Here is a 56709-nt window from a genome sequence, read left to right on the forward strand (position 1 = left end):
AGAGCTTGACCTATGTTGAATGACACAATCATCTCTTGAAGCAGATCTAGTGCGTCTGCTGCTTTGTTTAATAAAATCACAGAGTGGAGGCGGGGCCAAACCATGTAATGTTTTAAAAATGCAGACACACATCAGTGAATTTAATGAGGTTCTCCCAATCAAGATATGGTGTTTGGTGAGGATATTGCAGTGGACCTGGGACCGTGACAACCCAGACAGACCGCTGTTCATTCCCCATGTGGACAGAGAGGTCAACGGTTTATGTGCACGTATTAACATCGCTTCTCTAGTTATTTAAACTCAAACAACAATATTTTACCAAACCTAACTAAATTCTTTTGAAAATACTGTTTACACGTAACAAGCAGAAATTGACTTGTGTTGCTGGCTTTTGTAATAAAACCAAGAAAAATGAGGAATAACTTTTCGTAACATATCATACCAACTGTTGTATGAGGAGACGTTGCACGAGAAGAAGTGTTCTTTTAACAAGCTGTACTACTTTGTGTCAAACATATGAAATGTTGTTTTTCCCAGAAAGACTTTGACCCCAACAGTTTGAACTTCAGACGTAACTCAACATGTCCTGATGTGTGAACTGTAAAACATATAAAATCATTTTAAAGGTAATATTGATAATCACATCGTGCTGAAGGTGACAAAAGCAGATTAATTGTCTTTCAGCTGTTTATTGAAGCTTCATGGTGGTTACATAGGGTGAAATATTATAACACAGGATTTGATGATTTCATGGCTGCAGCCTGAAATGTTTGATATCTTCAGAAACTTTTGGATTTCTATTACAATCAAGACAAACAATGTTATTCATAAACATCATGCAAAGTAAAGATGTAAACACTGGTCGGTATGTTGAATTAAAAGCACTGGAAACATATTTGTGATAAACTCTTGCATGAATTCCTTGTTATTATACGAAGCTAGAACAGTTTCAGTTAATTCACATTCACATTCTTTTTTCACCTCTCCTCAGTGATTTGATCAGGGCGGGACAATGCCACATATTCATCATCTACATCTGAACAAACCACACCAACAGTCCTAAAGAAGCAGATTAACTGACTTGTTGGGTGTTCATTATTTTTATTTTATACTTTAATAGCTGCTTATTCAGTCATGCATATGTAATGTTGCTGAGAAACACTGAAGATTTTAAGGCAAGTTTCCAGGGGTTATAAAGTGAAAGCAATGTGTAATGAAATAATTTACAAGATCCCTCTGGAATTCTTGCAGATCGTTATTCTGACGTCCTGAAATAGGACGATAATAGGATAGAAATATCTCAATTCAATTTAAATTAAAAGTTATATAAATGTGCTTCACAATCTTCCCTGGTGCTTCTCAAACTCTCAACTGCTGAACAGTGCATCATTTTTTTAAGATAAACTTTAGGTATAAGCGTCAAACGACGGATTTAATTGATAGACATCAATCGATGATAATGATATGAGTCACTGATTCTACCTGGTCACATGCAATACTTTCATTTGATTTTGGTTCATCATTATTCATTGTACTCTTCATCATATTCTTCAATCTTTTCATTCATGTTGTTTATTTGATCCTTTATTCATTTATTTCTGTTTAGTAGTTCAGTTATGTAGTTAGTCTAATAAATATTTTATTTATAAATAACTCGATCATTTGATCTGTGTGTATATGAAATAATAGGTTCCTGTACACCATGACAAGAACTCTGTAGCAAATTAAAAATATTTAATTGATTAATTTCAAATGTTTAAGTTGTTCCTTTTTTCCAAAATTGGGTGACATCCAAAATTAAAGCTTATTTCAAATTTTGTTGGTTAAACTAATGGCGGCTTATGGCTGAGCACAATCATACTTTTATAAATTATAATTTAATTATTAATATTCTTTACATATATTGGTATTAATCAATTATTATTTATTAAAACTGCTACCAGTGACAATTATACATGTTTTATCTATCAACACAATCAAATGTCTTCATACCTCTTTGGTAAAACTGTGGCCAGAGGAGTTTTCCACCTGAGCCTTTGTGTACATTCTGCCTCTTAAGACACTTTCAACGGAGTTGATGAAACTGGACTTTCCAGCTCCAACCGGTCCATGAAGAAGAATCCTGAGCTGCCGGCCTTCAGTCTGAGGTTCATAGTCCTTTACATACTGCAGAGCGCTCTGTTTGTCTCTGCTCAGGGAGGGAAACATCACATTACAGTATATAGGTTAAAAGGTTATCAGACAACATCTGGGTAGTTAATAAGAATCAAGGAAACAAACAGAAAAAAACAAGTCCATCACCACAAATGCATCTGTGAAACATTTGTTGAAAATGGTCACATGAAGGTGCAGAAACACTCACCCCTACTTAATTTCCCCCCATAGTTCTCTGAGAACTGATAAATGCATGACACATATTCAGTTAAGATAAAAGATTGTCAAAAATACAGTCATTGTGTAACACTGCATTTTTCTGTTTCCTGAAGGCTCTTGTAATGCTTTTGGTTTGGAGAGTTGTGCTCCCATGGCTGGAGAATATAAACAGTTACTCAACCAAACTGTATTAGAACAAATATTAAATCAATAAAAAAACAGCAGCACAAAATTCTGTTTCAATCTAATCCAACTTTAATCTAAGTAAAACAAATCATACTCAACAGACAAAAGTCAATATCAATACGCTTTTTAAAATACAATTAATTAAGTTATTACAATGATCATATTTTGTTTATTGTATCCCCAAAAGGGAAAAAGGGAAAAATATAAAATGTAATTATCGTTCTAAGATTATAGAAACTTCATACCTGGTTGGTTGTACTGGAATCAAGAGATTATAAACCTTTCACCAACCGTAGTTATTCACCAACTCCTTTGGTGGCCAGAGTTTTTGCCCTAAGAGGCTAAAAGTTTGCGAGGTTATCAATTAGAGCGTCAGTGTCATTTTTTAATTCATCTCTGCATTGTAGTTATTCACAGGGAGGATAAAATTCATGGGAATACTCACTTCTTCACTGACCATTCCCATCTTCATTTAAAATTCACAACATCTAGATCCACAGAATGTGGAGAGCACCATTAAACTATAATCCATCTCAACCTCAATAAATGACTCATATTAATACACCGTAGTCTGTAGCGTGGTGCTCCTGTACACATTCCTTACCTCATACGTTTAGATGAGAAGAGTACCTGCAAGAACAAAACACTAAAATGTGAGAACTACAAAATAACGTTGGTGTCATCAAGCCCAAAGTGGAAAAGAATTAACATGATTTTTTCACCTTTCACGTATTGCCTCCACAACTTATTTTTTCAGTGATGTACTCAGCAGTGTGTGTATCTCTTGTTCTGTTAGCGGTTATCCAAACAGATCGTACAAAACAAAAGTAATCAAACCAGTGATGTACTCAACCAATGAAGCATTGTGTCATGCAATCTTCACAAAGACAAAATTAAATTCACCAAGCTGTCTGCCCATGTAGCAGGGGCTGAGATGCTACGATGTACCCAGCAGTGTGTACTGATAGTTTCCTTATCTGTTAGCTATTGGCCTAACAGACCGTACAAAACAATAAAAGTGAGCCAACTAACAACCAGTGATGTACTCAACCAATGAAGCGTTGTAAAAGACTTTATCTAAACTCAAAAACAAGCAATCAACTCTTGGTCGTTGTAAAAATACATTTCATACACTTACTTAAAACAAAATTAAACTCACCAAACTGTTGCGGTGAAGTACTCAGCAGTGTGTGCCCTGCTAGTTATGTTAGCCGAACACACCATCCAAAACATTCGGGTCACAGAGTAGTGGCTGGGGTGCGGTGATGTACTCAGATATCACAAGCAGTAGTAGTCAGCAGGCACCAGAAATCAAGTATGTATAATATAAAAATAACTAAATTGTTGCTTTACTATTGTTTGCTGTTTGTTAACACCAGCAAAAGAAAACATGCTCACTGAGCATGCTCAGCAGCTTCTTCTCTGGGATCGTAGACGTAAACTTTATGGCCTCCTTCGGAATTTTTTTTTTTTTTTCAAACCATCATTTTGGATAAATCCTCCTGTTTGATTTAAAAATGAAACCAGGAGCCCAGTGAAGGTTTCAGTTCATGTTTTATTTGTTGACAGAAAATATAAACACAGTGATCATTTTTTTATCTGAAATGTGAATCCAGACTCTTCTGCTGGTTTTGGATCAATTACATTCAGATTTTTTTAAATTAATTTTGAAAAGAAAACGCTTGTGTAGTTCAAAGACGATACATCCTCACCCATTTAAAGTATTTTCCTTTTTATTATTGCTCAGTGAGGTAATGACATTAATATGGAGTTTATTCTGAATTAAATAAATAAATAGCATCCAGGAATTTGCTTGTTAATCCCTCAAACTCCCAAAATGAACTCAGTCTATTTGTTTTGATTCAATCAATATATACTTGTAAGACATTGTTCACCTGTGTAGCCCTTGTTAGTTATTTTTTGTTTCTTTAGCAGGAGCTGTTAACCTGTTAAAGGTTGTTTTTAAGCTCTCTTTGTGGAGTCTCTTTTGAGCCAAATGTGTCCCACATCTACGACTTGAAATGATTTACTTTTGTAACTTAGTTCAGGAGAACATAACCTGACATGACGTGGAGAGGAAACAAATAAGAATAAACACGTGTGAGCTGTAGATAAACAGATTACAACACGTTGTGATAAAAATAAACAAGTCAAATTAAAATGAAAAACATTCAAGTGCTCCGTCTTCGGGATGAGAAAACGTTGTGACCTCTGTGACCTCTGAGAGTGATTTATAACTCATCATCAAAACGGTCCAGTAGTCCGTCCACCAAATAAAAAGCATGTTTTTCAAACCACGTAGGGGTGAGCTTGGAATCCAGAGCAGATTCTGGTCTTTGTTTTCTTCTTGCCTCATGCTTTGAGTTAAAAAACGTGTTTTCCAGCTGCATGAATGCTTGAATGCTTCACCGACAGCGACGCTGACGAATCCACTATTTTCTCTCTTTTTTTTTGCAGGTTTTCCTGAGAGGCAGCGTGGGCGTTCAGCTCAGAGTTGGCAGGTTTGATTGACAGCTCACCTCACAGGTTAGAGGACCGCCCATTGACGCCATCAGAGCTGTGGGTGACATACAGCCGAGGGAGGCTGGTGGAGAGTGTGTGTGTGTGTGTGTGTGTGTGTGTGTGTGTGTGTGTGTGTGTGTGTGTGTGTGTGTGTGTGTGTGTGTGTGTGTGTGTGTGTGTGTGTGTGTGTGTGTGTGTGTGTGTGTGTGTGTGTGTGTGTGTGTGTGTGTGTGTGTGTGTGTGTGTGTGTGTGTGTGTGTGTGTGTGTGTGTGTGTGTGTGTGTGTGTGTGTGTGTGTGTGTGTGTGTGTGTGTGTGTGTGTGTGTGTGTGTGTGTGTGTGTGTGTGTGTGTGTGTGTGTGTGTGTGTGTGTGTGTGTGCTGTGTGCTGTGTGCATCCAACCGTGGTGAGAGGATAATGGGAAAGCAAAGAGCATCATTACCTCTCTCCATTCTGCCCCCCCGCCCCCAGAACTGCTGAGAAAAGACGGACTGGCCGTCGCTGCGTTGGCGCTTTGGATCTGGACTTTCTGTGTTTTTAGTCTCTCACTACGTTTAAGCTGCAGACGCCTAAAGCAGAGAGATTCTCAGAGCCGGCCCAAAGCAGAACAAAAACACTTTTGACATAATTCAAGATACACTTAAGAATTTTCCAGAGTATTTTTTGAAAGGAAGAAACTTTACTTCTGTATTATCGAGTTTTTCTTTGTGACATAAATGATTATTATTCTGTGTTATTATGTTTGTTGTCCTTTGTATGACTTCTTTACTTAGACTCACTTAAAATAACCTTTGTTGGTTGTAAAAGATCAAATTTTGGATGAACAAAATTAGTTTAAAGTTTTAATGTCTAATGTTTCTGTGTTTTTGTTTGTGTACTTACCATAAAGAGACCTCTACAGAACATGTGATGTTTGAAAGATTCAAGCTGCAACAAATCCAGTTAAATATGAAACATATTGATTTTAAAACGCTCCGCTTCATAACAGTGCTAATTTTTACAAGAATTTAAAATTCAGTTTTAGTCTTTTACTCAAATTTGTAGTTTGTTTAAAGTCATTATTTGTTTGTTTTAGTAAAGTTTAATCAGCAGGACTCCGTTTTGATTTTAGTTTAATATCAGTAAATGTTTTAGTGATCATTTTCTCTGATAGTTTTATGATACTTTAATTGGTTTTCTCCTGGCTGTAAAATAATCCAATAAACATACTTTAATCTAAGTGTGACGTCATAAATGATGAATGTTACGGATTTACGGTACTTCAGACGTGTCAGAAAACGATCATTGAGAATGTTTATTACCTGAATAAACTGACTTTTTAAATATTAAGAGATCTGCTGTTAAATCTGGGGAGTAGAACTCTTATTTAATAAATCAGCAGTTCTTAAAATATGTAAACTGCATCGTTACCTGATCATTTTCTGAGTCTATATTACTGTTTTATGAATGTTTAGTCGCTGTTTCCTCACTTTACTTGTGTCAGGTGATAGAACAGACCGTAAAAACATTTTTAAAGTCCAAACGCCAACAAATATGAATTGACAAAGAATATTTCGTGAAATAAAAACATTTTGTGAATTTTGGAAATGATGCATCGATCATTTTTGTTAAATGAACACGGATTACATCAGGTGTTACAGAAGACTTTAAAACGTACTTACGATAAAACCCATTTTTTGTGCTTTTCTGTAATTTCTTTCATAAATTAAATCTCTACGATGCATGTTTTGTTTTGTTTCTTTTTATTAGTTTGGGTTTAATCCTGCTCAAAGCCCCAGAATGCTTTGGGTCGGCTCTGTTTCAGAAGGCAGACTATGATGGAGAAAGATGCTTTTTAATGTTTAACCAAAGTTCTCTCTTTTTTTTAAATAATCAGCTCTTTTTTTTTTCAGTCCTTTGGTTTGAGGAAGCTGCTGCAGTTTTTTTTAAAGGATTTACAGAGTTTGTTGGCTGTGCAGTTTTTAAAGCTCTTTTCCTCACAGAGGTCCTGTTCTCTGTGTTCCGTTCGGCTGAATCCACAATCTGTCCAACATTTGGTAATTACCCCCCCCCCCCCTCACTGGGTGAGCCTCGCCTGAAAAGCTCCACATTCCCCGTCCCGTCCGTTGCGGACTAAACGTACTCCTGCAGGCTGTAGCTGTCCTTGATGTCCTTCGGAGGGGGTTTGGAGGGAGACGGGTGGAGCTTCTGGTTCCGCTCAGCTTCTGGAGGTTTCTGCTGCTTCACTTTGTCCATCTGCAGCCGAACCGTCTTGTTTGGCCTGTTTTTGGGCGGAACGCGCTCCGTCTGCAGCTCCCGCCTCCGCTGATCTCCTCTGTGCGGCGCTGCTCGGTCAGGATCATCGGGGGACGGGTAGTCCGGCCGTCCGGTTCTCTTCCCCGGACAGGACAGACAGAAGATGACGCCTCCAGCCAGGAGGAAGCCGGCCGACAGGAAGGTCACGCACAGAGCTCCACCCGGCTGGTACTTGCTGCTGTCCGGCAGGTCCGTGGTCAGGAAGGCGGTGATGACCTCGTTGGTGTACCAGGACGCCGGGACGAGGCACAGGAAGCTGGCCAGGATGAAGCACCCCCGCCGCGATGGCTGTGTGCCCCTTCGCCCGGTGGCTGCCCCCCAGCGGGTACATTTAAGCCCCAGGGCGGCGAGGCAGAGCCCGAACGACGCCACCAGGCAGGACAGAACCATGGCGGCCCGCGTGGTCTGCAGGTACGCCGGCAGCAACAGCACCGAGTTCTTCACGGTGCAGCTGAAGACGCCGGAGCTGTACCAGACGCAGTCCATCCACAGACCCTGCATCTGAGAGATGGGGGTCATGATGGAGGACCAGGCGGTGACGCTCACCTTCCAGTTGGGCAGCAGGGTGGCCACGGTGGTGCCGAGGACGCCCAGGAGCGCCAGGGCGAACGCCAGGATCTGAACGGCGGTGGACAGCATGGCTCCTTACTCCCCCCAAATCCCCCCCACCGCCGCCGCCGGCCCTCCGTCAGGTCCTGACAGCAGATAATTCCTCCGCTGGGCTCCAGCGAGCTGCAACCAGAGGAGAAATGAGAATCGAAGTGAGCGTGGGAGCGTGACGGACACACAGCTGAGGCTGCTGATGGGAATGCGTTTTTTTATTATATATTTATTTCTTTTTTAAGGGGGGGCATGTGTGAGCTCGCTGAGTGGCTGCATGAGTTACTCTGCAGCTGATGTGGTGATCATTGACACTCAATTATGTCCATTTAAAGCCGCAGTCCCTCGGGTTCTCCTCTCTGCAGGAGAAACCAGGAGCTCCGTCAGAGAGAAGGTCCTCACTGGACCCTGATCTCAAACATCTGCAGCACCAGCTCAGTTACAGCGTGACGCCGGGCTCTTACCTGTGTTGTGTCTCCGGCAGCGTCTCCTGAAGTGATTCCTGAGGACGAAGCAGAGCGACGCCGTGTGAATGAAAACACAGGATGTGTTGGGTTTTAACAGCCTCCGCCCGCCGTCTCCTTGGAAACACTAAATACAGGTTCATCCCATTCTGCGTCCTGGAAAAAGAAGCACCAGGCGTCCTTTCTTTTGTTTGGTTTTTTTTCTTCGTTGCGAGTTCGCTCTGAACGGAAGAAACCTTTTGTACGAACAAAACTCACCAAAACCAGTTTTTTGGGGGGTTTCTAACCTGAAGGTCACCGGCTCTGCTGAAGGAGCCGCAGAGCAGCGTTTCTTATCTGATGAGTTGATGGCGGGGTACGACGGAGCCACTCAAACGCCGCAGAAAACGCTCCTCTTTGTCGCCTTTGAGCAGAAAAACGCAGCCGTCACCTGTTTCTGAGTGTTTTCCTTTGCACGACACCGGTTACATTTGGTTTTTCTGTCGTCCAGCTTTGAGAGAAAACACAAAAAGAGTTTTTACGAGCGCAAGAAAAAAACCAAATGATATTGAGCGTGAAGGTAGAAGCCCATTAGTGATTGTTCCTGATGATATCACGTCTCAGTCGACTGACAGCAGCATTGGTGCTTTTAAAACAATCAACGTGCTCCAGCTGGGTGGTGGTTTCGGACCTGGTTTCGGTGATAAGAACCCGCTGAGCTGTTCTGCGTCCGGCTGCAGTGTGAATCAAGGTGTCGTCGGTCATGTGACCGTGTGAAGGATCGCCCTCTGCAGCGCAGTGATAACCGCCCACCGCTCGGTCCGTCAGCCTGTTATTACCATAATCCTCCAGTCTTATCTGACCTGCACCAAACTGCACACAGTAAACACACGTTTCTCTCCCTGTGGGAAAACACCACCTTCAACACGCTGATTAATGTTGTCGTGTTCATTCAGTCACTAACAACAAATAAAAGCTCGGTACAGACAAAGTTTCCCACCAAACGATGAGCTCCTCCTGAACCACAGACGGAGTCTCTGCAGCTTTAACGGGACGGATTCCTAAAGGAGTTCTGTTGTACTGAGGAGCAGCACCGTTATTGTATGAAGTTTACACGACAACGAGACATAAAGCAGCTATTACAAAGTTATTTTACACACAAAGGCCTGAAGAAGTCAAAGCAACATTTAATGTGACGACATAGAACTAAACGCCTCTAATGATATGGTGACCTCTAACATTCATCAGGGGTCCCCGTGGGGGCCCTGAACCTCGGGTTGGGAACCTCGTATCAAGATGAAGGAATAATTGGTTCACTTACACATCATAATAAAATGTCTGCAGTGCACCAGAGCGATCACAGACCGTTTGATTCTAATCTTTTAATACACTGATACTCTGAGAGGAACAAAAGTAAATTGATTAATTAAATTAGCATTTAAAAGCTGCTTTATTCAGATGGAGCTCTGATTTTTTAAAGAAAAGAATATTAATTTACGCATTTTCAAATGCATCAGTTTATTGATTGCTCATTGTTAAAAGTTATTTTCTCCAAAACAAGAAAAACTACATAGAACACAATAAACAAGAAACCAGAAAATATATTTACTTACTTAAAAATGAGGTTTTTCTGCAAGATAATAAATGATAAGAAGCAATGTTTTAATTTTGTGTTGATGTTACAGCTTCTGCTTCTTATCATATTTAACATATACAAATAATATGTTTGGAATAAAACACACTCTGCACTTTCACTTTTTAAAAAAAGGTCACAGAAGCCTTTGTCAAATTAATTTAAATGTTACACAAAACATTTGAATTATCACCATGTGTCTTGAGGTCTGGATGAGTTCGTCACATTCTCAGCAGCTTTTTTTCTCCTTGTATTTAAATATTTTGTCATCAGTAACATTTTACAATACATTTTTTACATATTTTACAATAAGCACATTAACATGAGACATTTACTGTCATTTGTTTTTTTGTCCTTGACATCCTGACAAAAAGAATAAATGACACTTTTAAAAAGACATTAATTATAATATTGGAAGAAAGGAATCGATTTAAATAATGATCGACAATTCATTTCATTATCACGTATCCTGTTTATTAAATTGGGATTAATTGTTTATAAATGGAGAATAAATGGAGGAAAATGTTCACGAGTCTGCAGATATTTGAGAAGCTGTTTGGGATTGTTGATTGATAATTGATTAGAAATGATAATCAATATAAAACAGATCATTTCAGCTCTTTTCTCTGCGGCGTGTCCCTTTAAACCTTGTGTATAATAACTCCTGTTGTTCAGACGTTTGTCCCACATACGGAGCAGCTCGTGTTAACACCCAGCTGCTCCTGGTAGCTGATGGGAAACGAGGCGGCGGTCTATTAGGACCGGACTCTGGAGGTTTGAGACGCCTGAAGGCCTCGTCGGTCTGAAGGAACCCACGTCCTGCTGCTGCAGAGGACAAACATTTAGATTATTAATACATTATTAATATATTATTAATATATCATCATTCTGCTGTTTTACTGCAGCGGTTCTCTTGTTTCAGACTTCTCTGCTTCTTTATTCTGATTTATTTCTGTATTTATAATAATAATAGAGAAAAAGAGAAGATTTGATTTGGTGCTTGTTTTAATGATTGTTTTAAAAAAATATATTGTTTAATTTGTTAATTAATTTTTTGTCATTTTCATCATTTTTTCTATAAGAATGTTTAAGTTGTATTTATTTAATCTTTTTATTTTTTGTACGTTTGATTATTATTGTTTTTTGTTTCATTTCCATTTTTTGTAAAGAAATGTGTTAGTTTTATGTTTTTTAATCTTTTAATAGCTTTATTAAGTCACATTTTTCTTTCTTTTTTGCTTATTTGTGTCATTTCATCTTTTTGATGTTTTTTGTTTGGAAAAATATTGTTAGTTTTATTTTCTTTAAACGTTTAATTCTTTGTTTGATCTTTAATTTCTTGTTCGTTTTTTTTCATTTTCATTTTGTTGTAGTTTTTAATCTTTTATTATTTTAGTTAAATTGTTTTCTTTCTTTTTGGTTTGTTAGGGTTAGGGTTAGAGTTAGGCTTTGTGAGGCCTATTTGTGTAATTTAATCTTTTTTTATGTTTTTTTTGGAAAACACTTGTTAGTTGGATTTTGTTAAATCATATAATGTTTTTTAGAAAACAGATTCTTAATTATTTTGTTTATTCTTTGTTCGTTACTTTTTCAAATTTTTGTTTTGTAAAAAAAAAAAACGGTTAAATTTTTTTGTTCTTTTTTAATAGGCTTTGAAATTGTTTTAATTTTAATTTATTGCTTTTAGACTATTAATGTTTAATTATTCTTTCGTTTAATTATATGTTGTTTTCTGTTCTAATTATTTTTGGTTTAATCTGTGATATTTTGTTTGTTCTTTGTTAAACTTTAAATGTTTTGTTTTTCCTTTGTTTGATTATAAAGTTTTTTGTTCGTGTTTTGATTAATCTTTTGTTTGTTTGTTATTGGCGATATTTCATTTTTTTGAATGGTTTATTCTTTTGTAGGAGTGTTTTATATGATTTATTATGTCATAATCACATCTATTTGATATCTTATTATCTGAAAACTTAATAAAAACAATTTGAATAAACAAAGAAAACTAAATGTGATGTTTCTACTTCATACTTTTTTACAAAAATTTGTAAACAAAACAAAAGAAGAAGAAGAAGAAGAAGAAGAAGAAGAAGAAGAAGAAGAAGAAGAAGAAGGAGGTTTTGTTTTAACAGATGAAGTCATTTCTCCACATTCTGAACGTCTCATTCAATACGGCTGAGATTAGCTTCACATTAAAGCAGACAGTTTGATCTTTGACCCCCACATTAACGCTGATAATAGTTTGGAACCGAATCAAACCATCTGAATCAAACCATCTGGTAGAATCACACACCACCACACACACACACGCACACACACACACACACACACACACACACACACACACACACACACACACACACCGTCTCCCCCCCGAGGCTCCATCAACCATCAATCAGCACACAGACAGGAATATAAATGAACCGCTTTATCTCAGCTGAACACACACACACACACACACACACACACACACACACACACACACACACACACACACACACACACACACACACACACACACACACACACACACACACACACACACAGTGTTTACATCTTTACAGTCTTTACACATTGCGACTCAGATTATTGATTTGTTCATTTTACAGCCTGATATTCAGATTATTATACGGAGACCAGAAGGTTTTAGTCTTAGACTTAATGTTGTTGTATTTTGTGTTATCAGTGAGATTTCTCCAATAAATTTGACATTTTACAGTATTTTACGTATTTTACGTGTATATATGAGTGTGTGTGTATAAATATATATACACATATATATATATATATATATATATATATATATATATATATATATATATATATATATATATATATATATATATATAAAAACACATATATGTATATATATATACAGCGGGTAAAATAAGTATCGAACACGTCACCATTTTTCTCAGTAAATATATTTCTAAAGGTGCTATTGACATGAAATTTTCTCCAGATGTCGGTAACAACCCAAGTAATCCATACATACAAAGAAAACCAAACAAATAAGTTCAGAAATTAAGTTATGTGTAATCAAATGGAATGACACAGGGAAAAAGTATTGAACACGCTTACTGAAATGTATTTAATACTTGGTACAGAAGCCTTTGTTGGTAATGACAGCTTCAAGACGCCTCCTGTATGGAGAAACTAGTGGCATGCATTGCTCAGGTGTGATTTTGGCCCATTTTTCCACACAAACAGTCTTCAGATCTTGAAGGTTCCGTGGGCCTCTTCTATGAACTCTGATCTTTAGTTCTTTCCATAGAGTTTCTATTGGATTCAGGTCAGGTGATTGGCTGGGCCATTCTAGCAGCTTTATTTTCTTTCTCTGAAACCAATGGAGAGTTTCCTTGGCTGTGTGTTTGGGATCATTGTCTTGCTGAAATGTCCACCCTCGTTTCATCTTCATCATCCTGCTAGATGGCAGCAGATTTACATTTTATGTAAATATATTTACTGAGAAAAATGGTGATGTGTTCAATACTTATTTTATCCGCTGTATATATATATATATATATATATATATATATATAGAATACAGATGTGTCCAACACAGATTTATGAACATGACGCAAAGAATATTATAATCTCATGCTTGTTTTTATTTTTTCAACCTGGACTGTAGTGTTTTAAGTTGGAACACAAAAAAATGATCTTAAATCAAATAATTATTAAATACTGATTTATTGAACTTTAACAGCATTAAGTCGTTAAAAAGATGTACACAAATATTTAAGAAAATAAATAGCCAAATACTTTAACAGTTAATAAAAATAACTTGAGTTATGTTTGTTTACAATAAAAACACAGGCTTCTCATTGTGTTTCAGCCTCAAAACTAAACGTATAAATAAGTCAACCAAGGCTGTGACGCGATCCAGCAGCTCCACACAATTTACTCCAAACTGCTTTTGTCAAGAAATAATCTGTTGAACAGAAAACTACAACTGAGAAACAAACTGTACAAGAAATACATTTACAACATGAACATTAAAATAAAAAAATAATGACGACGCGTTCAGGCAGCTGAGTGCAAAGAAATACTGAAAACAAGAGTCCAACATTCGTCTGTTATTGACTTCTTGAACATATATCCTCTTCTGTCGAGAACACTCTGATCTCCCAGCAGACTTGAATGAGACTCATGGATTTCAATTGTTAGATAATCCATAAAACAAGGAGCTTCCTGAAATCAAAACTGGAGGAAATGTAGTCAAGTAAAAGTAAAAAAAAAAGCCCTGAGCTCCAGGTTTTTGGTGTTTTTAAGTTCTTGAGGTCATTTGATGATATTGAAACTTTGGTTTTGTTAATCTGTTGAATCCAGTTTGATTTCAAAAATACAAAGAAGCTTCCCGACAAACTACAACGGCTTTTCTTGTGACAGGAATCAAAATATTCCATCATCGTTCTTCATCATTAAATCTCATTAAATCCTTTTTGGGATTCCTTAAAAAGGTAAAAAAAATGGTCCCATATTTCCTGAAAATGTTTTGGAGGTTAATTTGTCCGACGGCCCAAAAACAAAGCCCACCGCTCCTGTTTTGTCCAGAAATGTGAAGCTTTCTCCCTGAAACATGGTGGAAAAAGGAAACTTCTGGAGTTTATTATTATGATTATTATTATTAATGTTATTATTAAAGCCACTGTGAGAAAAAAAAATGGATTTAATTATAATAAATGTACAAACAGGGACGCCGAAATAACAACACAATGATGGTTGTTTGTAAAAAGTCAGAATTCATGTTTTGTTAGTTCTCTCTGCAGGACGACAAGGACATCACTTTATAAAAGCTTGTTTTGTGAACGGAGCTCGGATTGATGACAGAGTGACAGGAGGAGAATCTCAACGCTGATTGGCTGTCGCAACACAGCGTCACATGAATTATGACGAATGAAGTGATGAGGCGCATTTCGCAATTTCGCCTCATTCGCGACGCAAGGCTCGAGTTCGCGTCTCCTCGCGGTTATCCGCGTCTGTGCATTGACTTTACATGTAAACTGAACGTGCGGAAAATTTGCAACGCTTTTGGTGTGAACACGGCATAAGGCTCCTGATTTTTCAAAAATGATCTAAACTTTTTTATTTTACAAGAATACAGATTTAATTTAGGTAGAAAAGGTCGTATTCAAGACTATGTGTTAAAAATAAATGAAGACGGAACTCAAGTGTCACTGTATTCAACATTTCTCATGACAAACTGTCTTAAAAATATTTGTTTCTATAATATTATAACTTTCATTTCAAAATGATGTTGGTATTCATTGTTTCTACTAGGACTTCATTCTTAGAATCTGTGTTCTGTGTCACAGTGGCTTTAATTATGTTCTGATGTAAAATTCATTGTTAAATTATTCAGCGCCGAGTTATTTCTGTTGTTTCATCGATTAAAGACATCGATTAAAGAAAACCCTTTCACAACGTAGTTTTGATCTGATTAGACTTCCTCTTATTGAAAAATGGAACTCGTATCCACTCGTCGTTAAAACCCAGATTCTTTCTTCCAGACGTTTGTGATCTTGTGGAGATGAGAGCTTGTTCTCGTCAGTCAGCAGTGTTTAAGTTCATCATACGAGAACTTCCTGGTGGTGGAGGACAGAAACCCTATCAGGTCAGGTCCAGTAGCACGTTAGCATGCTAGCCGTGCAGCGTGGGAGCAGCCGCCTGTCTCCCCAGCACGCTGTCGTAGAAACAGTCCTCGTTGATCATGGAGGTCATGCTCTGGACACTGAAGTCTCTCTCCAGCTGACTGCCGAGCTCCAGCACTTCTCCTCCAGGACCTCGTCGCAGACTGGAGCTCCGCCTCTTCCCCTGGCTCCTCCGGTCGCTCGCTCCTCGCTGCGCCTCCTCCTCCTCCTCCTCAGTGACGTTCAGCCTCTGCAGCTGGGCCTCCAGCTCCCCGGTCAGGGAGCAGAGTCTGGTCCTCTTCCCCGCGGTGTCGGAGGCGGAGTGGCTGGGCAGCAGAGGCTCTGAGCAGGTTTCCCCCCGGAGGGAGCTGAGGCCGTCGTCCGCCCGGTGAGGAGGAGTCCTCCTCTGCTGCCTCCTCCTCCAGGAGCTGCTCCTCTCTGCCGACGACAGCCTGGTCCTCCTCAGGGAGCCGGCGGGCGCTCGGTCTCTGAGGAGGGAGCGCAGAGCTCGAAGCACGCTGGCCTTCGTCTCCAAACCACTGGAACACAAACAACACTCGTTCTTATCATCCATTAGAAAATATCACGACATAGCGAGAGAGTCCAAGACGACCTCTTCAGATTCTTTGAATACGAAAAATGATTTCAACTCTCGTCGCTGTGTAGTTAAAGACTCTCCTATATGACGTTATTTTAAGTGTCGATGGAGCAGCTACCATGTTAGCATAGCCTAGCACCAATTCAGAAAACAAGCATTTTAAAAGTAATTTGCTTGTCGTCTTGTGGGGAGAACTAACAAAACATGAATTCAGACTTTTTACAAATCTGCATCATTATTTAGTTATTTCAGAATCCTTTTAATCCGTCTATTGTATTTAAATCACAGCTAAATAGTTAATTATGTGTTCATTCAGCTGTAGAAATCCCAGACTAGATGTTGATTGCTAGATACAATGAATACTCCTCCAGATGATGTTTCAACCCAGACAGGACGTTGGTTAGTTTGCCTGATGAAACGTCGGTAAAGCCCCCTCTCCTCTCCGGAACGTCTCGTGCAAATTACGACAGATAAACACAAATTAACGCCACTATCAAACTCCCACGAGTAACCTGACGCGAAAGTGTGCTTCGTGTTTGGTGTGAACCGAATTTTTAATGGTCCTCACAAAGATAGAAGTACAAGAACACACACACAAACATACACAAAATGATTTTACTACAATTAAATTAGTTTATCTTAGATCATTAATAATAAATCCCAAGGAGCTGTGATGACATATTTTTTAATAAATCATATTAAGATCATTTTCCATCTAACCACTTGAAAAAATAAACTAAAATAATGATCCTGGCTCTGATCAAAGTGATTGATCATCTACCTGCTGCAGAGTTGAAACACCGTCTCCGGTCGTCCCTCCACCTCCGACCGGCTGTGAACCAGCTCCCACACACACCGGTCCTCTGAGCCTGAAAAACACAGGGCAGGTGTGTCTGTGAATGCAGCACGGCGCCACCTGCTGGACACCACACAGAAAGGACTCACAGCACCGAGGGCGTGTGATTGGTCACTGACCTGTGACGTTGGCCGGTCTGACCTGAACCGCCGACACTGGGATTAACCAGCGGAACCTGAAGGGGTCCGGGTCAGGTGAGCGGGAGGCGGTCTGTTCAACACATAAACAAACGTCAGAGAACAAACAAACACGTGAAACAAAATACATTTACAACATGAACATTACAATATAGAATAATAATGACGACGCGTTCAGGCAAAGAAAAACTGAAAACTACAGTCCAACATTCGTCTGTTATTAACTTATTGAACATAAATCCTCTCCTGTTGACAACACTCTGATCTCCCAGCAGACTTGAATGAGACTCATGAAATTAATTAATTAATCATCATTAAATCTCATTAAATCCTTTTTGTTAATCCTTAAATTTTTTTTAAAATTGGTTCCATATTCCATATATGAGATCTCCGTGATCAGAGAATCAGGACTTGAATCCATCTCTGAAGCCTTTTGATTAATAATTTAATCATAACACTATTTGAACGAAACAAATAAAGTGGATTTCTACATTAATGAAGTGAAGTCAACGGCTGTCGAGAAGGAAGGAGGTCTATATCATAGAGACGATACTTAATGAGTGAAACGTGTTCTTATCTCCTCAAACAAGCAGAGAGGATGAAGGGCGGACACTCACCATCCTCTTCTTCAGCTTGCCGTTTTCTCGGTACACCAGGATGACGGCCCGTTTGAACACTGAGGAAACACAACAGGATGAAACTCAACAAGATGAAACTCAACAAGATGAAACTCAACAAGATGAAACTCAACAAGATGAAACTCAACAGGATGAAACTCAACAAGATGAAACTCAACGGGACTCTCATCAAGTCGGTCCTCGTCACTAAGAGGACCATCAGAGTCGGGACCCACCGAACAGAGTGAGCTCTGGTTCTTTCCTCAGCCGGCCCAGACTGGGCAGCGGGTTCAACCAGACCACCGACGAGTGGACCAGGAACTCCCCCATGGAGATCTCCGTCACCTGCAGGGCGGAGACAAATGACTCAATGAGGTCCAACCGAAGAGAGACGGAGGCCGTCCATCAGCGTGTGATGAGGTGATGAGGTGTGCGTACCTGTCTGTCAGGTGAACTGTTCTCTGCAGCCAGCTGGTCGAACACGCAGCCGAAGTCCTCGTAGATCTTCTGCATCTCGTTGATGTGAGACGCCACCTTCTCCATCGCTCTGAGCGCCTCTGAGAGGACGGGAGGGGAAGTACAGTCAGCAGGGAGAAACCGTTTATTACTGAGTTACTAATGAGTTACTAATGAGTTATTGATGAGTTATTACTGAGTTATCAATGAGTTATTAATGAGTTATTAATGAGTTATTAATGAGTTATCTAATGAGTTATCAATGAGTTATTAATGAGTTATTACTGAGTTATCAATGAGTTATTAATGAGTTATTAATGAGTTATTACAGGTTATTGTGTGTGTGTTGTACCTGTCAGGTGTGTGTTGTACCTGTCAGGTGTGTGTTGTACCTGTCAGGTGTGTGTGTCTGTTGTACCTGTCAGGTGTGTGTGTGTACCTGTCAGGTGTGTGTGTTGTACCTGTCAGGTGTGTGTGTGTGTTGTGTACCTGTCAGGTGTGTGTGTTGTACCTGTCAGGTGTGTGTGTGTGTGTTGTACCTGTCAGGTGTGTGTGTTGTGTACCTGTCAGGTGTGTGTGTTGTACCTGTCAGGTGTGTGTTGTACCTGTCAGGTGTGTGTGTTCGGGGCTCTCTGGGTCGGTCAGAGACACCAGCTCTCTCAGCAGCAGTGGATACTTCAGGACTCTCTGAACAGGTTTGATCAGGTACGACTCCAGAGACGACGAGTGCTGATTGGTCGGGTTCCGGGTCTCTAAGAAGTACTTGAAGGCTCCGTCTGTCTTCGCTGTGAAAATGGACACTTTTGTTCACCGTTCTTCAAACATAATAAATAACGTAACGTTTTTCCTGCAGTGTGACGGAGGACACTCACCTCTCTCCAGAACCTTCTGGACTTTGATGTGGTTGGCACAGAAGCCGCTGTAGTGCTTGAAGTGGTCGGCGTAGTAGAGGAAGGATCCTCCCAGCGAGAAGAGGAGATGCTTCAAGAGAGAGAAACGATTTTAAAATGATGAATTCATTTAAATCCCCTGGAACATCTGAAGGCGTGTGAAGTATCTGTGAGTGTTTACCTTGAACTGCCCAGGTGTTTCCAGGAGGCTGAAGTTTGGACATGAAGCGATTCTCTCCTCCAGCGTCTGAAGGAAAACTCTCTGGAAGTCCAACATCTCGGGCAGGCTGCCGAACAACGCCTCCATCTGAGGGAGAGACGCCGCGGTCAGAGACGACAACAACAACAACATGAACCTGAACGCCTCGTCATCAGGTGTTTATGTATTTGTACCTCTTCTTTACTAAGGAAGGTCTCCTTCTGCAGCGGAGTCAGGTAGACCTCAAACAGACGGACCAGATCCTGAGGGAGACACAAGTTCAGCTTTACACAACATGAATCTGTACTAGTAATAATATCATAGTATTACTATCACTCTTATAAGTACTAGGACTGATTATACTTTTAGATTAGATTAGAAAAACTTTATTTATCCCAAAATGGGCAATTTCCCGTTCACAGTTTCCCGTCTCAATAATATTAATAAATAGTACTCGCAGTAAGAGCAGCAGTATGAAAGTTGTGGTGAAAGGAGAGTAAAAGCAACTTTAGTATTAGAAGTAGTATTTGTTACAGTAGTACTACAGTTGTATTACTGTAGGACTACTGCAGTAGTATTAGTTACACTGGTATCACTGTAATACTACTGTTGTAGTATAAGTTGTAGCAGTAGTAGTACTGAAGTAGTAATAGTTGCAGAAGTATTACTTTAGCACAACTGCAGTAGTATTAGTTGCAGTAGTGCTGCAGGAGTTTTACTGTAGTATTCAGTAATATTAGTTACAGTAGTATCACTGTAGTACTACTGCAGTAGTATTAGTTGCAGTTGTAGTACTCAGTAGTACAGATATAGTTATAGGACATATTACCAGTGACTGGATGACTTTACTCAGACACCGACAGTATCACAGTCGCAGTATTGAAGTAGTAGTACTCAGTAGTTTAACAGTAGTAATACTCAGTAGTTTAACAGTAGTAATACTCAGTAGTTTAACAGTAGTAATACTCAGTAGTTTAACAGTAGTAATACTCAGTAGTAGTACTCAGTAGTTCTAACAGTAGTACTGACCTTGACGTAGGACTTCTCCGTGTCGACCAGTTCCTGGATGACCTTACGCAGACGCTGACACACACTCAGGTGGGCGGGGCTTGCGGGCTGCAGGACGGCGTCTCGGCCGTACGGGTTCCTGGGAACGTCAGCCTCCGCCGCTCGGCATTCTGGGAAGGTTTGGTAGAGGGCGTGAACCCGCTGCACGTTCTGAGGACAAAGTAAAACCACAGTCCATTAACTGGTTAAAGGGTACTACATGTACTTGTACTCTTTCAGCTCAGACTGAGTTTGGGTCATAAAGGTCATAAAGTACATCAGAAGAAATGAACACAGAAGGTCTGATGAGTTCAGGGACACGCAGCGTTTAAAAACATTTACAGACTCGTCTCTGATTCTCTCTGAGACATAAAACAGTTCAGATTCAACTCTGTAAACTCTGTAAACATGGTGAAACATCCAACCAGAGAAGAAACACGTCCAACCACACAGGACACCATTCAACATGGACACGTACGACTGTGGAGAGGGGTCATTGAACGCACCATGAAACAGCAGGAAAGTCTCTGATCCTCCAGAGAAACCTTTCATCGTAACAGGAAGTAGAATTCTCTGGTTTTATTTAGTTTTTAGGTAAACTCACGTTATTTAGAGTCACATTGTGAATTTGTACAAAAATAAAACAACTGAAACAAGAACAACATTTAAATACTGCAAGAAAGAAGGACGAAAGTATGTGGACAGCTCAACATGTGACTGAGGACTGATTCGAAGTATAAATATTACTAGCAGTACTAACATTTAACTATTACTGTAATATCGCTGCAGAAGTATTATCTATAGTGGTATTACTGTAGTATTAGTAACAGTAGTATTATTTTAGTATTACTGCAAGTAGTATAAGTAACGGGTCTATTACTGTAGTATTACTGCGGTAGTATTAGTTATAATAGCAGTTATATCACTGTAGTACTAGGAAATATGGACAAAAGTATGTGGACAGCTCAACATGTGAAGGAGGCAGTAGTGGAGGAAGTACTCAGTAGTACTACAACAGTGTGCAATTATATTTTAACTCATTTTAAAGACTTTTATTCTGCTGTTTTTTGTGAATTCTCAATAAAGTTTACTTTTATTCATAATAATACATCAAAATGTATGTTGATAATATTTTGTATCATTAATCTGAATCTTTAAAGTAACGGTCAGATAAAAAGTGAAATATTCCCCTTAAGGATTAGTGGAGAAGTACAAATTAACAGAAAAGGAAAAGTACCCACAGAGAAGTACAAGTACCTCATTCTAGTACTACAGTACAGTACTAGAGTACCCAGCAGTGAAACACAGTTTTACCAGCAGGACGAGGCCGTCGGCCGGCTGCCGGCAGCTCAGACAGCACGCCTCCTCCTCCACCACCTCCCCTCCCTCCTCCTCCTCCTCCAGCGCCTCCTCGTCCTCCTCCGGCGGCAGCACCCAGCACAGGGCGCCCATGGTCCGGCAGCAGGAGGTCGGGGAGGCCTGGGCAGGGGTCAAAGGTCGCCTCCCCCAGCCGCCCAGCAACAACATCTAGGAGTCGTCTCTCCGGTGAAGGAGACCGTTAATCCTCCTCGAGTCAGAGCGTACACACAAACACCGGAGGAGTAAACCCGGATTACCTGATCTCAGGTCATGTGACACGGAGGCGTCTGAGCATCGGCCAGCACAGGGGGATTGTGAGTAAGGCTTTCTTCAGGTGAGGAGGCTCAGTGAAGGAAACATGCAGACTTACTGACTAAACAGTATTATTATTATTATTATTATTATTATTATTATTATTATTATTATTATTATTATTTATATTTCTATTATTATTATTTTATTATTATTATTTCTATTTCTATTATTAAATATTTTATTATTATTATTATTATTATTTCTATTATTAAATATTTTATTATTATTATTATTATTATTATTATTATTATTATTATTATTATTATTATTATTATTATCAAAGTTTGGATGTAAAAGTAGTTTAAAACCATTTGAAGTTTGACACCAAATAATTAAAACAGTGATTTCATGTTTTCCATTCTGAACATAGGAGTAACATGTATGAAAAAATAATAGAGAAATAAAAATAATATATATTTTTAAATAAATAAAAAATAATAGAAAAATACATTTAAAATAAAAAAATAAATGCAAAAAGAAATACATTTAAAAATATAAAAAAAATAATAGATAAATAAAAAAATAAATGCAAGAAAATAAATAAAAATAAAAACATTTTGAATTAAATAAAATCTAAATCAAAAATAATAATAATACAAAAATACATATTAGATCAATAAGAAAAAATAAAAAAAGGACATTTATATAAAAAAAGAAATACAAACAATAAAAACATTAAATAAGTACATTTGGATGAACAAACAAGAAATGCAAACGTCGGCATATATCGTTGAAAAAAAATCATGAAAATTAATGAATAAAAAAAGGGAAAATTAAATAGGAAAACAATTACGCAAAATAATACAAGGGTAAATAAATAAAAAAGCAAATTAAAACAGAAATATGATTTTATGGCACATATTTATAATTTAATTAATTCCTGTATTTATTCTTAGTATTATTTTTGGAAGATTTTATGGAATATTAATTTATTTATCGAGTGATTTATTTATTTATTTTTCAGCTTCTGTCCTCCATACAGCGACCGTTTAGGACGATAAAAACCCTTCTGGAGCCTCGACGGAGGCCTGAAGTAGTTTAGTGTAAATCCAATATTATTAATTTAGCCCAATATCTAGAGGACTTTATAATCTGTCCTTGGACCCTCACATCGAATAAGCAGGAAAAAAATGAAACAATGAAAACACCAGGAGGAGAAACACCAGCTTTCTCTTCACGTATCTACAGACCAGAGACACAGAACGTCTTCATCTGCACTCGTCTCACACCGATTCACCGCCGTCATAAACACAAACACATTCACACAAACACACATACACACACATTACACACACATCTACACACATACACATTCACACATTCACACACATCTACACACATACACACACATCTACACACATACACACACATCTACACACATACACACACATCTACACACATACACACACACACACATCTACACACATACACACACATCTACACACATACACACACATCACAGGAGAAGCATAAACAGTGATAAGCTCACCTTTCTCTGCAGCTCGCCGTCACAAACAGGCAGCGGTACGTCATCTGGAAGATCTGTGAAATCAAGATCCTGTTCTTATTAATATATAATAATATGTCCGTCCTGAATGTGACCTCTGACCTCTGACCTGCTCTCGGAGGTGAACTCAGTAGATTCAACATTAAATAAACAAACCTTCACTCAGCTGACACAATCCCCGGGGTGTGCAGCTTCTGCATAGAGCCATAAAACCGGAGCTCTTGTATTTAATACTGGATTAATGTGGACTTTAACAGTCCAGCTGAAGGACTTTGTTTCATAAACCTCTTTATCTCTACTTCCTGTCTGCTCCACTGACAAAATAAGACATCTGGGAAACTTAAACTTAAAAAAGATTTAACATTACTTTTAAATATTGTAACATCAAATAAACTGCTTAACTCTTTTGTTTTTTAATTTACATTCACTTTAAAATATGCACTCGTCTCCTAAACCTGGATCTGGGCCTGTCGTACCGGTTCTGGTCCAGGTCTGCACGTCCGGGGTCCGGCAGAGGTCAGCGGGCTCCTGGTCCCTCCGGAGCAGCAGCTGGAGCTTCTGGTGGCTGAAGACACTCTGCATCAGGTCCAGGTCCAGTCCGGACACGCTGGCCCCGTTCACCGCCAGGACCTGGTCTCCCGCCCTGAGGCCTGATCGGAAATAAAGATAAAGTCACATGGTGCAAAAGAAAGTCTGTGTCTGGTCATCCTTCACATTAAAGCTCAATGGATGCTTTAAACTGTTCCATTTGTCTTTGGCTGCAGTTTGACCACAGACGAAGAAGAAGAAGAAGAAGAGGAAGAAGAAGAAGAAGAAGAAGAAGAAGAAGAAGAAGAAGAAGAAGAAGAAGAAGAAGAAGAAGAAGAAGAAGGAGGAAGAAGAAGAAGAGGAGGAGGAGGAGGAAGAAGAAGAAGAAGAAGAAGACGAAGAAGAAGAAGGAGAAGGAGGAGGAAGAGGAAGAAGAAGAAGAAGAAGAAGAAGAAGAAGAAGGAGGAGGAGGAGGAGGAGGAAGAGAAAGAAGAAGGAAGAAGAAGAAGAAGAAGAAGAAGAAGAAGAAGAAGAAGAAGAAGGAGAAGGAGGAGGAAGAGAAGAGAAGAAGAAGAAGAAGAAGAAGAAGAAGAAGAAGAAGAAGAAGAAGAAGAAAGAAGAAGAATAATCTTCTCGTCTTGAATCTGGTTTCATTAAATGTGACATGGGGACCTAAAATAAAGCGGACTGTCCCTTTAAAGAGGAGCAGCAGTGAGGTTCAGAGGTTCAGACCTTCTCGGGCCGACTGTCCCAGCGGGTCGACCTCGCTGACGTAGACGTGACTCCTCCCCACTCCGTCCACGTGACCCGTCACCGCAAAACCTGAACCATCAACGACAAAAAGACACATTTATTTATTATTATTTGGTATTAAACACAGATAAACAAATCAAACAAGATGCTTCTCAAAAACAAAGCATGGGTTTCATACAGTGGTTCTCTCTTATAGAACATTTAAATGATGAAATAATATTTCTTTAGATATTTTCACATAGTTATTCAGTTCTGCACCAAAGAGCATTCATTCATCTGGGCTTTGTATTTTTAGGATGTCATGAAAATTCCACCATCTTTGATTTAAAACATCTCATCTCTGGTGAAATGTCCCGTTTTGAAATGTGAGGTGAACGAATGTTAAAACTCAACACATGAAATGATTCAGCACAGAACCCGTTCAGTTTTCAGTGGAGGAATATTGTATTATTATGGGGCGGCTGTGGCGTAGTGGAGAGCAAGGTAGTTCTCCAATCAGAGGGTCGGTGGTTCGATACCCGGCTTCGGCAGTCGATGTGTCCTTGGGCAAGACACTTAACCCCAAGTTGCTCCTGAAGGCCATCGGTGTGGACTGGATGATGAATGTTAGTTAGAGTCTGATGGTGGCACCTTGATGGTAGCCTGTCATCAGTGTGTGAATGGGTGAATGATATGTAACATACTACTGACTGTAAGTCGCTTTGGAGAAAAGCCTCTGCTACATGACTCTAATGTATTTATTATTTTCTCACCAAAGTCTTTTGTAGTGTCGAGTCGACGGACGTTCAGAGTGAAAACACCTGGAAGCTGCAGCTCATCACACACCTGCAGAACGAGAGGACACGGTGAGTTCAGGTGCACATGAAGGAGATTTTAAGCATTCAGATTCAGGGCTGGTTATTTTTTATTATTAATAACTCAGTTCATGAAAGTCGTGAAAAAACGCTCAAACTGACATTCTTAAGTTGTTTGTTTTATCTAAAAACCATCATAGAACAAAAACATTTAGTTCAACGTCATAAATGATGAAAACAAGCAGAAGATCTTCATATTAAAGAAGCTGGAAACAGAAAACATGTGTTCTGAAATGATTCATCCATGATCCACCTTTTAAATTCCCTCTAAATATATTGATCAAGAAATCGATTCATCGTTTCAGATGAAATCCTTAAAAACAATAACTATATGTTTATATCTCAACTTCTCTATCGTCCTTAACATTACTGATTTTATTAACAACAAGTTGTGTGCAGAGAGTCAGTGAACGCACCTGTAGAGCTGCAGGGCGTCCTGCAGGGGGCGCCGCCTCGCTCTGTTTTAACGCACTGTTGACTCTCTGCAGGAGGAAACACATTTTATTTATTATCACCAGCATCAAATAAAACCGCATTAAAAATCTATTTATCAATGAAAAAACCCCAAAACTGAATGAATAGAAAGATTTTAATTACTTAAAAACCATAAAAAAAAAAAAAAAAGTTTACAAATCAAACTTTCTCAAGAGCACTTGAACGCACTGACAAAGACGAGTTCTCAAACCAAGTCTGACCCTTAAATAAAGACTTTATTAAGGTTTCCACCTGTGAAAAATACTGGTTTGTGATTGGCTGAAAGGTGTTTAATACCACAGATCAACTACAGAGGAAAGGAGCAGAAGGAGGAGGAGGAGGAGGAGGAGGAAGGAAGAAGAAGAAGAAGAAGAGGAGGAAATATGATGAGAAGTCAAAGAGAAATCAAAACTGAGAAGATGTAAATGAAAACCAGTCAAAAGACGAAGCAGCGGGACACCGGAGGAGATGGACGAGGAGGCGTCAAGTTGAGAGAAGCTGAGGGAGGAAGGAGGTTAAAAGAGGAGCAGAGGAGGTGAAGAGCGGAAGAGGAGGAGGTCATGTGGAGAGGAGAGGAGGTGGGGGAGTCCTTTTCTGCCTCTTCAGAGGGATTAACAGCGAGGGACAAAGGAATTCTGGGAAAATAAAAGGCTGAGAGACCTTTTAAGCCTCCTCCTCCTCCTCCTCCTCCTCCTCCTCCTCCTCCTCACAGATCAGCAGGCTGCTATGAAACAGCTGTCCCTCTGACCAAACACTGAATAAAGACATCTCCTCTTCTCCTCCCCTCTTTTCACATCCACCCTTTGTCCTCCTCTCTTTTCTCCTCCTCTCCTTTCTCCTCCTCTCCTCCTCGGGGGGTTAAGGGGTGACAGGTGGCTGCAGACTCTGAACAGATAATCTTATAAAATATTCTGAAAGATGTTGTGTTCACTTGTCTCCGTAACCTTTAAGTCTGTAAAGGCCTTAATATTCAACTGTCCAGAAGTATGTGGACGTTTTGTTCTGAGAATATATCAACGTTTTTCTTGCAAAACTAAAACTTTATTCAAAATACACAAATATTTCTCTTGATTTAGGAAATAAAGTTGTTTTAGAGTCACAATATTTCGAGGATTAGAAAGAAATTATAATGTAAACAGAGAAAAATTTGATTCTAAGACATTTTGGTCTTGAAATTTAGCAGAATTTTTCCTCCTGGTACTCAAATGACGATCAAATGATAAATCAATTCTGCAATAATTTCAGTCGAAATGCCGAAAAAGAGAAGGTTCCAGCTTCTCAACGTGAATGTACGTCCTCAGAACATACCAGGTATTGTCCAGTAATAGTATTACTTTATTTTCATAATATCTTTTCTTACTTTTAGAGCCACTTTAAAAAAAATTCAGATTTACAGAAGTAGAAAGAGAAAGTTTAAATATAGAAACCTTTTTCCTCGTAAAACTTCAAATTTATTCTCAGAAAATCTCTAAACGTGAACTTTTTATTGTTTCTCACTTTGCTGTTTTAACATAAACACGTCCTGAGTCGTAGTTTTATTAGGTTTTGCTTTGTTATGAACATACAGGTATCCTTTTCTCTTCAGTGTGTGATTTACTGCGCCATCGTTTTTTAAGGTTATGAGAGTTATTAATAATTCCATGTGAAGCTTCAACGATCAGTCGATTAATTGATTAGTTTGAAACCATTTCTGAAGCAACAATCAGAAAAATGGTTTCATGAAAATAAACTTCAAATCTCTCAGAAAGAAGTAATACACACACACACACACACACACACACACACACACACACACACACACACACACACACACACACACACACACACACACACACACACACACACACAGAAGTCATGACTCAACTAGGACCAAACTAAAAATAAACCGTCACAGTCTTTATTTAAACTAAAAACGATCTGTCAAGGAAAAAAACAAACAAACTTTGATTCTAAATTCTGTTCCGAATCAAAACCAAAATTAGCCCCAGGGCATCATGGGAAAAAAAATGAGGGGGTTGAGCTGAGCTGAAATTACAGGTTTGGTGGGAGCGGTAATCAGAGCGGAGTCAGTCTGGAGTCTGAAACCACGGACAGACAGTAAACACATCATCAACACTCCTTACAAGGAAACAACTTCAGGTTTTCTGGTTTTGTGAGTCTTTGTTTTTTAGGACCAAATCAATTGTTGTTATTAATATAAGAAAATGAAACATGCAAAGTGAAATATATTTTTCATAATGTCTAAATAATGACATATTTCTTCATGTATTCAGTGTTTCATTTGGTCCTGATGAACAGCAGATAAAATGAGCTGTGAGTCACATAATGAGACACCGAACAACAAAAGCTCTTTCTGGAAGGAACCAACCTTCTAACTGTAACAATCCGTGACTGATGTTTGATGTTTGTCTCTAAATTAAGTCCACATGTCCTTCAGAGACCAGACTGTCTCTGTGGGTCGGGACTGCCCGGAAACCTGAACGGGATCCGGCTCACAGATTCAGACCTGTGAGGTCTCAGAGCTGCTCGTAAAGCAGCAACGTCAAGGAAGGACTCTCAGATACTAATCTAAATCAGTCCGTTTGATTTCAGGAGCTGTTTGAACAGATTCGTTCTTCATACCACTGAATGCTGCTGCATTGAGATGTAAACTGAGGGGAACTGAAAAGGACGTGGACTGAGGTGAATGAGGAAACATGTTGGCATTTTACGATTCTGTAAACCACGGATACGTTGAATGTGAACCAAAATTATGTTTCATAAATAAGTTTCATATCAGCCTCGTATCACACTCAAAGAAACGCACAATGATCCGTGGTTAACGTTGTGAAGCGACTGGTTAGGTTTAGGAACAAAACTACTTGGTTCAGGAAAGAAAAAAGATCATGGAGTTTAAATAATAACATGACAACGCAACGTAACACAACAACATTGTGACGCAACAATGTAACACAACAACGTGACCCAACAACGTTACTCGAAAACGTTATGCAACAATGTAGCGCAACAATGTAGCGCAACAATGTAGCGCAACAATGTAGCGCAACAATGTAACGCAACAATGTAACGCAACAATATAACGCAACAACGTTCTCTCTTGTTAAACTCATCATTATACCAACTTCCCTGTGACGTTCTACTTTACTCACTGATTGTTTGGTTTCCTTTTAAATGAAGAAACCAGGATGTCCTCGTACTCTCCCGGCTGATGTGGACTAAAGATCATTCACACAGTAAAGGGAAGCGGAGTTCACTCAGAGTGTCAACAGAGAACACGAGTGTTACAGCATCGGTCCGTCAAAACACGAAGCCAAAGTAAACCAGCAGACATTTATCCTCCTCTGGTTTCAGTCCCAAAAATAGCTTCGCTGTTTATCAAGACAGGGGCCCCTCAGGAGCAAAGCATGATGGGAACTTCAGCTGATGAGGAGCCAAAGATCTGCCTTAGAAAGACTAACTGTAAGGCTTTTTCTTTTGTTAGAGAGCCGATAGTGAGCTGGAGCAGAAACAGCTGGAATTAAACTGCAAGATTTCAATCTGAGAAAAACAACCAGCAGCTGTTAGATGGACCAATCAGCTGGGAGTATTTAGAGCACGACGTCAGTCTCAAAACTCCTGAAGTCTTTATTTTAATCCGTTTGGCTCCTAAATTGTTCAGAACAGCTGCCATGTTTTTACAGTTATTAAAGATGAAAGCGAAGACCAATCAGAATCCAGTATTCAGAGCTTTTGTTAAGTAAAGTAAACAGAATACATTTATATTTATTGAGTAGCCTTTTTCAAATGAAGACTGTCTCAAATGAGTTGTTTAAACAGTGTAAAACATTTGCCCCCTTAGAGAGATTTCTGCTGTTTAAAGAATAGGTGGACTTTGGGATAAGATCTTTGTGTCAATTTGTTATTTATTAAGTGAAGAACGAACTTTCATGCTCAACTTTTCCTCAGAAAACTGAACAACTCTGATGTGTTTGTAGGAAAAAAAGTAGTGAAACCAGAGCGATTATCCCTGAGGGGTCCTTTCACCTGGTGCAGATGTGTCTAACATCAGAAACAGGAAGTAGAAGCTGAGCCACAGACTGTTTGATGAACTAAATGTGAACATTAAGAACGACTATTGACGGAGCTTCAACGAGAGGATCTGAATCCAAAGTCTCATTGCAGCTCCGTAGAAATGATTCCATCATCAGCGTACGGGCGGATCAAACTAAATATCTCTTAGAGATGAAAACAGCAAAGTTATCATTTTTAATTCAACAACAAACTCGAGACTCGAGAAGAAAAAGAAACCCACTGCAGCAGAACAAATTAAATAAACCAACAATAAGGGGCGGAGCTAGTTGGAGCGAGACGGATCAGGAGAAAGACAGAATCATAATTAAATCATTTAAATAAATGATGGTGGGGTGTATTATTACCTGGGAGTGTGTGGCGTCCTTGCCTCGTCTCTTCAGTCCGTCCAGAGCCCTCAGAGAGGACGGCAGCCCCCCCCTCGTCTTCCTCGGCGTCCTGCAGCGCCGCCTCAGCGTCCCCTCGTCTCTGCTGCACACCTGAGGACAACGACCAACGTCCATCATGAGTCTGGACGCAGAGGAATGGAGGTCTTACTGTCCGCTGGTGGACGGTCTTACCAGAGCGTGGAAGGAGGACACGGAGAAGACCCCCAGGCGTCCCAGCATGCTCTTGGAGGGCCGGCTGGCCACGGCGAGGAGGCTCTTGGGGTTTGGCAGCTCGCTGCCCTGCAGGCTGGACAGATAGCAGCGCAGCCGGAACAGATCCAGGTTCAGTTTCTCCAGGTTCTGCTCCCACTGCTGGATCTGAACCGGCAGAACAAAACAGGGTCATATATACATTTATTATTATTTATCAGGGTCATATATACATTTATTATTATTTATCAGGGTCATATATACATTTATTATTATTTGTCATTGTCATAAATACATATTATAAATTACAAGATCCAAACATACATATGTTATTATTTTTTATCTAATTCAACATCAGAGGACCAATCAAAGTATTTCCTTCTCCTATCCTCCTCCTCTTCTTCCCACAGCACTTCAACGACAGACACTTAAAATACTACTACTACTACTAATAATAATATGCATTAATATTGTTATTATTATTATTATTATTAGTCTTGATTTTATGAATAATAGCAATGATCAAACCAAACCAAAATTGGAATGATGGATTAAGAAAGTTTGTCTAGTTTTTGTAGATGAATGAATGGAGAGGAGTTAGTGCCTTGCCTAACCGCAGAGGGAATTGAACCTGTGACCTCAGTGGGCCTCCCAGCGACTGACCTGGCTCTCCACGGCCCTCCTGTTCTTGGTCTCCTTGATGACGGACAGCTGCAGCTCCGCCATCTTCTTCATCTTCCCGTCCATGTCGATGCGCTGCAGCAGCGAGCGGCTCTGGCAGCGGAGGAGGCGCAGCGTGTCCTCCTTCCCCTGACGCTTCGCCAGCAGGGAGGCGCTCGCAGAGTGGATCGCCGTCACCCAGTTCTCCAGGTCGGTCTGGTTGGTGGCCTGGAGGAGGAGGAGGAGGAGGAGGAGGAGGAAGATGAGGAGGAAGATGATGAGGAGGAGGAGGAAGATGAGGAGGAGAGAGAGGAGGAGAGAGGAGGAGGAAGATGAGGAGAGAGAGGAGGAGATTGAGGAGGTGGAAGATGAGGAGGAGAGAGAGGAGGAGGAGGAGGAGGAGGAGGAGGAGGAGAGGAGGAGGAGAGGAGGAGAGGGAAGGAGGAGAGAGGGAGGAGGAGGAGAGAGGAGAGAGAGAGAGGAGGAGGAGGAGGAGGAGGAAGAGGAGGAGAGGAATGACAGCTGTTAGAGATGAATGACATCACGTCCCTCCTGATTGGCTCCCAGTTTGTTTTATTTACACTTCACTGTGTTTTATAAACAGTTTATGTATCCGTTTTCTTTTAAAGCAAATTTCCCCGCTGTGGGACTAATAAAGGATTATCTTATGATTCATGTTTTGTTTTATTTTGCTGCCTTTGTGAAGATTTCTTTCTAGTAAATTTATGTTTTAATAATCTCAGAAAATATTTTTCGCTTTTCTTTCCTCAACAATTTATGTTTTTTATAGTCTCTGAGAATATTTAGTTGTTTTATCATAATTTTACGTCTTTATAATATCATGGAATATTCAAGATTTTTCTTGTAAATTTTCGTTTTCATAATCTCAGAAAATATTTAGTTTTTACTTGTAACTTTACGTATTCATCATTTTAGAGAATATTCAAGATTTGTTTTTTAAAAAACAGCAGAACGTGAACATTTGTTCCAGTAATTATCCGGGTGTCGAGACTCCCATTAGAGGCTCTTTCACACTTTATCGTCACAAACAAAAGCTCCTCCTCCTCCTCCTCCTCCTCCTCCTCCTCCTCCTCCTCCTCCTCCTCCTCCTCCACAGTCTGTAAACTCTCCACAGCTCTGAAAGGAAAAGTGCTTTCTGAGGTCGTAAAAAGAGAAACGAGCTCAGGGACACAGGAAGTGTGTTGCATCTATTTACAGATCCACTCTGAGATCTCTGACCCTCTATAGTCCAGATTTTCTCCACGTGAAATGTTGGGGATCAATATATTGATCTGGTTTATCTCAACCTACTTGTTAGGTTGTTTATTAAAAGACACATTCAGAAAAAATCACTTTAAAATCTTTTTGAAAGTGAAATGTTCCCTGAATATCTGATGTTTCTGGATTAATCTAATAAATAAAAACAGAGAGAAAAGAAGTCCTTGTCTCGTCTGCAGGACTCAAACTAGCATCCACATCTGTGCTGGATGTGAAGCTCACTTCAGCTCAGTCACCAAGTCAAACAGATGCAGAAGGAAACTGTGCATGTTTGTGGTCTGGAGCTGCAGAGAGAGAAACCACAGAACTCCACGAACCGACCCGATCGCTCTCCCTGTTCATGGGCCGAAATAACGACGGGAGAAAAGAGACGCAGCAGAAGCCAATTTAGAAACAATGAAACCAGAACTTCCTGAAAAAGAGAGAGTTATTTACAGAAACAAGAGATTCAAGTTTGATTCTGGTCGTTTGTGATTTGGGTTCTCAGGGGCTGATGGTGACACCTGAGATTTACAAGACAAAGTGGAATAACAACACAATGATCACTAGGATAAAGAGTGCGTGTCTCACCTGGAACAGGTAGACGTCTCCGTGTGCGTTGCTGAGGCAGAACACGTGCTCTCTCTTGGGATGCTCGGGGACGGCCTGCACCACGCCGTCGTCGGCCAGCAGAGCGTAGCGAGGAGAAAGATCCCTCTCAGCGCCGACGCTTCTCCCGTACGTCTCGTAGACCAGCAGGGAGCAACCTGAGGAGACGGAAGAACGCTGTAGTTCCTGTTCATACGCGTTTCTCTTTATTCAGGTCAGATTTTACTTTCATTTACCTCTTGTTTTTACTATTACAAACATACTAAATGTTATACTTTTACTTTGTTATAGTAATTTATAGTGATTTTTTTCTTAAAAATCTTTAAAACTTGAATGTGAATTTTAAATTTAAAAACTTGAACTTAAACTTGAACTAAAAAACTGAAAAACCTAAAAAAAATTAAACAATTTTAAATTTAAGTTTAAGGTGATAGTTTAGGTCTTAGTTTAAGTTTAAGGTGATAGTTTAGGTCTTAGTTTAAGTTTAAGGTGATAGTTTAGGTCTTAGTTTAAGTTTAAGGTGATAGTTTAGGTCTTAGTTTAAGTTTAAGGTGATAGTTTAGGTCTCAGTCTCAGTTTAAGGTGATAGTTTAGGTCTCAGTCTCAGTTTAAGGTGATAGTTTAGGTCTCAGTCTCAGTTTAAGGTGATAGTTTAGGTCTCAGTCTCAGTTTAAGGTGATAGTTTAGGTCTTAGTTTAAGTAGTTGCTCCTCCGGGTGGAGTCGTACCTCTCAGAGTGACCCAGTAGTGTCTCCACCTTCGTCGAGCCACCAGCTCCAGCTTCCCGTCTTTGCTGACGGTGATGAGAGCTTTGAAGGAGAGCCAGCCGGCCCGCCGCACCGCGCCCTGCTCCTCCTCTAACAGGACGTCCACCTCCTCATCTCCCTCCATCTCCTCCTCCTCCTCCTCCTCCTCCACCTCCTCCTCCTCCTCCTCATCCTCCTCCTCCGTCAGCTCGGCTGTGCTGCTGCAGCCCGTCTCCAGCTCCTGCATGAAGTTCTCGTAGACGTTCTGCCGCTGGCTCTGGTTCTGGTTCTGGTTCTGGTTCTGGTTCTGGTTCTGGTTCAGGTTCAGGCTCCTGGAGGAGCCACAGTGGGCTGCTGGGAACTGGTTGTGGTTGAGGTTCAGGGTGTGTAGAGGGTTGGAGGACCAGAAGGTGCTGCAGTCCGGCTGGTCGATGGAGACGTCGCTGCCGTTCGGCTCCTGAGGACGAAACGTCATCAACATTTTATTTATTATTATTATTAATAATATTTTTATATTTATTAATATTTTTATATTTATTAATATTTTTATATTTAGTTATTTATTTAGTTTAATATTAATATAAATATCATGATTTATCATGATTTATATTAGTAGTAGTTGAGGTAGTAGTCATGTTATTATAATTTTTTAAATATTGTTTATTATATTATTATTACTATTAATGTTAATATTAATATGAATAAAAATATATAATATTATTACTAGTAGAAGTAGTAGTTATGTCATTCTTAGTAATATTATTATTATTTCAATTATTATAATTGTTAATATTATTATCATTATAAATAAACAAAGCTGAAACTAAAGGAACATTAAATATTTATCTTCAGCTTCAGTCTGTTGATGTTCAACATGTTATATGTCGTTTGATAAAAACTAATGTGAGCAGCTGTTATAAAATCAAAACTATACATTTATCTTTTTAGCAGAAATCAATAACATAAACTTGTTTATACACTTGTTTCTCTGCTGAAGTCGTTTATATAAAGAGTTTATGAGTTTCTTTAACGAGCTGAATTTTCCTCCTCATTACAGATAATTGGCTGTTAATACGTTTGGTTCCTTTAATGCAGAACTCTGAAACGAAAACTAAAATAAATAAATATATATATTATACATATTGTTCAGGTTGAACTACAAGGATATTTATTATTATTATCATATGATTTTACCTTAAAGCTGCAATATAGATGTTTGAAGTCTGTTTAAGCAGAGTTTCCATGACAACAGCTTGTTTATTTAAGTGACTTAAATACAGACATGTAACACTAATAGTACTATTACTGTGTACTACTACCATACAATTATATCCAAAATTTTAATTAAAAAGGGAAAAATGACAAACCAGATACATTTAAAAAGTATTATATTATAATTATCTGCTAATTAAATGTTAAAAAGAAAAAGACAAATGTGAACATTTTCAAAATGGAATTTAAATTCCTGAAAGGGAAAATAAAAACTTAAATTGAGAAATTGGACAGAGAAAATGAAATATGTGTCCATTACTGTAAAGGAGGATTTACATTTTTTTTTAGTTAATACAATTGTTTTATTAATGCATTCATTTTATCATGATTAAATGTTGATGACAAAAATCTTCCATATTTCTTTTCACATTTTAAATCTTCCCCTTCACGCCTCACTTCCTCTCAGGTGATGATCATGTGACTCACCTGGATCCTCCTCTTCTTCCTGCTCAGACTTCCTGTCCAGTCGCTGAGTTGTCTGATTCGGCTCTTCAGGAAGTCTTTGCGGCTGTTCCCCGATGTGCCGGCGGCGGCGGGCTCGGCCCTTCGGCAGGGAAGCGTCACGGAGGAGTAACGCTGCTCCACGCCTCCTCCTGACCCCTCCTCCTCCTGGATGACGTCATCCAGGAGGAGGAGGGCCGTGGCGTCCGGTGTGGTGGGGAAGGCAGGCAGTGCGTTGTGGTAAACGCTGTCCAGCGAGGACAAGGATGGCGAGGCCAGGCTGAAGTCTCTCAGGTCGGCCTGCAGGATCACCGAGTCCCCGATGCCGCTGTCCTCCGTTCGCCCGGAGGAGCAGGTGTTGTAACCGGCGGCAACGGCGGCAAACTCGGTGGTGTCGGCGGCGGTGAACAGGAAGCTGGAGTCGGATCCAGGTGAGACGTCCACCTGGGCTGAGAAGACGGTGCTGTAGCCGCTGCAGGTGGTGGCGGCGGTCTCCTCGGTGAACCGGTTGGCCACACGCTGCCCGCAGACGAACACGTTGTCGGCCAGCTCGCCGCCGGTCCCCCACGGAGAGTCGTACCAGGAGCCGTCGGAGCTCAATGAGCTGCCTTTACTGGTGCGGAGGGAGGGGTCTGTAACCACGGCAGCAGCGGCGGTAGATGGTAGTCCCTGCGGCTCCATGTTGACCCCCCTGGCGTTGGTGAACTCCACCCTCATGCTGCCGTCTTTGCTGAGCAGCACCTTCGGGCTGCCGCCGCTCTCCACCGACGTCCTCTCGCCGCACATCCCCGTGCTGCCGCCGCCGTCCTCCACGAAGCCGAACTGGTTGAACCTGGGAGGAGATCCGGCTCCTCCTCTGGTGGCTTTGGGGGCTTGTTCGTAATGCCAGGAGGTGTACGGCGTTCCAGCGGCGGAGGTGGCGTGCTGGTTCAGGTGGCTCCTCCCTCGGCTCCTGCTGCTCCCCTGGCTGCTCCTCCACCAGCTGCGGGCCGACGGCACCTCCTCCCTCCTGGAGGAGAACCTGAGCGAGCAGGAGGACTTGGCCGGAGGGACGAAGCTGCTGTGGCTGTCCGTGTTTCCCATCGCAGCCTGGAGGAGCACAGACGGATACACTCAGTTATATTTGTGTCTTTATCAAGGAAACTTCTCTTTCCTTTCCTTTACATCGTGTATTACTACCGTTAATACTACCAACTCTACCACCAGGACCAGACTTTCACCCACTGGCCTCCCATTACTTCCACTCTCTCATTGTGTTTGTATTCAAAGATCTGAGAGGAACGACTGGGCGACCATAATCCTCCATCGCGATACTCGATAACGATATTTATCACGATATATAGCATGTTCTCCGCTAATCCAATAAATATATGGAATAACCACAGCGATTTGAATACTGTGAGAATTAAATTATTGACAAATGAAAAGTACTTTCTCATTTAATTAACAACTTTAATGCAAAATAATCAGAGTCTCTGCTTGTTATTATCAATTAAGACAACGTAATTGTGTTTCTCGCTATATATGATAACGTTACGATATGATATCGTTCAAAGACGATGAATTATCATGTCGTATTATCGCTCTACTTTAAGGAGTACTCCATTGATTGATCATTTCCATCGATGCAGATGTCGTCTTTTCGAATTAAACTCTGTCTCCTACAAAACAAACGTTCCCATAAAACTAAACTGGACTCTCAATTCAGTTTGAGGGAAGCGTATTTTCTTCGGGACAGAGCGGTCTCTTAAAACATCATTGTTTGGCTTAAAATTACAAAAAGACAACAAGTACTTGGTTTGTTTTTTTGACTCATCCACAAGCCCGACTTCCGCGGACTGATGTGAAACGTATTTGTGACAAAAACAAAATGAATCCACAAGAAGATACGTTTTTCCTCATTATTAACATTATATACAATGCATTTTGGGTGGCATTTTTCTTAAGAGAAAGGGATGTTAAATCACACGTTCTTCTTCCTTTAGTCCATTTAATTACTAGTTAAGGTTACAGCTTAATGTTAAAGTACAGCCTAAATTTACAGTTAGCTTACAGGTAATGTTAGCTTAACGTTAAAGCTACCTTAAAGTTAAAGTATAGCTTAAATGTACAGTTAGCTTACAGTTAAAATACAGTTGAGTTAGTAAGCTTAGAGTGACAGTTAGCTTAAAGTTAAAGAACATCTTAAAGTTAAATATAACTTAAAGTTTAAGTTAGCTTAAAGTTAAAGAACATCTTAAAGTTAAATATAACTTAAAGTTTAAGTTAGCTTAAAGTTTAAGTTATCTTAAAGTTTAAGTTAGCTTAAAGTAGCTCGTTAGAAGGAAAACATTTAAAGTAAAGTCAATGTGTTTTCTTACTAAATTATATATTTTGTCAAATCGTTTTTGATTTTTCACACTTTTGTTTCTTTTTTGTAGTTTGTAATTTTTACGTTCTTTCCATCATTTGTAACCTTTACTAACTACTACTACTACTACTACTACTACTACTACTACTACAATACTATACTACTACTATACTATACTACTACTACTATACTACTACTACTACTACTTCTACATCCTCTGTTTCTATTTCCTCTGCTGCTCAAACTCAAACTGATCAAAACCACTTCTATTCAGTTTGGGCTCAACCAGCATCGGCTCTCTAACACATGTTGAAGGTAATCAATGAAAGTGAATGAAACACAACATGAAAAGCTACAAACTGGACATTTAATAGCTTTTAATCTTTTATAAAATAAAAATAAAACATAAAGTGTTTAATAACAATATTAATAACAAACTGACTATAAAGACAATGAAGACTTTTACCGGTTTGTGTTTTGGTTTCTTCAGAGACTCAGAAGCTCCTTCATCCTCTTTCTCTCTCTGGTTTCTACTGAAGCTGTATGTTGCCTCCCTCTCTCTCTCTCTCTCTCTCTCTCTCTCTCTCTCTCTCTCTCTCTCTCTCTGTGTGTTGGTCTATGTCGCTCGCCCCCTCTCATCTGTTGGGGGAGAACAGAGGGAGGGAGGAGCTTCATGAGCTTCAGCACACAGACTTAGCTTTTGTATAAACTCTCCTCCTCCTCCTCCTCCTCCTCCTCCTCCTCCTCCTCCTCCTCCATGACGTCTCTGCTCCTAAAACCAGACTTCACTCCGTCTTCTGTTTATTTTGGTTTTCTGGAATGTCGAGTAATTTTCTCTCGTTTTGTTTCTTTTATGTCGTGTTTCTTTTTAAATAAAGCGTCAATCTGAGAGCCGAGGTCATGAGGAAGGAACTATTTTAGGTTTTCAGCTTCATACAGAGACAGAAGGTCAACAGATAATAAGGCTGCAAGTTAACATTATTTTTATTATTGTTTAACGTGATATTTGGGGAAGAAAAAGAAAAGTTGACGTCTTTAAATGTCGACCAACAGTCCAAAAAGCCAAAGAAATGGAGATAGGAAGTAGATTCTTAGAGCCTGAAGTTAGTTTAAAGGTAAAGCTAGCTTAAGTTAAAGTTATCTTAAAGTACAGCTTAAAGTTAAAGATAGCCTAAAGTTAAAATTAGCGTACAGTTGAAGTTTGCTTTTAGTTAAAGTTAGCTTAAAGTTAATGTAAGCTTAAAGTATGATTTTTATTGAAGTAAAAAAAAAGCCTAAAGTTAGTTTAAAGGTAAAGCTAGCTTAAGTTAAAGTTATTATTATCTTATTCGTTTGCGTGTACGGTGGCTCCGAGAGGTCAAACTTCTCTGATGAATGCAACAAAAAAATAACACCCACGAAGAAGAGACAAGTAAAAGCCAAAATGGAAACGAGACAAGTCCAAGTCTGAAGTCCAGACTGGAGGCTGTACCAGCCCCTTCATAAACAGAACTGGGGTTCGAACCTGCGTCTCCAGCCCTCTGATTGAGGATCAACGCGTCTTTATTCTGACTTTCACTCCGGCTACGACGTAAAATCTAAAACGCATCAAATCACAAATCATTCTAAAACATCAGACGTCTCCCGTAGAACGACACGGAGCTCTGAGCGCTCATTTCCTGAGAGGTCAAAGGTCACGGCTGACTTGAGGTTCAGTGTGTTCAGGAGGGGGGGATGACGACGCCCATCCTGTCCCAGAGAGGTCAGAGCAGAGGAGGAAGGAGGGGGGAGAGAAACGACGGCAACACAATGTACTGCTGAACCCCAACACATCAGTGACCTTTGACCTCGCTCATTGAAACAAGATGGGAGGAGCCGAGGAGAAACCTCGACAGCTGGAGCGCCCCGACAGAGAAGAGGAGAAGAAGACGGAGGAGAAGGAGATGAAAAAGAAGAAGGAGAAGAAGAAGAAAAAGTAGAAGAAGAAGGAGAAGAAGAAGGAGAAGAAGGAGAAGGAGATGAAGAAGGAGAAGAAGGAGAAGGAGATGAAAAAGAAGAAGTAGAAGAAGAAGAAAAAGTAGAAGTAGAAAATGATGAAGTAGAAGAAGAAGGAGAAGAAGTAGAAGAAGAAGGAGAAGTAAAAGTAGAAGAAACAGAAGATGATGAAGTAGAAGTAGCAGAAGAAGAAGAATCAGGAAAGTTATTTACTGACTCATTCTAAGCGATCAAACAACCATTCTTAGTTTCAGGTGATCCACAGACTAAAGAAAACAACGTATCCTCATAAAACGGTTCATATCTTACAAAAAGCAACGCGTGTTCATTTCCTCTCGTTACATGCATACGGTCCTTTCAAAGTAAACTTGCTAAATCATTTAGGTTTAGGAAACAAAACCACTAAGTTATGTTTAGGAAAAGATGGTTATTAAGTACGCAAGTTAAAAGACAATTAAATCAGTTTCTTTAACACCCACAAAGTCATATCACTCTTAAAAGCAAACATACTAAATCTTCAACAAGTCAAAACTAAAACGATAGTCCTCTATAGTCACATATTACTCCTCAAAGTTAAATATAAACTAAAATCCAATAATAGATATAAATAGAAGTTCCTTGTTTTACTTTGTGTGTGAACAAAAGCGTAGTGTTCACAGTAACAGTGAGTTTATTAACATTTAACCAAAACCAACATCCGTCCCTAAAAACTAGCTCCCTCATGAAGAATGTCTTTATTTCCTGTGAAGATAATATTAATCAAAACTACATTCACTTTGAACTCCTCTTCTCCTTTAAGACGTCTTTAAAACGTCTCCTTCACTCTGTGGAACCAAAGAAAACACGTTCCGATGTGGATTCAATGAGAATCTGCTAAATATGAAATCTGAGGTTCTGATAACCGGTTTAGACGCATTATGAGGTTGAACTGCCCCACCCCCACCATATGCCCCTCCCTCTTTGTCCTCCCTTGTTTTGTGGAGAAAGTCTCCCGTTCACTTTTGTCTTCTCGTCCTATCGGCCATCTGCTGACGCGCCTCCACGGGCGACCCCTCCCATTCTTCCCCAACAAAGCCCCCCCCCCAGGGCAGGCGTGAGGCCGACATATTGAAGGAATTCATGAGAAATGAAATGAATAGAATGTGATTAATGTGAGTCTGTGTGGAGGAATGACACCTGTTCTCTGGAGAGCACGTTTAGTATTTATACATGTTTTAATTCACTATCATTTTAAATATTTATTTACTGTTTTAACTTGATCAATTCATTCAGTGTTTTATTTATTTCTCTTAACGTGTTGTGCATCAGTCTGTTCATCTTGTGAAACACTTTGAATCATGTTTGATTTTAAAAAGAAACACAAACATAATGTGTCTGATGTTTCATTATTACCTAAAAACTAAAACTGATTCAGTCTGATGATTCTGTCAAATGTCTTGAAGTTTTCTGCATTAAAGTATTTCGTTTTTAAACGTCTCGTAGTGAGATGGCGTTTATTTTTTATTCTGCTCTGGTTGTCATGAAGCTTTTGTTTTAAGGCTGAGAGGACGCAGGAAACAGGAAGTCCAGATCAGTTTAAATGGCAGGAAACTCAAACACAAACAAAGTCTGCTGCCTTTATATTTAATATGTGAATACACTATGCACTGTGTATTCTAACAATATATTCATATAGTACCAAGGATTTTTAATTAATTATATAATATTATATAACAAGGTGCAGAGATCAGAGGCCGTGTTGGAGTATTTTATTAACGGATTAAATAATTATCTATCAATGATTTGTTTGGTTAATAAAATGTCAGAAAATACAAAAAAATATTTAGTTTTTCTGAATTATTTTCCTTTTTATTTAACGTTTAGTCTGAAACCGTGAATAAATGATCAAACTTGTTGCAGAGAAGAAGCTCCGTCATAAAGACATTGCTTCTCGCTCATAAACTCAACTTTCTTTTTAAACTAGATTCCAGCTCTTGGTTCTGGGTTGTTTCTCTTTCTTTGGTATTAAGGGGGGTGTCGTTGTGTTTTTGCAGGGAAACGCCAAGGAGCAAAATGAGCGCTCCCCCCCCATGTGAATCCACAAAGTGGCAGCTTCAGTGAGGAGGAAGAGAAGGGGAGGGGGAGGGGGAGGTGGCTAGAACCAGCATCCATTCTCCCCCATTAGAGGAAGTGTGCCTGGGTGGGTGGGGTCTGCTTCCTGTCCCGGCTGAACAGAGTCCTTGTCCTGCCCCCCCCCTCAGGACTCAGGTGGGGCGGAGTGTTTGGTTTGGTGTGGCCTCACAGCTGCTTCCTCCTCTGGAGAGACTCCAGCACTGCAGCTCTCTGCAGACTCTGATCCAGGATCAGCTTCACTCCACAGTCAGTCAGCTGATCTCAACACAATCACAAGTGAGTGTGACCTTTGAGGACACCAGCTCTGTTGTTTTGGTGACTGGACTTGGATTTGAGGCGTCTTCTGACCGTTGACATTCAGAACCTGATGGTAGTTTGGGGTTCAGAAGGGAATCAGAACAAACCGCCCGAAACTGAGCTGAAAACTCAGTGGACTTCTGGACAGCATTAGTCACTACTACTAACAATGAACTAACAGATATCTCCATACAACTTCCCCAGTTGATTACTGACATTAAGACAAATATTTTATGTATGAAAAGTTTTCTAAAATGTTATATTTGAATATGCAAATGAGGCATTATCTAATAGTAGCTTTTGGTGAATTTAGGAGAAACCTACAGTGACATATAGACAAAGTATAAAATAAATGTTTTCTTTCCACTAGTCTGAGAGAAGACGTGTTATGGAAGAAAAATAGACCAAAATCTCTGAACTGATTGAAAGTGAAAGATGAACCCAGAACACAAACTGAAACCTTTCTGGACGTTTTTTTTCTCTGAACGTTACTCGTCCCTCATCATGTCCACCACCACCACCACCACCACCACCACCACCACCCTCCTCCTCCTCCTCCTCCTGTCTCCCAGAAGGCCGTTCAGCTGCCATGATGGATGGAGGTCCTGGGCTCTAATCGGCGGTTAATTGAATGAGGTGTTGTGTTGCTGCAGCGCTAAACTGGGACTAATCCCATTTGTTCACAGCTCAAACGTAGTTTAGGTTCAACCAGCAGGAGGTTATCTGCAGGTCCTTAAACAAGCCGTCAATAAATCTGAGTTAGTCCTCAGTGTGTCAGGATTCTCTGCCCTTTGTCTGCAGAAACAAATCCTCGACCTCCAACGTACAACCGGTCGCTGAAACTCTCCGCCAAGAAGAAATGTTCCGCATTTTTGTCGTGAATTTTCCATTCAGACTGAGCGGCTTTAAGAAAAGAAAAAGTTTACTTAAGTATCTGTGTTCAACGTGTTTCTTTACTCAAGAGGCAGCAAAGTCGAGGCTTTTAAAAACCATATTGTGGGGACTCCCTGGGGCCCTCAGAGACCCCTAGAGGCAAACCCAGACTAAACGATCTGCACCACAACAACATTTGTCACTGCAACAAGCGTGAATCCAACCAGACGACGGAGAGCCTCTCAGTGTGTGAAGTGTGAGTGCTGATCACACTTTCCTTCTTCCTTTGTCCGTCAGAATCAACAGAGAGAGACGAGGGACAAAGCAGAGACGAGTGCCCGGCGTTGGTCCTTTATATTCAGGCTCCAGATGCTGCTGAGGGGCCCAGTGGCCTCCAGAGCTTCCATCAAAACCACAGACTGAATACAAAACGTGACATGAGCTCTGACATAAGTGAAGTTTGTGGTTGTTTTGAAGCATTGAGTCCTGCATTTTTGGCCGTCGCCATCTTGGTTTTTGTCTGTTTCATCTTGTTTTGTGGCCATCACCATCTTGGTCTTTTAGCCGTCGCCATGTTGTTTTATTGGTCGTCGCCATGTTGTTTTTCCAGCCGCCGCCATTAAGTGTTTTATAAGTCACCATCGGGGTTTTAATCTGACACAATCGTGGTTTTTGGCGGCCACCACAAGATTTTTTTTTATCTTGGTTTTTATCTGACAGGATCTTGGTTTTTGGCCTTTGCCATCTTGGTTTTTTGTCAATCAGTGTGTAGCCCCGCCCAAAAGCATCCCCTGCTTTATGGTCTGTTTGACTCTAAATGGAGCATCATTTACTAAATGAACATCATGCTGTATTGAAGAAGACTTGAAACTAGAGATTGAGACCATAAACTCATGTTTACAATGTTTACTGAGGGAATAAATCAAGAGAGAAGTAGAGTCATTTTCTCATAGACTTCTATACGACCAGAGGAGTCGCCCCCTGCTGGACACTAGAGAGAATGCAGCTTTAGGACATGAAGCTTTGGCTTTAAGAACCGGAGATATTCACCGTCAAAGAGATGAGCACTGAACTTTTATTTAAAAGATCTTATTTTGGTAGTTCTGTCCATCGTTCCTTCACTCATCAGGCTTCTTCATGTTCAGAGCTCCGACTCATTAGCTTGACTTCACTATTATTATAACTGACAGAAATGATGGTAAAAACTATCACAAACTAACCTTGAATTCTCCTTTAATACACAGAGACAAAGGCGCTGTGTTTTCCTCTCATAGACTGAGTCCAGTTACTCTCAGTGTCCAGGTTATCAGGTACAGCTAGCTAAAGCGAATGCAGTCTAAAGCTACAGTCTGGAATAAATCCTCCTTGTTGTTTGTTGTTGATGGGATGGAAACGCAGCGTTGGACGACCTGAGAGCAGCCTGAAGACGTACTGCTGCAGGTTTAATGTTCCCTTAATGGTTCATTTAAACGTCTGGCTCCGACTCAGTTTGTCTCCTTCACTCACGTTGAGCTCCACACAGTTCATGCTACAGAGTAAACACATAAATGAGCGGTTAACCCACGCCGGTGTCCAACCGCAGAGTGAAGAGACACTGAAGGAGCTCAAACAAACAGGAAAGATTTAGTTTCTACACTAACGTGTTTGTCGTAGAGTTCTGGGTAATCTAATATTTTTATAATTGAGTTGTAATTGAGCCTACACTGAGGCTCAACTTACGAAGGCGTTTCTTTATTTCTAAGTTTGCTGTAAACACACAGGATGTCTGAAGTCCGGAGCGGAGAACCTGGTCGGGACAAAAGGCCTATTAGTGTCGTTCACAGCCGGCTCGGTATCACATTGTTCCTCTGAGGCTGCTACGTCAAACACCGTCATATCTGATAGGAACGATTGTCAAAATGAAAGTAAGAATCTGAATCTGAATCTGACCTTTACTGAACGTGCAGACAGAGCGTCTCAGAAAAGTCTATGCTTCAAAGACAAAACGTCTACCTCATTTAAAAAGGTAACTCTATCATTGATTTTCATGTAAACAATGTTTCACTTTGTTGTCCTGAAAACGTGATTAAATCTCTTCAGATCAGCTGTGAACGAGCTCAGAGTCCTTAAAGTTCATCTGAGAGGGAAACAATAGAAAGGAGCGTTTGTTAGCGAGCAGGTTTAGCAGCTCTCGTGGTTCGTACCGGCTCGGTTCGGTCCTCAAAAGGTCATCGCCTTCAACCGCTGAGCCGACGAGGAATGTGAAAGCTTTTACAGCTAAAACCCACCGAGTGAACAACAAAGGCCAACTGTGCAGCCGCTTGTTGTTTTGTGGGCTGACAGCCGAGCGCGGTAGTGGAAATAATCCTAATGAGACCGAGCAGCCGGACCGAGGCTGAGAAAACACCTCCAACACTGAAGAGGACCAAAGAGGAGCCGACAGGAGTTCTGCATGCAGATGTTTCTTCAGCTCCATCCACACCAATACCTTTTCCTTTAAACCAGGGTTTTTAAAAGAAAACAATCTTCGTCTACACTGCGATTTAGCATCATTTTAGAAATGATTTTCCTCAATACCAGCACGTCTGAAAACGAATATCACATGACTAATCACGTACACTGGGCACAGGGGTGCAGGTGTAAACAGGAAGTAGATTGGTGGGTTTGTTACAGAAATGTATAGAGTATTATAGTTCTCTTTAATACCAAAAGATCATGCTTAATACCTAAGATTATAGGTATTAAGATTATATATTATTATTATTATTATTATTATTATCTATAAACCCAAGCATACAATTAAATGAAAGATAAGAAGTTATATTTGTCGAACTAAGTTCCAACACTGCAGGTGTTTCTCTCTCTCTCTCTCACATCAAATTTACTTTAAAATGATCACTTTCAAATCTCTGTCGTACTGGAGAGCATTTTTGTTCATTTACAGTTTCTTTGTGAACGTCACAATAGTTGTGCAGAACAAAATAAGCATTAATAAAAACACGCCGCTCACTAACCGCTCATTAACTGCACAACAGCTGCTCGTAAAGACAACATAGATATAGACCCAGAGATTAAAAAAATTAACTTTTGGAACGCTACAGCACGAAATGATGTCATGTGACGAGGAACAACCAATCACAGCTTGCATATCTTTTTTCTGTCTTCGGTACATAAGTTAATAAATGGAAGATAAGTTCATCATTTTGGTTCAGGATGACCCTGAGCTTTACTACCCCTCCAACGGAATATGTTTGCATGTATTTGTTTACAACCCAGAACAGCAGGGTGTTCATTTTGTTAAATGTACTTTTAATTTTTTTTAAGCAGTTAATTGGAAGCTCAGATCAGATGAGGACCGCCGGCTTCCAGCCAAACCGTCCTGGAGACAAACTGCAGCAACATCTGGCTGCTGGAGCAGGAATTTCCCACCCTGGTGGTAAACAACATGACGTCAACACACACACACACACACACACACACACACACACACACACACACACACACACACACACACACACACACACACACACACACACACACACACACACACACACACACACACACACACACACACAGGACATGCTGATTTCCTCTGATGCACACACCTCTGAAGGGTCAAACATCCCGTCACACACTTCCTGCCGTCACTGTACAGAGCTTTTTTTTAATTATTATTCCCAAACAGGAAACACAACGTCCCAAAAAAAGACAGCAGGAACAAAGTCACACCTGGATCTTTATACACAACATTTTCCTAATCGTCCATCAGTTTTCTTTTAGCTTTTCCTTCCTGAACAAAGCCGCTGGTTTCACTTTGTTTCTATGAAAGTTGACATGCAGGTTTGCGTGTGCTGCTTCACTGGGACAAACCATCGTCATGTAAAAAGCATCTTAAATCCTGTGGTCTTACATAAGAGAACACCAAGAGAGGGAGAGTCACCAGAAACCACAGGAAGCTCCCGATAAACTCTCTCTCTCTCTCTCTCTCTCTCTCTCTCTCTTCTTATTACACAACACTCGGAGAAACTGAGGCAATGACGAGGGAGGAGAAAGAAAGATGGAATGAACTGAGCAACTCAGGAAAAAACGACAAACGTCGTACATGTAAGAAACCAGATGAAAGGCTCCGACACCACATCGTGTTTCACAGGTTCAATACTCAGTAAAACAGTGTTGAGGTTCAAAACTTCTGTTTGCATAAAACCTTTTTATCTGAAGAACGATCTGCTGTCACATTTACGGCTGCAGGTTACAAACTGAAAACATGTCACAGTTCTGCAGGTTTGCTTTTTCTACACTGTTTTTTCTTTGTATTAATATTTTACATGAATTCAGTGAGTTAAATGGAAGTACACTGCTGTCATCATATGAAAATTAGGCTGAGATTGATCGATAAAAAAATTATAAAATCAACAACAAGCCCTCAAGCTGCTACAAAGTAAAGGTCATGTTAATATTCTACAATAAAAGCCTATCTGCTGCTTCACAGTAAAAAAAACACCAAGACTCTTAAAACCATGCAGCCTCTTCACAGTAAAAGACCCCCAGTCCCAGTAAAAACATCTAGCCTTTTCACAATAAAATACCTCCAGCCCCTTCACAGTAAAGACCTTCCATATGCCAGCTGCTTCACAGTAAAAAAACTCCTGTGGAGTTACAGCCCTCCTGCATCCCGTTGCTTGAATCCATACTTTTGTTAAATTCCAGAAAACTGAAAGGCTTTTACTGTGAAAATTAGACTGCACAGAGTTGACATCTTTGAAAATGTCTCCTGTTCTAGTATCTATTGTAGAAGACTTCTAGCATTTTTCACAATAAAAGACCTCCAGCCTCTTCACAGTAACAAAACTTCTAGCCTTTTCACAATAAAAGACCCCAGTCTCTTTCCAGTAAAAAAACATCTAGCCTTTTCACAATAAAAGACCTCCAGCCCCTTCACAGTAAGAACACATCTAGTATTTTCACAATAAAAGACCTCCAGCCACAGGCCTTCCATATGTTCTAAAACAAAAGCCTTCCTACTGCTTCACGCCAATAAACCCTTGTGCCCCTTCAGAGTAAAAGGGCTTCCTGCTGCTTGGCCCTCAAGCTGCTTATCTCTCTCTGTTAAGTCACATCAGCTGCTTCACAGTAAAAGACCTAAAGCTCCTGTGGAGTTACAGCCCTCCTGCATCCCGTTGCTTGAATCCATACTTTTGTTAAATTCCAGAAAACTGAAAATTAGACTGCACAGAGTTGACATCTTTGAAAATGTCTCCTGTTCTAGTATCTATTGTAGAAAACTCAAACCCCAGTAACAATATATACATATACTACAGCTCTTGGTTTTTCCACTGCAGAGCTGATTGGTGAACCGGAGCCAGATCCTACTGGAGCTTCACCAGTCCGCTTCCTTTCTACCGTCACCAAACTAAAAGAACCGCTGAGCAACAACGGAAAAACTCCCCGAACGGAGCCAGCAGGGCGACAACATGCTGCACTCACGCAGTGGAAATGAAAAAAACACATCAGGAGTGATTTTCCCCCGAGGAATGAAAGCTGGAGGGATGGGTGGAAAAGATGTGCCTAGGATTTAGGAAAGAAGAAAACTGGATATGATTTCCAATTTGAACAAATCCACTTTAGAAGGTGGAACATGAGCCCTTTATGAAAAATGAAGACACAAAAACACAGCAGAAAAACAGCATAGCGGGAAGTCACAAGGAGATGAAACAATGAGTAAAAACTCATTTTGCCTTTTTCACAATAAAATATTCCAGCCACCTCATAGTAAAAAAATCTATCCTTTTCAGAATAAAAGACTCCAGCCACTTCACAGTTAAATACCTCCGGCGTCTTCACAATAAAAGACTTCTAGCCACCTCATGGTAAAAATGCATCTGGCCTTTTCACAATAAAAGACCTCCAGCCTCTTCACAATAAAAGACCTCCAGCCTCTTCACAGTAACAACCATCCAGCTCCTTCAAGCTCTGAAGCACAAAGCTGTGTTGGGGAGATGATCTCAAAATGTCTTTTTCAGAACGACTCAAACGTCCTCAAATAGAGAACAATGAAGATAAATGTCTCCAACTGACCTTTATTTAACAGAACTATGAGAATAAAAAGGGTTTATTCAATGACTTCAGGCTCATCTGTCTGTGAAAACTACAGTTAAAGTTTTAAGGCTGTAGTTTTAGGTGGACCCACTGAATATCGCTTTTCATTCTCACACACATTAACGACTTCATGCCACACAAACTGTCTCGTATGATTGTGGACGGGGAGGAGGACGAGCGAGGGGGTTTATCATGATGTGGGAAAAAGAGAGAGAGAGAGAGCATTATGGGAGTAATTGGAAGCAGCTGTTGAGGGAAACGCTGGTCCTGGTTGGTTACCGTTTGGGTTGAGAAGCTGCTCTGGGATCAGCAGCCGGGTGACGTAACACAGCGACGCACTCTCAGATTACAGACCCATGTTCATTTCACATTTTATACCCAGTCCTCAGAAAACAAGAACAAACAACTACAACTCCGATAAAGACTCAATTACCCATCACGGTTAACGTTAAAGCAAATATTTAACCCTTTTTCTTATTTACAAACAAACATTCATTATCTGAATATTTGGAGTATAATGTCGCTTTGAGCTCCAACGTTTTTCATCCCATATTTGTTTTATATCTCCATTAAAAGTGTGCTGACTGATCTCTGAACAGCTCTCGTCTGCCGTCTTCCTGGATGATCAGAGTGGGGGCCATTTTTATGTTTGCCGTTGCCATAGCGACCACTGTAGTGGGCTTACTTCAGAATAAACTAAAATCGAGGTTTTATGACTAAAAGGAGCAGAAGAGAAGTTCAACGGTTCCCATGATAGCATTTTTCGTGGGTTTCCAGCAACACGTTAGTTTCTGTTCGTTACATGAATACTTTTCAAAATCAACCAACTCAGTTAGGTTTAGGAAAAGATTGTCGTTTGGATTTAAATAACTAAGAAAGTGACAACATATGTAATTATTTCATGGGATATTTATGAATCACGGCAAATGTTTTGTAGCAACACCTGAACATGTGTGTTTGATGTGTGTCATTGTCACGGCCCCTTCAAGGTCCTCCTGATGAAGTGGGGATTTACGTCCACAGAGACGAGTCTGCACATCCTGATTTTCATCCACTGCAGTCAAAATGCACCATAATGGCAGCCGAGGTTCCCAGTACATTTCACTGGGACATTTTGAGCTTTTCCCACCGATGTTCCCCCCATTAAACATTCTGACCAAAACCTGGAATTACAGCTGCAGCAAACAAACCTCATCATCGAGATCTGAACGCTCACAGTTCTCTCAGTTATGGAAATGTGTGTGATGTCTTTATTCATTCAGACAGCAGACTGCTCGATGATTTAAACGCTTACTCTGCTCGTTTGGTTCATAAAACCTGCTCCATTAAAAGACGTTTTAGAGTGACTTGTATTGACAGAAGTCTGAGGTGTTTGGAGGCTTTATATTTAGCAGCCTGAAGCTCAGCTGAGTCCACAACAGCAAACCACCATGTCCAGACCACAAAGTGGGGATAAAAAAAAAAAAAAAAAAAAAAAAAAAAAAGGACCAGCGGTGTGTTTTTGGCCCAGAACAGTGTTGGCCTTGTTAAACGTGGGTGAAGGCATGCAGGTGGACCGCTCTGTCCACTTCCTGTGTTGACGTTGAGGACTTTGTCGCTCAATGAGGCTTCAGTTCTGCACCGAGTCTCAGTCGAGCTCACACACAATCAACTTTCATCTATTTACACCAAACATGTAAAATATGTGCACATTAACGAGTCCATCTCCTCAGAAATGTAACGAGTCAGGGATGAAGAGTCTTTCCTATGGATGGCAGCTCTTTGGTTGAGACCTTTGACCTTCTTAAATACTGCTGTTGAAACTCATTTATTTCCGCCATCAACCCTGGAAGAAATAACCACCATTTCTGCTTTGTACGTGTTGTGGAAGTTCCAGATAACCGTGTAAAACTAAACACCATCTTCTCTGGGTTGAGAGTATTAACTGTGTCTATCAAGCCTCACGTTAGAATCTCAACAAATTCACGTTGTGTCATTCGCGCCTTCCGGACCAATTTCGCAACTACTAATTAGCGTCTTTGCATTGACGTTGTTTGTGATCTCATCGGTTGAAAAATGTGCACTGCTCTTGGTGTGAAAACAGCCTTCAGAGCTTAGAATCATTTGAAATGTCTCGTCTGTGATCCGATCATCAGCCAGAAGCTGCCTCCAGCTCTGCTGAGTCAGATCCCAGCGGCTTCGCTCTCGTGCCTCAAACACAAACAAAGCCTCGTCGTCGTCGTCGGATCAGACGGCTTAAAGACGGCCGAGCCCACCGCCCCGTTTCCACCGGCGGTCTCGCTCGACGACATGGAGGTTAATGAGGGAGAAAATCCACCGCACATTCCAGCTGAGCACAGAGGCCCTGTTTCTTCTTCTGCTGCGGCGACGGCGGCGGCCACGCTGGGCTTCCTGCCCGCCATGACGAGAGGAAAAACAAACCGCTGGCCTCACCTCCACAGTGTGTGTGTGTGTGTGTGTGTGTGTGTGTGTGTGTGTGTGTGTGTGTGTGTCAGGTGTTTCACTGCAGTTGCAGAAACAAGCTGCTGTTCTCCTCATTAGTAGAAATGTACTCTGCTGCTATAAAATGAAAGATGTATCCTTTTGAACAAACCAACAGGTGAGTCCGCTGTGACCGTCTCCGCTAGTAACAGGCTCTGATCAGTGAAATGAGTTTTGTCTGAAGGTAAATTATAACGTTATCATGATGTGTTCACATGTAATCTGTAAAATGCAATCCAGTAGCTTGAAGGAGATGTTTTCACATTAATATAAATAGATATTAGAGATGAATTATGATGTTTAACTTCCTAACACTATCTCTAAGATTATAATACATCATTAAAACTAATAATGACTAGATCTGTTTTAATCCATAAAAATACAATCTTTTATTTCCTTATCATTTAAAATGTGTGTTTTTATGAAGAAAAAACCCCACTATAAATTACTATAACAAACAAAAAGCTTAACATTTTGTATTTTTTTATGGTTTAGTGACTTCAGAGCGGTGGCAAAATAAAATAAATAATCTCGATCCTTGTAGACCAGTCGATATAATCCAAAACCACATTGTTCAGACATCATACTTTGGTTGGGATGATTTTTAAACAAGTACTTAATAGATTTCACTAAAGTCAGACTGAAGAACGGAGAGAAAACTGAACGACGTCTCATTAAAGAAGAACGACTCCATTATTTCTACAAACATCAGTGTCACTTGTTTTCTTTAGAACTCAACAAACAATAGGCGGACGTTCATCCGCATGCTGTCTGACATCTGGAGAGCCTGACCGAGCGCTCGGCCGGCGGAGCGTCACTCTCACCGATCACAACGTTCTCTTGTTGGTCCGTCAGAACAAAGACGTGTGGAGGATCTCTGGTCTCCACATGTCACCCTGATCACTGAGGGGTTCCTCTTATTGACCCATGAAGCCTCCATTGTGTCCAACTAAACCCTCAGAGAGGCTGAAGATCCATTTCCTTCTTTTCCACTTCATTTCTACGACTATCAGACTTTATGTGTATTCTCATCGTTTGTGTCCTAATGTCAGTGGTTGTAGTGAAAGACGCGGCTCTATTTCTGTGATTTATAAGTGAGTTTATGAACATTCTTGTGTGATGATCATCAGAAATGTAAAGAGTAAGTTACCAAGGGATGAACGAGGTTGGTGTCTTTAGAAATGAGAGTTATCTCATCCAGTATTTAAAGCTAAATGAAAAATAATGAGACAAAATATGTTGATATCACAAGAAAATATTTCGTAACTTAATGATGAACGAGGAAGTATAAAGTCTGCAAAAGCCGCAAACAAACAGAGATCTGTCCTCCATCAGACTGTCGTAGTAATGCCACTTCTCGAGTTATCTCAACCCAAACAACAGAATCTTCAGGTTTCCTCTCAGCATTTGTCTCTTTTCAGTAAAACCAGGTTTGAGGACGCTCATGTCTCCACTGTGATGTTCCTCTCTGGTGGTTTCCTCATCAGCCTTCAGGATTTATTTAGTTTTACATTCACTAAATAATCCACAGAACATTCTCTGGTTTCTGATTGGTTGAGCAGTTCAACACACCCTGAGCTCTGGTATAGAAACAAGGTAAAGTTAAACTGCAGGTAACCATAGCAACAGGCTCCTTTAGATGTGACTGTGATTATAATATTCCATTTATGCAAATAGAGCCACACTGGTGCTTTAATGCTACAGAATCCATTGATGTTTGAGAACAAATAGTGAATAAATAGTGAACATACTTTTGTCCACTACCAAACCACATCCATAAAACCCACGTGTGTGTGTGTGTGTGTGTGTGTGTGTGTGTGTGTGTGTGTGTGTGTGTGTGTGTGTGTGTGTTCAGGTCTTAAATGGCCTCCCTGGAGGTTGTTTTGGGTCTCTGCAGGACTCCACTTATCTCTTAATGCATCACACACACACACACACACACACACACACACACACACACACACACACACACACACACACACACACACACACACACACACACCAGGGTGTCCTCTAATAGAGACACAGCTGCTGGGCTTCACGCTCACATTGAGGTATTTACACAGCTCATTAAATTAAACCCACATCCTGATGATTTATCTGTTCTCGTCCTGATGGCGGCGCTACAGGAAACATCATGGAGTCCATCAAATCTAAAAAGGTTCGTCCTCTGGAGAGCATGAATGAGATCATCTTCACTCAGCAGAAAAACAACAGCGCTGCCGCAACGTTTACGCCGAGATTCCTCACTACTAGAACCTCTAAAACAGAGACGTTTTAGTCTGAACGGACAGAAACAGAGACTTTTAAAAAAAGCAATTACACAGACACCAACGTTCACTTTCTAATTGACTCTCATCAGTGAGGCTGCATATTACAACCAACCAGGCACCAACCTGCATTCTCTCTCCTGTCCAGCAGGGGGCGACTCCTCTGGTTGTATAGAAGTCTATGAGAAAATGACTCTACTTCTCTCTTGATTTATTCCCTCAGTAAACATTGTAAACATGAGTTTATGGTCTCAATCTCTAGTTTCAAGTCTTCTTCAATACAGCATGATGTTCATTTAGTAAATGATGCTCCATTTAGAGTCAAACAGACCATAAAGCAGGGGATGCTTTAGGGCGGGGCTACACACTGATTGACAGGTCCACACCAGAGACGTATACGGCGTCTCTACGTCACTCCTCCTCAGTCCATATATGGTCACTTCCTGTTCACTGGTTGCAAAAAAAACAAGGTGGAGACGGCCGTAATCCAAGATGGCGACAGCTCAAGGCTTCATGACATCAGTCTGAAAACCAATTAGAGACGTCACCATGACAACGTCCACTTCTTATAAACAGTCTATGCAACAAACCCTCCACTCACTCCTCCCTTCACTACGGTGCCTTCAGGTGACATAACAACATCAAGGTTCTCTACAGAGTGTTTGTTTTGTCCATTCTGGGCTTCTGTAGAAACATGGCGGACACCATGAGGAGGACCAGCTCCGACTCTTAGTTTCAGGTGATTATTCACTAATAAAACCATCGTTATGAATATGATAAATCCTTCAAACTGGCCCTTTAAGGCCACAGAGTCCTCACAGGTCCATAAACCAGCTTTTAATGGGAGCAGGAGACGTTTCTCTTTCCAGCAGCATGTTTCATTGAGAGGAGTTCATGTCATGCATGGTTCATGTCATGGTTCATGGTTCATGTCATGGTTCATGTCATGGTTCATGTCATGGTTCATGTCATGGTTCATGTTCATGTCATGGTTCATGGTTCATGTCATGGTTCATGGTTCATGTCATGGTTCATGTCATGGTTCATGTCATGGTTCATGTCATGGTTCATGGTTCATGTCATGGTTCATGGTTCATGTCATGGTTCATGTCATGGTTCATGTCATGGTTCATGGTTCATGTCATGGTTCATGTCATGGTTCATGTCATGGTTATGTAACCAGCTGCAGACTGCCAACAGACAGAAACACAGCAGAGAGGCTCACACAGAAACACTGCTACTAGAAGTCCTGAAGTTAAATGCAGAAGTGATGTTTCTGAGGGCTCATCAGAGGAGATTCATCTGATGGAGTCACAACAAACTCACTCAGACCTTCAGACCATCAAACAGAAAGAACTAGCAGAACTCCACAGGGATAAAACACTGCTTCAACAAACCAGCAACACGTCCTCCTCACATCTGAACAGAACACACTCATGAGTTAACACCTAATCAATCCATCCATCGATCGAGGTCAGGAGACTGAAACGGACTCACCTACAGCTGATTTCACAAAACAACACATCCAGTTGTTTCTCCCTCTGCTGCGTTCACTTGTTCAGCTCAATCTGTGTGTTTGAGTTTTGTGTTTCCCGTCCTGACAGCAGGAGGGCGGGGTCCTTCAGCTGGACCAGGACCAGCTGGACCAGGACCAGCTGGACCAGGACCAGATGGACCAGGACCAGATGGACCAGGACCAGATGGACCAGGACCAGATGGACCAGGACCAGCATGAGGAGGAGGATTTACTAGACCACATTCCAGTGACGGTGAAGCAGAAGAGTCTTTTATACTTCTACTGCGCTACATTTATAAAGTAAATATATTACATTCTCTACTAGTTACTAGTTATTAAGCTCATTAAAATCCTATTATCAAAACATATTAGATTATTTAATATTTAATAAAATACAAAGCAATCAGTGCAAAAATCTGCATTTGTTTGTATTTGATCTGATTTAATTAAAATGCTTCCTTTGTTTGTTTAATGCAGAACTTTTACTTGTTACAAAGTATTTCTATAATGTAGTAATAGTACTTTTCCTGAGTACCACCAGAGTAAAGTGGCTCTATAGACTCACACACACTGGAGCAATAAATAATACTCTCATTTTGTTATTTTCTTGCTTCTGCTGCAACAACAGAGCTTACAGCGCTCTGCTGCCCCCTACCTGCTCCAACAGGTATTACTATGAAAACCATTTAAATAGAAAACAAAGGAGACATAATTAAAAACAAATATAATCCCATTAAAACTGAAAACAAAATGTAAATAACATAAAATATTTATGTTTTCTAACATATTTATGATTTTTATTTCCACTTGGAAATGCTAGAAAAAATAAAGTATTTGTACAAAAAAAGTAAAAATAAATTTCTGGCCCTAAAAAAATTAT

General features: G+C 40.3%; 1 protein-coding gene and 1 pseudogene across 1 annotated transcript; both read right to left on the bottom strand.

Moving 5' to 3' along the window:
- Window positions 1–7172: 7172 nt before the first annotated feature.
- LOC129106849 (claudin-20-like) lies at window positions 7173–7994 on the bottom strand (annotated as a pseudogene).
- A 5755-nt stretch (window positions 7995–13749) lies between these two features.
- Window positions 13750–36964, bottom strand: LOC129107529 (rho guanine nucleotide exchange factor TIAM2). Its single transcript, XM_054619032.1, has 22 exons — window positions 35867–36964; window positions 34151–34625; window positions 33406–33581; window positions 31561–31785; window positions 30880–31065; window positions 30667–30798; window positions 26194–26259; window positions 25676–25748; window positions 24903–24992; window positions 24119–24292; window positions 23625–23677; window positions 20444–20632; window positions 19609–19677; window positions 19397–19522; window positions 19198–19306; window positions 18931–19110; window positions 18308–18426; window positions 18106–18214; window positions 17870–17928; window positions 17235–17325; window positions 17041–17128; window positions 13750–16200 (listed from the first exon to the last, which is right to left on the bottom strand). The coding sequence occupies exons 1-22, from the start codon at window positions 36962–36964 to the stop codon at window positions 15672–15674; spliced, it is 4416 nt and encodes a 1471-aa protein (XP_054475007.1). The 3' UTR covers window positions 13750–15671.
- Between the last annotated feature and the right edge of the window lie 19745 nt (window positions 36965–56709).

Source organism: Anoplopoma fimbria, chromosome 18 (assembly GCF_027596085.1).
Source record: "Anoplopoma fimbria isolate UVic2021 breed Golden Eagle Sablefish chromosome 18, Afim_UVic_2022, whole genome shotgun sequence".
NCBI lineage: Eukaryota > Metazoa > Chordata > Actinopteri > Perciformes > Anoplopomatidae > Anoplopoma > Anoplopoma fimbria.

Coding starts and splice junctions, on each gene's coding strand:
- LOC129107529 (XM_054619032.1), bottom strand. CDS start 36,964: ATGGGAAACACGGACAGCCACAGCAGCTTCGTCCCTCCGGCCAAGTCC. Junction 31,066..31,560: donor GGAGGGCCGTGGAGAGCCAG/GTCAGTCGCTGG, acceptor CTGCCGGTTCAG/ATCCAGCAGTGGGAGCAGAA. Junction 17,129..17,234: donor CAGACCGGCCAACGTCACAG/GTCAGTGACCAA, acceptor TGTGTTTTTCAG/GCTCAGAGGACCGGTGTGTG.